Source organism: Neopsephotus bourkii, unplaced genomic scaffold (assembly GCF_033783945.1).
Source record: "Neopsephotus bourkii isolate Nb327-2 ecotype Australia unplaced genomic scaffold, CSIRO-AGI_Nbou_v1 NB_1374, whole genome shotgun sequence".
NCBI lineage: Eukaryota > Metazoa > Chordata > Aves > Psittaciformes > Psittacidae > Neopsephotus > Neopsephotus bourkii.
Window position 1 is genome coordinate 216,826 of NW_026901853.1, and position 72,089 is coordinate 288,914.

At 39.0% G+C, this 72,089-nt stretch overlaps 1 long non-coding RNA gene across 1 annotated transcript; it reads left to right on the forward strand.

Moving 5' to 3' along the window:
• The first annotated feature begins 6,826 nt into the window (after positions 1–6,826).
• On the forward strand, positions 6,827–40,595 carry LOC133219758 (uncharacterized). The gene is made up of 3 exons (XR_009727515.1): positions 6,827–6,905; positions 8,732–8,853; positions 40,142–40,595. It is a non-coding gene; the product is annotated as an uncharacterized LOC133219758 (long non-coding RNA).
• Positions 40,596–72,089: the final 31,494 nt, after the last annotated feature.

Below are 72,089 nucleotides of genomic sequence, written 5' to 3' on the forward strand. Positions count from 1 at the left end.
TCACAATAATCGCTTTTTTATGATTTCATGCTTATATATAGTCCTTTAGTGACTAGACCTCCTGGTCAGACAGCTTGCATTATGCTTTATTATTTTTCTTTTCCAAATGATGAGGCCCTGCTGCAATATGGGAGATATAGCCCAGGCCGAAAGTTTATTTGCAACATAGGTGCATACAGAGCACAGATAATCCAACACAACATTATCCATGAAATGTGTGAGTGCCACAGCACAGAGGACAGTCTTGCTAGCTTTTGGAGCACTTTCCTCAGAGTCTGATCCTGGGATCAGCACAAGCAAGACCTGTATAAAGCAAACAGGAATAATCTTAGTGAGATAAGTGAAAAACTGGATAATCACCAAGAATCCTTTTGCCTATTAGTGTCTGATCAGGTAAAAGTGCCAGTGCACACAACTTTTACAAAGGTAATTCTTATAAAAGGTGTAGCTGTGCTGATCTCGCATGACTCTTCATTACATGCCTGTTTCTCCTGCTGCGTCTTTACTTCAATGTTCATGTAGGCTCTTTAACCATGAGAAGCTGAGAATGGGACTCCTCAACTTTTTTGATGATTAGGTGAAAATTTTTCTCTGTATGCTAGAGCTGATGATGACTGATCCTGGCCCTTACAGTATCATAGGGGTAGATTAGGCCAGCAGATGTGAGACTTCTTGGCTTAATCTGTTGTGCTCTCAGTTTTGCAGAGCCAGTACCTCAAAATTTGCAGCCTCAAGGGATTTGCATTGCTTTTTCTAATGAGACAGAAGGGTCTAAATGTGAATCTAGAGCTGAATCCTAGACGTAGTATGAAATGAATCCATCCCAAATCTTGAGATATACCCTATGAAAACAATAATCTTCTATGCTACATGTGATAAGCTAAAAATATTTCTGGTGTGACACTTTAGTGTCATCCTCTGTCAGCCATCAGTCCCCTTTTTGTTCTGAGCAATAATGCACCCAAATGGACAATAGTCGATTTTATCAAAGTTGAAAAAATGAAAATAATTCTGCATAGTTATAATGCATTTTGCAGGGAAGCATAAGAAAAAATTCACAAAGATCTGAGCATACGGAGAAGGAGCAACTGTGTTGAAAGTAAAATCAGGCAATCAGTTTACCCAGTCTAGTGGGATTGGCCCATAGTCGCCGTGGGTGCTGTTACATACTGCGATAAGTATTCCCTCTGTGACTATGGAAAAAGGTGCTACAAAAATCCCTCAGATCACTTGTTTGACCTGTTAATTAAGTTTCACTGTACCTATGGAAAATTCTGTGTTTTACTTGGTAGTAAGAGTATCAACATGTTTGGAACCCTCCTGTTCCAAATCGCCATGACTTAAAACCTCCTTAATCTTGAAAGGATTGATGGAGGAAGAATTGCAGAATTATATTGGAGATTTTATTTTTGCAGTGTAATCCAATCTTCTATAGCAGAATCCTCTGGGTAGATATTGTTAACTTCCTGTTACTGTAAAGGGTTTTTAATAACATCTTGTGTATCATTGTTCCTACTTTTCATTTGGTAGCTAGCAATTTATAATTAGTACATTAGCAAGAACTGTAAGATATTCATTCCCTTGTTTTTGTCTTGAATATGCAAGGAGCAGATTAGTACAGAAGGACTGCTTGTCCCTTTAAAACAGAGAGAGAATTTAATTACCATATAATTTTTTTTCCTCCCTGGGTTTTGCTTTGCCAAACAGAGAAGCAGAGGAGACTGAGAGCTGTTGGGGTTTTGTGAGGAAAGGCAATCTGCAGATTAATACACATTTTATGAATGGCAGCAGCAATACGAGTGCAGCTAGGCTGGTACAGGCCTGTTGTAAACAGAGGTGGGGGATTGTTGTTGCTCTTTTTTTTTTTTGCCTGAACCAACTAATTAATTCTTGACAAGCTTGCTGAATCATTTGACAAATTAAAACAAAGTAACTCCTGAAACACAAGCCTACTAGAACAAGTGTCAGTAAGAAATACAAAGCTTGGATTCACAAGGCTGCCTAAAGTGAGATTTATGCACTGAAGAGCTTCTCTATTTTTCCAACTGTATTAGTCTAATATAATATTTCACATTTGTCCTCGTGCCTTGCTTTGCTTGGCCTTGGACCACTACAGACAAAGTAGTGGTAGTGCTGAAAAAGTCCAAGTATTCGTTATTCATAATTTCAGAAAAGTGTTTTGGAGTGGAGGAATTGCCCTTGCAGGATCCTGGGAAGAGTGAAGTGCCATCACTACCATGAGTGCTACAGAAACAGAATGAGAGTCTCAGTGGGCTGGGGAGAAGCTGCTAGGTATCAGAACACTTCTGCCTGTCCCTGGCAGGGAAATGGAAACTTCTTCTTTGTGGGGAGAAAGAGACTTTTAAAAAAGGGATATTAAACCAGGCTTTGGGTGGGGGATTAAAATCATAAACTTCTTCACCAGAAGCACTTTAAGGAATAACCAGCAACATTTTAGGAGTGCTCTGTAGGCAGACCTGAAATTATTTGATTTTGCTTTGGGGCTGTAGGGGAAGAAAATGAGAATACTTTTCCAGGGCAATTGGCAGAGACATGCAGGGCTGGTTTATCCATTCCTGGCTCTGGCAGTGACAGGGCTGTTCAGCCTCTCCCAGTTTTACACCTGGGATGGGCAGCAGATTTTCATCTTCACCAGGCTGGAAGTGAGAATGGAGGAAATGGATGAAGTTAGTGCCTCAGGCCCTCATGTGTGTGGCATCCAAGCAATCAGGTCATGCAGCCCTGTGTTAGACTTGCCATACCTGATCAGGAAAGAGTTCTGTCTCCCCAGTATTTCTCTCAGATACTGTCTGCCATGAGTACAATGGGGAGTTTGTTTCATGAGTTTCCTAAGCAATTCTCATTTAATAGTGCTGGTTGCACATTTTTTCTTCTAAGAATTCACCCATTTGCTTTTTGAAGCAATGGAAACTGTTATCATTCATACTGTTCTGTCACAGGCAGTTGTATGACTGAAATGGGTGTTGCATGTCGGGTTTCTTCATCAGTCACTGTGAGCATGCTACATGCCTTCTAGGTGCATTCTGTGTCCCTTGCTCATGGGCTGCTGGAAATCACAGATGTTCAGTTCCTGCTTGGTCTGGCCACTGCCTCTTCAGTTTATCATACTGTCAAGCATCCTCACCAAGAGAAAGCTGATGTTTGTCTTTTACAGAAGTAAAACTAAAATGGGGAGAAAGTAGATGTTTTACCATAAAGAATATAGAGCTCTGAGGTAAGAGGGGGATTTCCCTTGTAAAACATGCTCCTGTTTCAGATTAACTCTTTTCAAGCTACCTATGAGTTCATTGGAAATGTGAACAGTTGCTATTTTTTTTAAATGAAATATGCACACTTATCTTGGCGTTTGTACAATAACACCCAAATTAAGCTAACTTAGAATCTGGCAAATTACCATATACTTTTTTTTTCCTTACTATGTTTCTTGAGTATATTTTTTTTTACTTTGCACATGTTTAATGCTTAAAGAAAAGGGTCACTTTCTTATAACAGTCATGTAGAGATGCCTTTCATGAAGTGATTGATTCACCTTCTATTGGGGACAGTCTCAGAGAGTCCAATTGAAGTAGGAGGAGGAGAGATTCTAGTTTACAGAAGATAGGGCTGTGATCTGAAAATTAAAGAACTTATTCCCTTCCTAATACATGAACAGGATTCCCATAGATAGCAATGGAAACTGTGCACATGAATAAAGAAAATTAGAGGGGTAAACCAAGCTATAGGGATATTGTCTTCAATGTATTTACACACGATTCATAGTACTCTACAGGCAGCTGTGCAAATGTCAAAGTGTGTTTTGTAGGGTGCATTTTTATGCATATGAAATTACAGCAATTAACACCTCCTTTTAAACATTTTTTTTCCTAATTTTAAAGAAGATGGGCCACACCACTATATATCTTGTAATCCAGAGTATAACCTCATTGAACAGAGGTGTTAATCTTTCAGGGACCCCCAAGGTTGATGCTCTGGGACCAGCATGTCACCCTCTTGTTCTGTGGTCTCACATGGGCTCTCCCCTCTACTTTAGGCTGGGGACCAAGAGAGCTACCTGCTTGCTGCTCCTGAGTGAGATGTAATGCTGGACTCCTAGCACTAAATAACACAGTGTACGACTCATCTTTGCTCATTCATTTTTAATTCAGAGTCTCATTATATTTTGTGATGTTCCTTGAGACTGGGTCTTGGAATGAAGTAAATGTGACAATTCCAATTTATTTTTCTCTTTCTAAAGGGAAGGCAGGAGAAGAGGAGTGAAATTAAATGACAGTTTCTACCCATCCTGACTGCAGTGAAGATTCAGCATAGGAGGGCAAAAAGCTATTCCCCTTAAGATAACTTCTCTAATTTAAGAGTTCAGATTTTTTTCTCAGTAGTAATATAAAGGCAGAGAGGAAGTTTCCTGCTCTTTTTTTTTTTTTTCTTCCCTCTGGGCAATGATGACTTCTAATTACACAAACCCCCCTAGTATTGACTCCTGCCTGCCTACATGGCTGCTGTATACAGGAGGCTGAAACATATCAAATCATCCCAATGGGAAGGAGCTGTTCTTTGAAGGAACATCCAAGATGTTGAGCCAACATAACGGGCTGCACCAAAAGAAATGTGACCAATAGGTTGAAGGAGGTGATCCTGTCCCTTTACTCTGCTCTGTCTTGTGAGACCCCACTTGGAGCACTGTGTGCAGTTCTGGTGTCCTCAACATAAGAAGGACATGGAGCAAGTTGGAGCAAGTACAGGCCACGAGGATGACTGGGGGCTGGAGCACCTCCCATACAAAGACAGGCTGAAAAAATTGGAGCTGTTCAGCGTGGAGAAGAGAAGGCTACATGGAAACCTCATAGCAGCCTTCCAGTATATGAAGGGGGGCCTACAAGGGTGTTGGAGAGGGGTTCTTCATCAGGGACTGCAGCAGTAGGACAGGGGATAATGGGTTTAAACATAAACAGGGAATTTGAGGTTAGATATAAGGAAGAGGTTCTTTACTGTGAGGGGAGTGAGGCACTAGAAGAGGTTGCCCAAATAAGTGGCAAATGCTCCACCCCTGGCTGTGTTGAAGGCCAGGCTGGAAGGAGTCTTGGGTGACGTGATCCAGTGCGAGGTGTCCCTGCCCATGGCAGGGGGGCTGGAACTAGGTGATCTTAAGGTCCATTCCAACCCCAACTATTCTATGATTCTATGATTTTCTTTGACCAGTGTGGAAGTTTCATAAGAATGAATATTTTGTTCAAGTTAATTTCTCTGCTGCTCTTTTCTGTGTTGCCAGCAGAGTGAATACTATTACAGTACTTTCTTAACAGGAGCACTCTGTGCCAAAGGTTTTAAAGTGTTTTATTTTAATGTCACAGATGATTAAATGCTTTAGTGTGACTGACAAGCTTTAGTAAATTTGTACAAATTAGATATACTAGCTCTTAGTAAAATAGATTTTCTAAACTTGTTTTGTGTGAGAGGAGAAGTAGCAGCTAATGATAGTAAAATACATTAGGATGCTGGCAAATTAAAAAAAACACGTGCTGCTTAGCAGTAGTGATATGGCAGCTCTTTGTGAGAGTGAGGCTGGAGACTACCAATACAACAGAAACACCCACAGGGCTTGCTGCAATATCATTTTTACTGTTGAGCAATCTAAGCTGATGTTTCCTCAGGATTAGAATACTCTCTGAGGCTTGCTAGTAGGCAAAGCCACTGCTCTGCTTTTCTCTTGTCACTTTTCAGGATGCTGGTACCACCGGAGACACCAGCTGCCAGCAATCTTGGTGTCCAGACTGGGACTCTAAGTAGGCCATCAGAAGATACAAGAAGGAAAAGTCTGTTACAGGCCCAAATAAAGCTTCTCTGTTAATGATTCTTGAGGAGGGAGGAGAATGGGGAAAAAAACCCAACAAAGAATCCCAGCACTAATGGTACAACCTATGCACACGTTTGGGTGCTTTGGCAGTAGGTGTTTTACAGCTAATGAAGCTGAATGCTCATGTTCTGCGTGGTAACACATGGATGGCTTCAGGTTTTCCAAGCTCCTAATTGAGCATCTTTAGAAAGAATCTCAGAAATTCACCAGTTTTCAAGGGAACTGAAGCCAGCTTCTAGCCTACACACACAACTATTTGATTTCCTACAGAGAAAGAGACAGTATAGGGGACTTGCTGGTGTGATCCTGAGCTGGTTCTGTATGACTGTAGTTGCACAAGTGTGTATGAAGGAGTGTTTAGGATCTCTTGGTGCTGAGGCATACAGAGCCATGGCCTGAATCCTTTCGGGCTGCAAAGGCAGACATAGCGGGTGTCTCATTCTAGTAGTGAGTCCTGCTATTCAACAGGAGAAAACGGAACAGGCATTTCAATGGCCTCCATATTTTTAACACACTGCTCTGGCTGCTGTATGTGGCAGGGAGCTGAATCTCGCAGATGGGTACCACATTACATGATGGACAATTATGGGAGACAGATTGAGGAGATACCTCAGCTGAACAGATTACTTTGGGCTTTTTTGTTTATTTATTTATTTGTTTGTTTGTTATTTTTGAAAAAAGTTGTTGGATTAATCCTGTCTATGTTGTACCTCTGTTTTCCAGCCTTTGTGTGTGAAAGGTGAAACAGAAGCTCCTCACAGAGGAAGCCTTTTATTAGGTGTTTGTACTGCATCCGGTCTTAACAGTGCTCCCATCTGCAGCCACAACTGCTGTACTAATAATAACATATGGCTGATACATGTCAAGCTTGAGCATTAATAATAGCAATGTTATCTTCTTATGTTTATATATCTTTATGGTGCCAGTCATTTATATTTTCTTTCAATTATAAACATTTGTCTTAAAAATCACACATTTTTAAAGAAGCATTTTAAAGTTAACAAAGTCTCTGAATGTCCCTTCAGGATGAAAGGTAGGAAGTGCATTTTATCATTAAATTATGGTCTAATAAAAAGAATAAAGGATTCTTAAGAAAAGAGTGTTATTAACAACATTGTCTTTTTGATCTGTGGAAGGATAAGTGTCCTCTACTTGGAGGTAGTACCCTCCTCTTCTTCTCTTATAAATCTTTGTTCTCTTTTGATGCATATTAAGCACCAGATGAAAAATTCTGTTTGTCTGTGGTCTAACAATGAAATACCTTGTAGGAAATGAAAAGGTCAGGCTTTCCCTGTCAGTGATTTATTATAAACAGTGCCTCCTTCTTTTATTTCCTGATACTTTGCATTTGGGTTAGTGATGATACATCACCAGCTGCTAGATAAAATATGAAGTTGGGAAACTATGGTCAAACATTTCTGCTGAGGAATGACCCTGTAATCAGCTCCCAGCACACACAGGTCTCACTTGATTTATCAACCCAAACCTGGGATTCTAAAGAGGGATGAATTAGTTTAAAGGTATCTAAGGGATAATAGCTAAAGCCAAAAGCGCTGTAGGAAAACCGTTTGTCACTGGCCTGCCCTGCCCTCCTTAATTGCAGAAGAATTGAGAGTGGATACGTTAGCACCTGATATAAATCATTGGTCAAGTAACCAGCAATGTATCAAGTGGGGGAGTAGCAGTCCTTTTTCTTTTGCTCTTGGCATGCAGGACACTTGCAGTTTTGACACCAGGGGGCTGTTGGGCTAGTGTGGTTTAATGTACATCTCTCTCTGTGCTGAATTCACCTTGGCTGTCTTCATGACTTCATGCATTTTGTTGTTCATTGCAGTTTCGAATATGCCATTTTAAATGTCATTTTCTGTAGTTTTGCATTTGGGGACAATTTGTCCTACTTTGTCTTTTTTTAACTGATGGTGTTACAAAAAAGGAATGTGCAATTGCCCAACACATGTTGTAAATGCTCTCTTATTGAAAAACATATTTGAAAGCTCAGTGCTTGTAGAAGCAGTATTACCAAGTGAATTAAATATCTGCATCTCACATTCATATTCTTCTTATTCTCCACCTCTTTAACTATGTTTACCTCCCCAGGAAATGCATGTGCTTAACTTTACTAACTTTATACACTGATTAGGGAGAGCTTAATGATAATTGATTTCTAAAATCATGTCCATGGTCTATGAAGTTTAAGCATATGCATGTACACAAATTGACACAATTGTGGAACCTTCTGCTATGAACATCTTTCCTTCCAGTGCACATCAGGGAACAGTTAGAAATTAATTCAGTTCATGTAATCTGTACATTTAAAAAAAACTGACAGGGAATAACAACACATTTTTGTCTGCCTCAATCTAACTGTAGTTGTGAGATTTTTCAGATATATGATCCAAAGCATGCATAATGGTATGTCCCCTCTGCCAATATTTATTCTCATTCCATGTGGCTGTGCTTGTGTGTCCTGTTTCCTATATGACTTAATGTTGCCAAAAATTAATTTTGCAGCCTCAGTAAAAATCCCGTTGGTTGATTCTCTGTGAGCTTATTTGTCACTTGAATAATGTCATAGTGACCATGGTGCAAAACCTGTTGTAATACTATAAACCAATTGGTGTACTGCAAATTCTCTCAAGTGAGAAGGTAGCAGAGCACATAGAATGGGAGAAGAGCGAAGGATAGAGAGGACCTCTGCAGGTCACAGCCCCTTCTTCTGGACCTGGTTAACACTGAGCACATATTTTATATGCCCTTGGCTAGAAACAATAAAAACATTAAGGAATCAGGCACTTTATTTCTACCCACTTCTAATCAGTTAGACACTTAACTGCCTTCCATTGCCATTGTTTTTTCTAGTTTTAAATTTCACCATTGTGCTGAAAAGTGGAATATGCTTTAGGACTTTGCTGATTACGGATCAAAATGTCTTCAGAATTGGGCTTTAGTGAATAAAACATGAAAAATATTACTTGCTCAATGTAAGTGTGATTTTTAAGGCTAAGTTATAGTAACAGAATTTATTATTAAATTGCGTTGTAATTCTTTTAAGCTAATGTATGAAAATGACCTCAAAATCTAGTTAAGAAGGTGATTATCTAAGTCCCTGAATGTCTTTCATCCAGAAGCTCTGAAAGAATAAGACTTCATCCAATCTAGAGAACACAGGCATCATAACTTTAACAACAAAGAAAATCAATCTAAGTGAAAAAAAAGAGTGGGAAACCAACAGCAAACATTTGTCCATGTTAAGTGACTTTTGCCCACCATTATTAGTATATGTTTTTTGGTGCAATGAGCACTTACTTCCCTGCATGAAGGTGAAGCACTACTGTAAATTGCTACACCAGGAGGAGATTCTTTTAAGATCAAATCACAGGGGCACTGTGAAACTTTTGGTTGAAAATGCTTGTCAACATGCTGTAAAGGATAACAGAATTTCGATTTCACAAAGCATATTTCATACTCAGGGTGTCCCAAACCACTCTACAGATGAATGAGTTAAATGCTGGAGAAGTGGTGACTGTGTAGGTAAATGTGGCGCCTATTATGTACTTGGTGATAGCTTACACACAGCTGTGGACAATGGAAACAGGTTTTCTCTTTTATTACTGAAGGTCACCCAGGTTAGCCCCTGTTCCTTTTGAAAAGCACTCTGGGATTTCTAATTTCCACCTGGATGATCACCAGAGACAAACAGAAAAGGCCACAGTTTAATGCTTCACTGAAAGGATGGCTGAACGATTGTTGGATGATTAATGGCTGCTCTGTGCTGAAAAATGACAGCCTGTTATAATGGAAGTAGCTAACATGTAATTTTCTGCATACTGCAGTTTCACAGCCTCAGCATTCCCATACAGTGGGTATTGCATGTGTATAAAACACGCAACAGTGAAGAAGCAGTTTTTGGTTAGAGCTTGTCCCCTTCTCGCCAGAGAGTAATGCGTGTGGTAAAACACACTCCACTCTGCTTGTGATGGGGTTTGCAACAGACTGATGCTTAGGAGTGCTTCACAGCAGCTGGTAAATGAATTGGATTAAAAGTGAGCACATCATCGATAAGAAATATTTCAGAGGGGACAGAGGTATCTTTTATCACATATACATTTTTGCACCATGGCCATGTGACATTTAGGACACCATTTAGCACAAGCAGGCCTGAGGTTTGCTGACAGACTGATGCAGCTGGCTCTGCAGCCACTGAGCCATGCAGGGAGTGCCGACACCCAAATCACCACCCTTAGTAGGGCTGGTGTTCTGTCACCCTCTTGCATCCTTGAACAAGACCCTGAGATTTTGAAAATTAGATCACTAACAGAATGGTTATTATGGAAAACAAACTCCAACAACCAAATTTTGGAAGTTGTTTGCTTGATTTGAATATATTCTTTTTTCCACCTCAATACATTTTTTCCATTTGGTTGATCCAGACGGCATTCATAGCCAAGTTCTACTATGCATTTGCTTACAGAAAGGCAGTCTCAGTTGTACCCAGAACCGATTATTAGAACCAAAGTCATAATTCCATATATCATAGAATCATAGAATAGGTAGGGTTGGAAAGGACCTTAAGATCATCAAGTTCCAACACCCCTGCCATGGGCAGGGACACCTCACACTAAACCATATCACCCAAGGCCTCATCCAACCTGGTCTTGAACACTGCCAGGGATGGAGCATTCACAACCTCCCTGGGCAACTCATTCCAGTGCCTCACCACCCTAACAGGAAAGAATTTCCTCCTTATATCCAATCTAAACTTCCCCTGTTTAAGTTTTAACCTGTTACCCCTTGTCCTATCACTACAGTCCCTAATGAAGAGTCCCCCTCCAGCATCCCTGTAGACCCCCTTCAGATACTGGAAGGCTGCTATGAGGTCTCCACGCACCCTTCTCTTCTCCAGGCTGAACAGTCCCAACTTTCTCAGCCAATCTTCATACAGGAGGTGCTCCAGTTCCCTGATCATCCTCGTGGCCATTCTCTGGACTTGTTCCAACAGTTCCATGTCCTTTTTATGTCGAGGACACCAGAATTGCACACAATACTCCAGGTGAGGTCTCACAAGAGGAGAGTAGAGGGGCAGGATCACCTCCTTCGACCTGCTGGTCATGCTCCTTTTGATGCAGCCCAGGATACGGTTGGCTTTCTGGGCTGCAAACGCACATTGCAGCCGGCTCATGTTCATTTTCTCATCAACCAGCACCCCCAAGTCCTTCTCCTCAGGGCTGCTATGAATCTCTTCTCTGCCCAACCTGTAGCTGTGCCTGGGATTGCTCCGACCCAGGTGTAGGACCTTGCACTTGGCATGGTTAAACTTCATGAGGTTGGCATCAGCCCACCTCACAAGTGTGTCAAGGCCCCTCTTAATGGCATTCCTTCCCTCCAGTGTATCAACTGAACCACACAGCTTGGTGTCATCGGCAAACTTGCTGAGGGCGCACTCAATCCTGCTGTCCATGTCAGCAACGAAGATGTTAAACAAGACTGGACCCAACACCCATCCCTGAGGGACACCACTCATTAGTGGTCTCCAGCTGGACATTGAGCCATTGACCACAACTCTTTGTGTGCAGCCATCCAGCCAGTTCTTTATCCACAGAGTGGTCCATCCATCAAATTGATGTCTCTCCAATTTAGAGACAAGGATGTCATGTGGGACAGTGTCGAATGCTTTACACAAGTCCAGGTTGATGACATCAACTGCTCTACCCCTGTCCATCAGTTCTGTAGCCACACCATAGAAGGCCACCAAATTGGTCAGGCAGGCTTTCCCCTTAGTGAAGCCATGCTGGCTGTCACCACGCACCTTGTTGATTTTCATGTGCCTTACCATGTGTTCCAGGAGAATCTGCTCGAAGATTTTGCCAGGCACAGAGGTGAGACTGACTGATCTGTAATTCCCCGGGTCATCCATTTACCCCTTCTTGAAAATGGGGGTTATATTTCCCTTTTTCCAGTCATCGGGAACTTCACCTGACTGCCATGATTTCTCAAATATGATGGCCAGCGGCTTAGCAACTTCATTTGCCAACTCCTTCAGGACCCGCGGATGGATTTCATCCGGACCCATAATGTGCACATTACTGTAAAAAGTGTTCTATGGGTGAGCGCAGAGAAATAAGTTCTGTTGATTGTGTCTTCACAATAGTTAACACTAGACCTGGACACTGTTGCATCACCCGTCAGGTCTACTTTGAACTGGGTTTGGCGTGATCTTGTTGCATTAGTCAAAGCGCATTAGACAGGCTTTGTCCTGGCTTTATGCTTTTATGGTGACTATAGAAGGACACACTGCACTTTATGTGGCATAAACTCTGAGTAGTACAGACAGATGATACCTGACCTAGTATGTGCTTGCTAGCACAAAATTATGCCATCAAACAATTTTGATCAAATCTAAACTGGCAGAGTAGTGTTGTACCAGACAAGCGCTTTATACCAGGTGGCTATGGCAGTTTTTAGCTGGTAATAAATTGATGTATACTCCTTACAGTGGGTTGCCTATTGGAAAGTTTGTGTTGAAAATAGTGTCAAAAAGTTTTTCTATGTACCTACAGCTATTTATAATCTTCCAAGCTTAGAAAATCAGTTTCTGTATATTTCTCTTATCTAAGGAGTTTTTTGATTATAGAAGATTCATGTGAATTTTATTTTATTTTATTTTAAGATAATAGATTGTTCAGTGGTATTGATTATTGCTATCTTCAGGTGTTAAAATGAGAGCACAGCAGAACTGATCCTGCTGTCTTAGTTCATTCAAAGTTTAGTGAGTTTTCAGAAGTGGAAAGAAAAGATAACATGGCTAACAAGGCTTAATCCTATTGTCACATATATACACAGAGCCATAGGAAATAAAAATACTGAAGCACTGTTTGGAGGCAGAGGCCTAGCAGAGGTTGCTTCATGTGAGTGTTTTTACCTTAGCATGAAGTGAAGGATTCATTGTAGAAAGATGAGATCTCAGTATTGATAGATTGTGTGTTTTATTTTATTAGTGTTTCTTGGTATTTTGCAATGTTTTTCTTAGTAGATAAGAACCAAAATAGGTTAATTTTTTTAAATTGTGCTATTAACTTGAACAAAACAGTTATGATTTAAGAGAGTTCTCTGACTTTTTCTTCTCTTGTAACTTTTAAGTATCTTTCTTGACTAATGACATCTGACGTATATTTTCATTTAATTGAAAAGATTGTGAAGTGCTTTATATATTTAAAGATGTACTTTCAAATCACTGTCCTCTAATGAAGTTTCTCCAGTTGTCTGTGTGGAAAAACAGAAGCTTGGGACAAGAGACCAAGACCAGTGCAGGCATTAAGACTGCACCAATAATGTAGGTCAGTAGAATGGAAATTTGTAACCTGGCTGAAGCTCCAGGGTTAATATCCCAAATGTTCTTAGAGCACTGAAAGGCATGTCAGGTCTCTAGTACTGCCATCTAACTTCACATAAAGCATAAGTTCACTTCATCTTCACTGCAGATCAGTCAAGGAATTTTTCCCATGTTTTAGACTGTCCATCTAAAGTACTTAAATATATTTGGTGGGGATCAGAGTTGCTTTTACAAGGGCTAGGGAATCCTTCTGGGAGCAAACAAGCTCTGAAATTGATTAAATTACCTCAAAAAGATTCTTAGATCATCTTACCGCAAAGACCTGCAATACGTTTCCCTGCCTTGCCACAGACACCCAAGTACCCAGCAACAACAGGCATTCCACCTGGGATGCAGCTGAAGAGGTCATTGTATCCCTGTGGCTACTTTGCCTTAAATCTAATAGCAGACTTACTGACGCATTCGTTTCCTGTGTCCCAGGGTTGTTTGCTGGTTTAAGTAATTCAGAATATAAGTCTTTGTTGAGAAACCTCATCCTGATGGAAAAGGAATAGGGTCTGTTTGTAGGACCAGCTTGCCCAGCTGAGTATGAGTGAGAAGGATAGCAGTCTTCAGAAGTGTAACCTAAAGAAGACTTAAGAGACATCAAAAGGCATGAATGGAAGAAATTACATACGTTACCCTTCTATGATTAGAAATCTCTCTTGGGGTTCTTGCATTATATCTAAGGTAAGGGTAATGTATGGGCCTAAGTGGATATCATTCAGGTAAAGTGCTTAGGAGATATGCTCCAAAAGTGATGCCTATGATGGTACCAGCACCTCTTCCTTCACACTTTTAGAGGTTGTTTGACAATCTCCCATCTGCTTATTGATACATCTTGACCTGTTTACTTGTAGGATCTAACAGGACCGCAGAACTAATGTGACAGGCTACAATACATTTAAGATAGAAATAGATTCACATTTTTACTTCAGTGCTCAGGTCAATGGAGTCACTTCAGAATTACATTCATGTTGCTGAGAGAAGAATTTGGCCAATTGCCCACTCTGTCCAGCACATTCAATTTAAAAATAATTTCGCTAGTAGTTGTGAATACCCATTTCCTGCCAATAACCTTAGAGTACCACATTGCCAGGAGGTATTTCTGACCCCACTTTACAAGTCTCATCTCATAATGGTACTAGCCAGTCAGCCTTTCCTGTGCTTCGTCATTAGAGCTCGACATACCAGCTTTACCCATCATGAATTTAGTCATATGCATGATAGAGAAAATTAAAATTATCCCCTTTAAATATATGCTGTTTGTAAAAAGTGAGTTTGCACTAATGGGAGATTCTCAAGCTCTTGGATTTTTGGCTGATTACTTTAGAAGTAGGTTTTAAATACGTTTAAAACTTAAAAGGAAGTTGAAAAATAGCATCTAATTGAACTAAGAATTGGTGTCCCATGTACGTACTCAAAAGCATCCTAATTTGAAGACATGATGATGTAAGAGCAAACAAGCAAAAGCCCAGAGTCCTTACTCCAATTTTTATCACTGATCATAGATTTCTTCTTGAATTCAGTGGTAGGAATTTTACCCCAAGGTAAGGTAAGACCTTACTCTAAACAAGATCAGGGAGCAAAGACTTTGACTTCTGGATCGATGACAAAAATCCTTGCCAAAACATTTCAGAATTAGAACTGGTCCATAATGAAACTCTCTGCGAGGCTGACTGAAAGTTTTAAAATCAAGTAATATGATTGAATTATTTATGTAGAAGCTTTTATCTTATTTTTTTACCTATGGATTTATTAGTGTGCCAGTTTGTGTGCTGGAAGCCAGATTTGTCTGTGTATAGTGCACTGCTCAACAGGACCCCTGCTTGGACTCTCAAATCAGAACTTGGCATGCAGCCTCAGTAGGATTCATAAGATTTTCTTTCCAAAGTGACCAGATTTATAGTCTAAGTTTCCTTTTTCAGACTGATGTATTCGGTAGAGGTAATTTCTTCTTTAGGGACTCAACACGTTGTTCTTCATATAGCATAGGCAAGAGCTGAGTTCATACATCTAAAATGTCATCTGGCATCTTCAAGCAATCTATTAGGCTTGTCCGTATTCTTTTATGCTTGGGGGTTTCAGGTCTGGGATGTGACAAAACTTTTACATTTAGAGCAAACTGTTAACATGCCATTTGTTCAAGGGAAACTGCCTGTGACTGTGCAGTCTAACTAAACAAGAGATGAAGATATCAGTCTGTGTAAGTACAAGTCTAAGTCGAAGTCCCTTGTCTGCAAAAAAATGCAAGGATCTTCTCTAGCAGAGAAAATGTGCTCCTTACTGCAGAAAGAAGACATGCGTATCATAGAGAGCTTAAACATGATCCAATGGTATTTTTGTGGGTACTATGACCTAGGAAAGCTTTGACCAGAAATGGAGTAAGTCATAGAATGATAGAATGGTTTGGGTTGGAAGGGACCTTGAAGAATGCGTAGTTCCAACCCACAGTGCAACAGACACGGACACCTTCTACTAGGCCACATTCCTCAAAGCACAGTCCAACCTGGCCGTGAAAGTCTCCAGTGTGACATTTCTTCAATGGGTAAGTTGCTCTAGGGTTGGGGTTTTTTGTGTTTTTCTTGTAAATCTTTCTTTGCCACTTCTTGAGTTATTTGCTAAGGTGTAGCCTTCATCAACTTTTTTCCCTTATGCTACATCTGTTTCACCCATAACAATCACAACTCGTGTGGCACGGTTGTCCCAGAATGCTTGCTATAATTTTCTATTCTTATTTATTAATTATAATTATATGAATGTATCATTAATGCCACTTAATAAAAATAGTGAAGTCAAATCTCTGCTCTTTGACTTTGGGTTTGGGTCTGACTGGTAAGTCTGACAGCTCTACAAATATCTAAGCAACAGACTGTGACCTTCAAGGTAAACTTCAGTCCAGCTGATATCACTAGGATTATTTCAATACCTAAAGCCAGGAAGAGAACTGGGGCTTTTTTAATTCTTACTATTTGTTCACTAAGCTGCTTAAGGGTTATGAAAAAATCTTTTGGGGTATTAAACTAGTTGTCAACTGGACTGCACCAAACTGCAAGCAAGGTGTCAAACTATTGAGAAACAATGGCACTGCTAGATGCTACCAGTTTGGAAATCTGTCAGCCCATATCAGTAGGTCAAATGTCTTCATCACTCACCAGATAGTAGTTATGATGATCACACAGTTACGGTAGATCATACACTTATGATGGTATGAAATACTATTATTTGAGTATCTTCTTGAACTAATTTTGTCTGTTCTACTTTACTTACTAGAGAGAGTGGAATCCATGGATTAGTTTCTCTTATCCTTTCTGAGAACTGACGGTGTGGATAGAATAAAAATTTTGTTTAGGAAAAGAGGCAGTGTCTGTGGCTTGCAAGCCTTCATCTGATGAAAGAATAGCTGCACTGTGGTGACCAGCAGGTCTGACTGTGTCTGGATTTCAGAGAATTGTTGATTTTCTAATAGAATATATAATCTTTCACATTATCACCTTGGCTTCACCCACTCAAATCTGTTTGCCAATAAATTATGGGTAGATGACTTGCTTATATCAGGATAATTTTTTAAAGGTTTGCAAATTTTGAATGTAAATATCCCTATATGTTAGTACTGCATTACACAACATACATTTTGCCACACTACTGATCAGCCCATTTGTATTCTTAATTATACATTTTCCAGGACCACATTTTTCTGTAAATTTTTCATGGCTGTGGATTGCATATGCCTCGTTCTGTGGAGAGACTATGCTACATTCCTTTCCAGATGCAGCATGAATTCTTTGCAATTTCCCATCTGGTTCAGTGGGAACTAAAAATTTTAAAATCAAAATCAAATATACCATGTTAAATGTGGGTTCATAAACTCAGTAGCAATATCTTTGTGCTCTTCTAATAGACAGTTCCTGCCACCTCAGATGGTAATGTATTTTAAATTTTGTTATAAATATTGCATACAAATGTTTTAAATGTCTTAATTTTATTACTGATGACTTACAAGCTTATTATTTAAAAGAAGATGCAAAACTATGAGGCATTATAAATGGACTTAGAATTATCACATCTTTTATGTTTAATGGTGAGATTCTGTATGTTACAAAATTTCAGTCACTTGTCTAAGGAAACTATGTTCCTTTGAAGCCTGCTTTCCTGATGTCAAAGGTTATATATTGCTTGTTTCTTGAGGATTTCAAACACAAGCATTGTGTGATTCAACTATTGTAAAGGTTAGATGAAGAACTGACTATCACCCACATTGCTTCTGATGCCATGTTTACTTCTCTTAGGGCATCTTACTCAGTGTTAGCCAGACCCATTTCTCCACTCTAAAATAATCAAAGATTGGACCTCTTCTTTGATGAACACAGGCAGATTATGTATTACACATTCAAGCTCATGGTTGACCTTTGGATATGTATAAATGAAAAAAAGCAGCTGTTTGAATTGCACTTTTGAATCCCTTAGGATTTGAAATTGGGATGCCATTTAATACATGTTTATTTAGTGGGTGTGATTTGTTAGGCCCTTTCTAAACACTGAAGACAAGAGAATCCTTCTAGAAGATCTTGCAAGCTCTGAGAAGAAAAAGCAGGTAGGTAGAGGTTAAAGACCAGGAAAAGACAATGGAGACAATCATGTAAGATGTTTGAAAAAATCACTGAATATGTGCACATTAACGTGTGCATAGAATCATAGAATAGTTAGGGTTGGAAAGGACCTTAAGATCATCCAGTTCCAACCCCCCTGCCATGGGCAGGGACACCTCACACTAAACCATGACACCCAAGGCTCTGTCCAATCTGGGCTTGATCACTGCCAAGGATGGAATATTCACAGCTTCCCTGGGCAACCCATTCCAGTGCCTCACCACCCTAACAGGAAAGAACTTCTTCCTTATATCCAATCTAAACTTCCCCTGTTTAAGTTTTAACCCATTACCCCTTGTCCTGTCACTACAGTCCCTAATGAAGAGTCCCTCCACAGCATCCCTATAGGTCCCCTTCAGATACTGGAAGGCTGCTATGAGGTCTCCACGCACCCTTCTCTTCTCCAGGCTGAACAGTCCCAACTTTCTCAGCCAATCTTCATACAGGAGGTGCTCCAGTCCCCTGATCATCCTCGTGGCCATTCTCTGGACTTGTTCCAACAGTTCCATGTCCTTTTTATGTCGAGGACACCAGAATTGCACACAATACTCCAGGTGAGGTCTCACAAGAGGAGAGTAGAGGGGCAGGATCACCTCCTTCGACCTGCTGGTCATGCTCCTTTTGATGCAGCCCAGGATACGGTTGGCTTTCTGGGCTGCAAACGCACATTGCAGCCGGCTCATGTTCATTTTCTCATCAACCAGCACCCCCAAGTCCTTCTCCTCAGGGCTGCTATGAATCTCTTCTCTGCCCAACCTGTAGCTGTGCCTGGGATTGCTCCGACCCAGGTGTAGGACCTTGCACTTGGCATGGTTAAACTTCATGAGGTTGGCATCAGCCCACCTCACAAGTGTGTCAAGGCCCCTCTTAATGGCATTCCTTCCCTCCAGTGTATCAACTGAACCACACAGCTTGGTGTCATCGGCAAACTTGCTGAGGGCGCACTCAATCCTGCTGTCCATGTCAGCGACGAAGATGTTAAACAAGACTGGACCCAATACCCATCCCTGAGGGACACCACTCATTAGTGGTCTCCAGCTGGACATTGAGCCATTGACCACAACTCTTTGTGTGCGGCCATCCAGCCAGTTCTTTATCCACAGAGTGGTCCATCCATCAAATTGATGTCTGTCCAATTTAGAGACGAGGTTGTCATGTGGGACAGTGTCGAATGCCTTCTCTGTGCTGAACAGCCCCAACTTTCTCAGCCTAACAATGACATTAAGTGCTTTCTGCTTTCTCGTGCTCTCTAGTTCTGAAAGATTCCAGATATTTGCAAAGTTTTGTAGAGCTTCTCACTGTATATACATGCAACCATTCTGTATATATTTCAGTAGGAAATGTCACTAATGTGTTACATGCCCTCTTTTTTCAACTGTGAAGAAAAACCGTGAGAGCTAATCTGGAAGACCCTGCAAGGCTGGATATAGCAGTGCCATGTGGCAGGTCTGCACTGATGTTCTCCTCGTGTTCTGTGATTCTGTGTTGCTAGGGCTGCAGGGCACCCAGTTGTTCCTGGCATGAGGAGGGCTGCCCAGGGCTTGGTACTACGGTAAAAATAAATGCTGTGGGGGAATTCAGGTGTCTCATCAGAGAGGCTCAGAACAGGACAGGCTGAAGTGGTTAGAAGAGGGTAACTAAAGAAAAGTGAAATACTGCTGAGTTTGTTCCCGTATACAAAGGACCCATTTAACCTGCTGTGTTACATAACATTGCTAAATAATCCTCCTTGCTGTCCCAAACAAGTGTTACTGGGGACTTGTGGTCTGATCGCTGGATTTGCCCTACCCTGGAAACACAGTGAGATGGTGTCTGACCTTTATTTCCCAATGGCATAGCACAAATGTTTATTTAAATGCCATTTTTATGCTGAAAATAGGACAGCTTGTTGTGGTGGAACATGTAATGTTAGCACTGCTCACACATTGCCTTCATAATGAGGATAAGTTAAGCAAGCAGGCTGGAGACACTGGTGATGGTTCAGTCACGTAGGTGTCTGATGCACCTTTGTGAGGAAAGGTGGGTTTTGTGGGTTCTAGTTTTGGGGTGTTTTTTTTTAGTCTCATACGGTAACATTCTCAGTGGATCATTTTACAGAAGTGCAAAGGTTAGAAACCCAGTGAAACCATTTGACTTTTTCCAAAGGTACATTACAGAGCCTCCTAAGCTATAATAATAAGAATCTGAAAACATGGGAGGGTGACCAATTATACTTAAATCTGGCCAATGTTTTATTTTATGTGGTTGTACTCTGGCTATTTTTTGACTTGTTTGGATCATACTGGCTAAGTGTTCCTGTCCAGTAATACTCATTTTACCCCAACCAGCAATTTAAACCAAGTATATGCTGGTTTTGCTATTGAATAGAAGGACAAGCATTTTGATTATGGTTAGTTGTTTTGTGGATTTTGGTACCCACCCATTTATTTTGGTTTCTCCTAATCTATATTTATCTGTGGATGACAAGATGAACTTGAAAAAAGAACATGTTTAAGGCTGAATACCAGCTTCCAGGATATAAATCATATTGGGCTTTCAGCTCTTTCAAGCTTTCATAAACAGTGCTTGCTGAAGGACTGAATCATATTTTTCTGTGACTTTAGTTCATGTCAAACATTTAATTTTTAACAACAGTGGTCAGTTTCCTGATGTGAACACATGAAGGTGGCCCCAGAGACTTCAGCTTTCTTTAGGTGTCATCATAACAATTTTTCTTTTTAAAGATATACTCACAGCAAAATTAGAACTGGGTTAAAGGCTTTGAAAGTAATTCAGACCACAGCGGTCCTAAAGCAATGGTCTCCTTGCAATGAGAGTGGAAACTGTGGACTGAGCCCTGCTCAGCTTGCTTAAAAAATGAAAAATAAGCTAACACACTAGAGTTAGTCAGTGGCATACCACTCTGGGCAGTGGCAATACAGAGATTGACCTCTTTTACACTGTTTGAAGGACTAGATTCATCTGTTTGTGTTAAAACTTACTGTAGAGACATAACAAGAGCTGGTGAAGAGCATGCTGTGGGATCCAGTGCCTGATGGGAAAACAGAAGTGATGCAAGGATTTCATTGTGGAGTCCTCCTCCACCTTCTCCCCTTAGGAAAAACAAAACTCTAACTCAAGCAGGAATTATTTCAGGCAGGACTTGCAGTGTCTGTTGCACAGGGAGATCAGGCTAGTATATCACAGTGGTTCCTTCTAGCCCTATGTTTAAATATACAAAAGGGAACACAGGAATACATTAAACCTGTTTGATTGCCAGATCTCTCCGTTACTTCTAAGGCCCCCTTGCAAATTCCCATTTGCCCCTGCATTTTATGATTATCTGAGAATCAGTTCTAAAACTCCCTCCCCATGTTTTCCAATTAAGTTACTCAGAGCTGAGAAGGAAATGGCATTTTACTTCTTCACATACCAAAGGCCTATTTGCAATTCCCTCTCCTCTAGGGAGAAGGGCCAGTGCCATACTGGCAAGGTACCCTTCTTATTCCCCACATCTTCCTTCATCAATGCAGCTTCAAAAATGAAAGTAAACAAAATATAAATGGGTGTTAACAGTTGATTTGGGGGATTTAGTCATTAAAATCACTGCTTTTTTTTTTTTTCCATTTGAGTCACAAAGGTAGCCAATAATGGGCTTTACTAAGAACTTAATACAAAAATCTGTTGAAATTGATCAAAAGGTGCCCAGCGGCTCTGAGATGTATCACACCTCAAATGACTGCAGAGTATTGGCAGCTTGCTTGACTTCAAAAAACAAGCAAACCCTCAAACAGACAAAAAACCCACCCTAGTTGAAAATCAGTATCAACTTCTTAAATTTTTATACTTCCAATATCATTGGATTCACTGTAATTGTTTAGGATTTGGGGGTTTTTTGGAGAAGAAAGAAATCTTATAAATGTATATAAACGGCAGTAAGCTTTACATCCAACTTGAGCTTTTACAAAATGTCACTGTTCCTCCCAGTGAGTGAAGAAACTCAAGCATAATTTTGCATTATTATGTTTTTGTGATTATTCCTTTTCAAGCTGGAAAAACGAAGCCCAGATCATATGTGCATTTACATTATGTATATTTCTCTAATCTTGCACTCCTCATTCATAATTCAGATTTCTCAGTTAGATTTCATGGTAATTTAGACTTCCAACTTTCTATATTTTGTCAACGTTGAAACCATTACTGTAAGTGACATGGAGCCAGATTTACCCTCTTCCAATTCCAAAGTGACTTCAGTAAATCACTGGATTTGTTTTGGTGTCTATGCAGGAAAAGTGTTTACCTTATAATATATGGTTTTCAGTTTGAAAGCTATCATAATAGTAACTAATCTGACTCTTTGTGAGGAGGTGGATTTATTTTGAGCGGGTGAAAGGACACCAGTACAGAGAAGAGTTTTTGGCCAGTCTATAAACAGATGTAGCTTGACAGCATAACAATAGCTCTGACTTTGCTTTTGCTGAGGTATAGCAGTAAGGGAGACAGATGACTGGGTTTCTCCAGCACACTTGTTTAGTAATCAAACATCCATATAAAGACATCTCACTTTATTTTGAAGTCATGTCTTCACATCTTTTTTTGGTCTTTTTAGAACATTTTTTTCAACAGTTTTGTGCTTGCTGTCTTTTCTTTTAATCTAAGGCTTACTCCAAATGCTGTGAGGTGCACTGAAGAGTTCAGCAGTTCCCTTCACCAACATTGCATTAACAGATTTCATTCTCAAAACAATTACTTGGCAGCATGTGGCAACAGAGTCATATCTGAAACCTTTTGTCACTAAGTGGGCTTGTCAGAGAGAGTCACTTCTGATCTTGACTTTTACAGTGTATTTTGCATTTGAAAGTGTGAGTTTTGGGTTGAGTTTGGTCTTTTTTTCTTTTTTTTTCCTTAATTCTAACTGTGCAGCCAAAGATTTGATTGTGGCATTTTGATGGTTTTGAAGAGTTATTTTCAGTATGATAAATTCACAATGATCATTCCCCAACCAGGCATTTAAACTGTTAGTTTGGAGGGGAGGGTTCGTTTTGGGTTAGTTTTGATTTTGTGTGTGTGTGTTTTGTTGTTGTTGTGTTTTGTTTGCTTGTTTTTTTTGCCTTTTTTTTAAATTCTTTACTTCTGTTTGAGAAAAAAAGAAAATAAGAGAAGTAAATAAACAAACTAAACAAAAAAAAACACAAAAAACCCAAACAAACAATACAACCCCAAAAACTTACAAAATTGTCCAAGACACTTTTCTGGTGAATACTAGAAATACTGAACTTTGTGAACTTTATGCTACTGTCCAACATGAGACTTATTTTTTCTTGTGACTATTTGATGAAGTTAATCTTGAAAATGACACTGGTGTTTTGGCATACCTCCTCTTATTCATCAGTATTATTATACAGTATTATTATACAGTATTATTTTATCAGTATTATTATACAGTATTATAGTACTATTTCCTCACCACCCAGGAGATCTGTGGAAACAGGGACCCCACATTTCCCACAGATTTAATTTTCTGTGAGTGTTTGAGAAACTGTTTTGTCTTTATTTGTTATTTGCATCTTTGCAAGGCTCTGTGAGCAGGAATCCTGCTAGCACAGGTATGGGGAACTGGGTAGTTTTAGGAACTACAGAGAGGCATTTGCACCAGATTGGTGCATGTAGTCCTTAAATTCAAGCCTTGTGGCTCAGGAACAGGACTGCCATGGGGCAAGCAGTCACAGGTAAATGGGCGTTGTAAACAGGCAAGGCAGGTAGCCTAGCAGGCAACTGAGATTTCCATTGGAAATCTGTTGTCGTGTGGTGGTCCTTCACCATTCTTCTGAAATTAATGTCCATGCCCTCAGAATGCTTTAGTAATGATAAATTGGCATTTTTTTGCCCAGAAATGTGTTTTGCAGGACAATTTTTGAGCAACTATTATTATGATTTATAAAGCCCTCAAACCAGGCTACCCAGGAGACCACCTGTGCATTTATACCACAACTGAAATGAATGGAAACACCTGACCTGCTCAACCTTGGTTACTCTGTCTCTCCCTTGCACCTCTGTTCCGCTGTCCCAGGATGCTGACATCCATCAACCTTCTGGGCATGTTACGCATTTGAATGAGTGCTGGTGGAAGCTTGCACGTTGCCTGAGAAATGCGAGATTTGAACTGTAGTGGGTTTCTGGGTGGACATCAAGCAAAATGTGGAAGAAAAGGCCAAGGGTTTCTAGTTTCAGGCTACTGTGTAAGTCAGGTGGCTTTGTCTTTTCAGTGTGAATTAAGGCTGTTGCTTGAGAAGGTTTTGTGTGTGTATGCATACATAATTCATAAAGACATATAAAATCCTGCTAGTGTGGTATAGAACCTTATAATGAAAATAATTTTTCTGTAGCAAAGAAGATTGGATGCAATACCAGAATAAAAATATGAAGAACTTCCTTCAGCTCCCGTAGGGGCTGAACTTGAAGGATCAGCCCTAGGAAGCAGATCTGTTGAGTAAGTGTGCATCACTTTTCAATAGTCTGCTTTCATGTAACAAGGCAAAATAAACAGTGATACCACAAATTGGTCAGTCTGTCTCTCTGTTTTATTTTGTTGAGGTAATGCTCTTTCCAGCCTTCCTAGCCAACCAATTTCCTATTGTTTTTTCTTGCACTTCCTTCCACTTTTGATCTTCTTCCAGTTAACATCCAGTTCTGATATGGAAAAATGATCCTTCTCCATCGGTGGCCACCCACAGCATGCTTTGCACAGACCAGCAGAGCAGGTCATTTCACAGAGGTCATCTATCCCTTAAGTACAGCGTCCTCTGGGGTTGGAGCAGTTACTCTCCAGTAGCTCTGTGCAGAATGATTTGAACCTAGCACATGAACTAGGCTATTACAACTATCGTGCTGTACATGATTACAGTGTTAAGTATTTTTCTTTGTGGAAAAACATCACAAGCCTGTTTATGGCTGTAAGTGGTTGGCATTTGGGTTCAGAACTGCACCAAAAATTACCTCTAATTACAGAGTGCCCCCTGCTGAGATCCTGCTCAGTGATAAGGCAGAGTGGAGAGTGCCATCTGCTGCTCCTTACCTATAAAAATTATTCTCCATTTGTGTTTGCAATGTCTTAGTGTTGCTGTTACCAGTGTTGGAGCTGGGGGACAGTGGCTCGACTGTGTGCTTGCCAGCCTTTAATCTCTGCACTGGGATGTGGAGCTTGCACCACCACTGGAGGCAAAGGATGTGTTATTCATTGGAGACCAAAGCACCAATGAATAACTAGTCAGCAGTGCTTTGTAGATGTGGGAAAGCTGATGCCCTGCATAAAATGGCATTATCGTCATCCATTATAACATGCTACAGGCAGCTGTCAGTGATGTCAGTGGTAGTTCTTCAACCTGTTTTCCTGTAGCAGTTGGCCTGCTGCGGGTATCAGGGAAGCTGGGTAACTCCTCAGTGTGTCCACTGGGACTAAACACTGGTGGAAAGACTGGAAGGAAGATGTGTGGAAATTCAGGGTTGAACAGAAAAGAAAACATGATCTACCATTACTGGTCCCAGAGGTTAGAGCCTCAAGAGTTACTTTAGTGGTTGCTATTCATGTATCTGCAATGCAGCACAAAGTACTCTGGTATAAGTTGTACACCTCAGGTTGTGTATTCCTCAGCTGTAAATAGATGTATCATGGATTCTTTGTTTTTTATCAAACAGGAAAGTTTGTCTCTTTCCTAATCCTTTCCTCACCAATCTAAAAACCAGCTTTGCAATCCTGTCCCTCTAGAATGGAACTGCTATGCCAACAGCTTGCAGCACCTTGTAAAATATTTCCCAGCTTTTCCAAGCATGGAGCTTTTATCCGCTTGCCTGCCAGTTGAGCAAGGACTTCAGCTGCTTGAACTGGCTGCTTGTCTAATATAGCTTAAGCAGGACAGAGTTCAGCTTGTGTGAGAGGTTTTGTTGGTTCTTTAACTAAAGGAAAAACGGAATATTTTATGCCGTAATATTGAAGCACTGATTTGGTGGGGTTCACATTGCACATCACATTAAGTGTCTCCCTGCATACATGTGGGATTAGAATATGTTAGAAAGTGCTTTATCTCAATTTACGGAAGCCTAGAAATGAAATGGAGAAAAATTTTGGTTGGATATTCACAAATGTGCACTGCTAAGAGTTTTTCTTGATACACAGTTTTGAATTCTTTGTCTTATCCCTTTACTGCTCTTGATAGCCTTAGTCTTTGCTTTTAAATGGGGAACAGCAATATACTGATTTCCATGGCAAAAGCCCATTGTCACTGATATTTAAACAATGGTTTTCCTAGACCAAGGAGGAATGAGAGTAGTGACTGTAAATTGCAATAAGTGGTTTTGCACCATAAATCAAGCAATCAATGAAATTGAATTCTTGCCTTGAAGAGCCAAAAGGTGGGCTCACTTTCCTGAAATGCATTGCTACAGACACCAGAGGTGTAAATCTTCATCATATTACATTGCAGTGGAACCAGTGGGACATGGAATAAGAGACACCCATCACAAAAAAGGGAGCTCTACCTTTCTTGTCCTTCATGACCTAATAGGAGAATATTATCCTTCCCCAGTCTGGGAAACTGATTTATACTTGCATCCAAATCTGCTGTTCACTATTGTATTATTTTAATCTCACAAATATTGGAACCCAGTTTCTCCTTTTTGAACAGAGTTTTTGGTAATTGGTTATTTTTCCGTATATTGCATGAAGTAGGTTGATTTTGGTTTTACATAGTAAATAAGAAATCCAGAAAGGATATATATTAGTCTGAAGCACTAGAGATCTGTAAATGACCATAGGGAAGACTGAAGACAGCATTTAAAGAACACCCAGAAATCAGACTTTTAATTATGTCTTTACATATTCAGCAAAACCTACATTTGTGCTGTGTTGCTATATCACTGTAGAGCTGTTGATATTTAAATTTTTTTTTCCCCCTAAGCATGAATGAATTCAAAAGGCTTTCTAAATCATCACAAATACTGCAGTTACACTGCATACCTCTACGTCTTTGCTGTTTGTTTTAATGTGAAATTGTGCTTTAAAGGTACACTAATACAGCAGTCCCTTCCCTTTATTTGTGTATTTAAATTTCATTGAATATTTGTATTTTACTACTTCTGCTGTACTTAACACTATGTGTAATATTCTAAAAGTAGAATAGTACTCTTCATCTGATAATTCTTGAAATGAGAATAAGATCTACCTCGTGTTCAGTCATCTGAAACAAAGACCATTTTATTTTACACGCATTAAAATGATCATAGATATTTAATTTTGATTTTTGTTCTTGCTAAGATATACCATGTTTTCCACGTATTCCTGAGTGCATACAGTTATAAACAACTATGATGAAGCTGAAACACACTGTTACAAATGCTGAGGCCTTTATTTCATTCTCTTTTGTTACACAATGCATATGACTGGCCAGAGAATGATCCTTTGTCCTAAAACAGTCAGGCTTTTGAAATTTTTGTTATGATGCAAAATATGAATGAAAGAGCGGGTGCATGCAAGTGCATCTCAACCTCTCCTGTTGGAATTGTTCCACTTGGGGTAAATAACTGAATGTTCAACTGTCCATGGCAGAGAGAGGAGGAATAAAGCCAGTGAGCAAGAAGGACCATATAGCCGACTGACCAGAACAGTCATCTGGGCTACAGAGGAGCAGAAGTTCAGTTCCTTCCTCTGCGTCTTGCAAATATATCCATGATTCTTGCAGGAATATCCTAATTGTTAGGATAAGGACTATTTTGGAACCACTTTCACTCACTTGCATGTGTCTGATAATTGGTATAAGGGCAAACATTTCCTCAAAAGTTAGTGTCTTTTATTTGGGAAAAAGAGTTTGGCCACATCCCATAATATATAGCATTTATAACACTAGTTTGTCATGCTTTCTGATGTATATTGGCGTTAGTCACGACTAAGATAAATACAGTAAAGTAACTTGTGGGGAACTAGAACCTGAAAATTTAATTTGCAAGAGTAAGGTATATCATCTGTTTCTTACAGCTGCTTAGTTTCTAAATTTGATATCTTAAAACTGTTGGAGTTGTTATAACTTCAGATAAAATGTCTTCCTCAGGCAAAAGATAATTTTTCATAAGCTTTTAAAAAACTAATAAAGTAGTAATCTACAATATTTTATTATTTAGAACCCCAGCCTTGGGGATACGATTTGCAAGAATTTTTTTTAGATCTAAATTGAGGGTATACTTGGGAAGCGCCTGTGTGAATGTATCTGTTAGTCTTTTCTATGGTTCGTTCTTTCAGACCAAATGCTGTCTCCGTTCAGTCGATAGGAACACTACCACCTCTTTAAGTGGTAATGCTCCCTGCAGAGTTTTTAGCCTGTAAGAGATATGATTAGGGGGTGATAGTGTTAAGCACTCCTCCTGTATCTGCTGGCCCACTATGATAACCTTAGGGTTACAATGCATGTCTGACAAATACAATTCCATTGTGACTAGCGCCTTATGGCAATTTAGGAGGCTTATTCATCATTTTACAACAGACTTCTGTCAGGGATTTTGCTTATTTGCCCTTCACTGGTGTACAGTAGTTGTAGGTTTATCTCTAGGAGTCCAGCCCTAATAACCAATAACAAAGTGCTTAAGCTCTAAGCTTGTGAGGAATGGACTTGCATTATACTCCAACTGCACCTTCTCTCTTCACTGATAAGACAATGTGTCTTTGAGAAAATGAAGGATTTGTACGAACTGATCCTTTACAATACAGTGTATGCATTGGTAGAAGATATAGGGAAGTACATTGTTCTTTAACCATTGAGATCCTAGATTTTTACATATAAAACACATCCTTGCTGTCATTAGCAATGTTTCTTTTAAAATATGAAAATGAAGAGATATCTTGCCTTGGAAATTGCACTACAAAGTTGTTTGTAATGATGATGTGGGATTTGGAAGAACTGAGTTACTTTTGATGAAATCCCCATGATTATGGTTTAAATTACACAGATTTATTCAAGGAACAACAAAAGTTTTTTTTTTTTTATTATTATTCAGATTCCTGCTGGGTTCTGGATATTAATTAGGTAGTGGCTCCAGATGAAATCCAGGAGAGAGGAAAAAATTGCTACTCACATTTTAATAACCTAGAGAATTTTAAGTGGCTAACCATATTGTTTACTATATATCAGTCTGAAGAATAAAGAATAAAAGTACATGAATAGACAGGCACACAGCATGGAAGAATAGCGCCATATACCCTAGCTAAAGTGCATTGTATATTCAAGGTTTAGATCTTCCACCCAGCAGATTTAGAGCATGAGGGGGCAACATTTGAGAAGTGTGTACTGAACAAACACAAACATGAGGATTGCCTTTTTTCAGTTTTAAGTGTGAAAACATTAGCTCTCCCTCTATGCCTTTGAAGTCTTCTCTTTCTAGCAAAGCTCTGGCAGGAGGGAGGTCTTTCAATTAGTTTCTCACCCATAATGATTTCTTTGAGAAATTTTAATCAGGTTTTCCATCGCAGAGTGCATTTTTTGCTGGTACTTGATCTCTTGGCCAGCTGAAGCTTCTGTGATCCTTTGTCTCTTGAGCAGTTGGGTCTTTTATAAACTTTCTGGCATAGCTATTAATCACAGAACTTTTCTACCTTTTTTTGAGGTGCAAAACTGTGCACAGAGGAAAATACCAGTGTACTGACATGAGCTAATTATCTGCAAGGTTTTCAAGATAACAGATAGCATGTTAGCAGTAATGCCTACAACAGTGTAATTGCTTTCTGTTTCCATTATTTTGTAGTAACCATGTAATTAGCTCACTGTACCAGAAGCTGTCTGCTTTTCATGACAACCTGTACTGCTAATCACTAGAAAAGTTGTGTAAGTGATCTGTAGCCTTTATGCTCACACAGTTGCACCAGGTAATTTGAAGGGGCAGCTATATGCTAGCCACTTCTGTAGGGGTACAGAGTGAGGAAGAAGAGACTGGCAAAGCTGTAGTTGCAGGAGAACTGAAACCTTTGTTATAACATCACATAAATATTTAGTAAAGCGTTAACCACACCATACAATTTCCTCTGGATTATAATATACATGTCTGTCCTTATTCTGTTGAACCTGATCTACATTAAGGAATTTTGAATGGCTTGGTAACAGTTGATTCCCTTAAACAATATAATTTATTTTGACTCTCTGATCTTCAAAAGAGGTGCCTTCTTATAAAAGCAGAACTTCAGGCAGGAAAGGGCTCTGCAGGGCCAGATTATTTACTATAAAAGGGGCATTCTTCTGTGGGGCATTTCTCAGGAATGTTCTCCTCTCATGAGGAGTTTCTCTCCAAAGCGTAACTTGCCCACTGCTGCTCATGGCAGTTCCCAATGGCAGTGAAAAGACAGGTCATGGTTGCACCAGTGGTCTCTCAGAGGTGGGGCTGCTGTACCCACTGGGCACCAAGGTCAGGCTGATGCTTGGGAGAACTTGCTGTAAGAAGAGGAAGGGCAGACCCAAACCAGGTCCCTACAGAGCTGCCTGCTGCCTACCCAAGGTCACAGCCATTGAATCAGTTTAGGACAATGGCACTGCAGGTGATGGAGCAGAGCAAAAAACACCTGACACTTTTATACTAAATTATTTCTGCTCTTTCTGCTTCATAAAAGCTGGCTTTTGTGGAGATGAGTGAAGTCTCCTATGTGCACAGTACTTTAGAAGAAAGAAAAAGTACCAGTCTTGTACACATTTAGAAGTTCAATTGGGAATTTTTTTGCTGCTCTATCCTCCGACACCCTCTCAGCTTAAGTACAAATTCACTAAATACGGGGGATAGAGAGCATGCAATTCGTCACTGTTCCCTCCTACTTAATTCTAATGCTGTTGTCAGTTAATTATAGATGCTACTTTTTCAGGTAATATTGCATAACTCAATGGAAAACAAAAAAAGCTCTGTAAAAAGTGGTTATTAAATTCAGCTTTAGATATTTGATATGATTTCCAAGTACCTCTTTATTTGTTTGAAAAAAAGGAATCCTCTTGAAATGTGCTGTTTCTTCTTCCCTCTGTGGCCTTGGAGCTGGTCCCTCTGAGCACTGCTTGTACATTAATTATTATAGTAAGTAGGGAAGATCAGGTGATAACATCAATACTCTTAAAGCACACTACCAAGACTTTAAGGTTGTAAACTATATGCTGCCTGATTTATTTATTTTTTAATGCATCATTAAAAAACAAGGCATTCTTTAGCTCCTGTTTCATTCCTCATCCTGGTCCTGTCCTTGCAGATTGCAGTTGCTATTCTTGTGCTCAGTGAATTGCCTTGTTGTGTGCAGGAGGCAGCAAAATCAGGACCTCAGAATAAAAACCTCTGGCCTGATAGACTGGTTGTGCCAAAAGCCACATTCCACTGAAATCAGTCAAGTTAGACTAGGCATTATTTGGGGTCCACTCTAAACCATTGCACTGTTCACTGCTTTATAAAGTGTTTTGCATGTGTTTTCAGTCCCCTAGGAGCTGTGTGTGTTTGAGTAGTTCTGTGAGTGCAAGGAAAGGAGAGGCCACCAGTGTGAACTACTCAATCTTCTTCTTTCCTCTCAAGTACTAGTAGTAAGACACTTTGCTTTAGCAAACAGAGGGGATTCTATTAGTGGCACAAAGGGGTAGCACATGAAGACTAAATAATATAGTCTTTATAAAGATTATTAATATTCCAAACACTTTAGGGTGTCCCAAAACTGCAGCAGATCATGATACATACAAGACACATCTTTTTCACTGGCACCATTAAGAAGGTTTAACTGGATGTCACAAGACCAAGTAGTGCTGTAATAGAAAATTTATTCCCAACATTTCCTTATCATCCAGGGATTAAAACAGATTCCTCACAGCTAGAAGGTTCAGATTGTAATTTGTTGTTGGATGAAACATCTAGGCTGTCCTAACTTGGTTACATGGACTATGATCTCTGTTTTTGTTCCTTTGAAATTCAATTTCAGCATAGTTCTAACAGCAAAATTTTTCATTGAGTAAAAATATTTAAAAGCCAGTTGCTGGTTTAATCAAGTTTCTCTTTATCTCAACACAGTGCTGGGACTCCAGGTCAGGTTCTGTTCTCAATGCCATCTGTTGTCAGTGATCTAGTGGTGTGGAATAGATAAAACCCTACAAGTTCCCCCATGCTTGGCTTGAGGAGTGTCACATACCAATGTGGCTGCTTTTCTTTGCCTTCTTGCTTGGTTTCTAGATAAAATGCTATGCAAAAGCAAAGCAGAGAAGGTAAACATGCTGAAACCTCCATGACAAGTCCAATCTTCTGAAGACCAGGACAATAAGCTCCAGTAATGCTGGGGGTTTGGATATTCATTAGCTGCCATTCAAACTGCCACGCAGCTGTGCTGGTATCTGATTCTGTATCTCCCCATTGAATTAAAAAAAAAAAAAAAAAAAGAAAGAAAAAAAAATTTGGCAGAGCAGTGGAAAAATGTCAACAAAATTCACGGGATTTAAAAGGTAAAATATTTACAAATCATTCGTAGCTAGTGACTTGAATACCGCAAATATTTGCTCTAATTGCAAACTGGCTACCTGAATACTCTGCATAAAACCACACAGAGCTACATAAAACATGAGAGAATGCAACAGTCTGATGTATTTTGTTACATCTGTAAACTTAAACATTTTATTCTGGATAGCAAAAGAGATGAAGCCATAAATGGCTGTCTTTTTTCTCATTTCAACTGGTTCAGCATCAGATTCAAGAGGGCTGGGTTTGGTGGACAATATACATAGACTGCATTGACCTCTTGTCCTGTGTTCAACAGTTGCAGTCATTTTTCTCCTTCTTAGTAGTTGGTGCAGTGCTGTGCTTTTGATTTTAGGCCTGGGAACAGTGCTGATAACACCAATGTTTTTAATTGTTGCTAAGTCATTTTTAGTTTGGCCAAGGACTTTGAGTCTCATGATCTGCTGGGGAGGAGGGGAACCTGGGAGGAAGCAAAGACAGGACACCTGACCCAAACTAGACAAAAAGATATTCCATACCACACCACATCATGCCCAGGATGTAGAACGGGGGGCAGTTACCCAGAAGGGCTAGATCACTGCTTGGTCGGGCTGGGTATTGGTCAGTGGGTGGTGAGCAGTTGTATTCTCTTCCCTTGTTATTTCCCTTATCATTATTATTGGTGGCAGCAGTAGTGATTTGTGTTATACCTTAGTTATTGGGCTGCTCTTATCTCAACCCGTGGGAGTTACATTCTTTTGATTCTCCTCCCCATCCCTCCGGGAGCAGGGGGAGGAAGAGGTGGGAGTGAGTGAATGGCTGTGTGGTTCTGAATTACTGACTGGACTTAAACCACAACACCTCTGTATGCTCCAGTGCTGAGTGCATGACGGATGTGTGCTCTACCACATTTCTGCTTGTCCTAGTTACTTGTCACTCCATGAAGATTTTATTATAGAAAATTGACGTATTTTAGGTGGGAAAGGGATTAAATGGGTTTTGAGCCGTCTCTGTATAATAGCTTTGAACATCTACTGTACATTTAATCAGCAAAACAAGAAAAGAGGTGTACTTCAAACAATCAAAGCTGCCACAAAAAGGGTTAGTTATCTCCAGTTTATCTTTGTATTAACTTTATAGAGCTGGAGTAACGCTAGTCTCGTTTACAGTCATGGAAGAGATCATTTGCTTTTCAGTATGATATTTTAAACCAACAGAGCCTGTGGGTGTTGATAGCTTAACACTTCTGTAGTGCTTCATACCACACTTATGCCACTATATGGGCAGAATGACTTACCCATTTACAGGAATATTGCTACCTTATAAGCTGTTATAGCTCTTCATTTGCCTTACCTTGTGTAGCTAAGAAAAAAGGAAAGTAAGAAGGAAAAGTATTGTTTCTCATACTTGGGGAAAAATGATGAATAAATGTTATAGCTGCAAAGAACACTGTATTTATTTATTTTTTTCTGAAGAGATACTTGAAAATTACAGCAATGGCTGCATTTGGAGTATCTGTGGGTATTAAAACACCTTGCTTGCATACTAGTAGATGTTCCTTTTATAGGGCACAAAGCCAACGGTCAGACCTACTAACAAAGTGAGATTAATTTCAATGTGTGTTTTTGGAGAGTAGTTTAATTGCAAAATTGACTCCTATTAAAAGAGAACAATGAGAAAACAGGTAAGTTATATCTGTGGTTGTGCTTGCCCTTCTCCTAAATCAGCAATCATACCACTGCTAGCATGCTAAGCTGATCTGTATTTTTAATTTGTGTTTTTGAAAAGAACATATTTGGTTCTGGGACACTTGTCAGTGTGTTGCCTAACTGTGGCTTGGCAGAGAGTGCCTAGCACTGCTGCTGTGCAAATTAATCGGCTCCATAGGATGTAAAGGTGATGGTGGCCTCTTTGGCCTCAGTGACAGTTCCCCGTCTTACAGGCCATTCATGCACTGCCTGCCCCAGTAGGAAAAGTTTGCTGCCTCTAGTATGTGCAGAACAGCAGAGGGAACAGTGGCCGGGAACTTCCAAAGCTCAGGTTTGTCTGTAATTCCACCCAGCTTTCTGGGGCTAGTCCTGCAGCATGTCTGGAGTTCAGTTCTAGAAGGCACAAACCTTCTTTGTCATTTTTCTTAGCAGCAAGTATTATATGAAAGTCTTCCTCAACACCACTTATGACTTACAACCCTTTGCCATCCTGCTAGACCAAGTAAATGGTACTAAATGAGGACCTATCACAGACAATTAACTTTTTGGCGATGACTGAGGCCAGTCAGGGAGGGCAATGCACATAGAGGGCTCAGGATTACTCCTAGTGAATCAACAGCACTGACCTTGAGAAGAATGGGATTTGATTTAGCTCTATGACAGAAGCCACCAGTAGGGTGCCAGTGTTTTCATTGCTGACACATAAAGCACATCCTCATAAAGAGGTGGAGTGGAGGAACTGCAACATGAAGGTTTTAGTAGTTCTTAATTGATCTCCTGGTTTGGGAGCTAAAATAGATAAACTTCTGTGCTAAAGGCAAGGTGACTTAAAAGCTGTTATCTTGATGCTAGTGGGGATGCAAGGAAAGAGCTAAGTATACAGTTATATAGCTCCTTGTGCATTACTGTTGTACTATACACCTGAAGGTATACATATGGATGAGAACAAAGGCTGTAGTGTAGAGTGGAAATGACACAGAAATCTTTTGACAAACTGCGAAATTTCACATGGGAGCTTCCCTCTAAAAGTGAAGATGAAAACAAGAAACGGGTTAACCCCAAACTTTTCCTAAAAGATGTGTAAAGAAGATTACACAAAGCACTTTCATCAGGAATCCTTCTAAGATGCAAATATGTTTAGAATAAGTATTAGGTAAAAGAAAAGTTTGATTAATGGAACCTGTCCTTTATAGTTCTCTTGCAATGTGGAAGGCTCTGTGTTGTGCTGTGTGTGCGCACATTTCAGCAGTAGCATAAGCATGCTGGCAAAAGCCACTGCCAAGTCTCATTAATTGCAACTCCCGCAGACTTCTTCAGCCATGGAACTTTTATTCGTGGTGTAGTTTTACATTAATTTGGGACTTCAGTTTCCTTTAAATTTCAAACTGCATAGAGCAAAGTGTATCCTGTTTAAAGAAAGGCAAAAACAGAAGAAGGGTAGATCTTAGGAGGGAAGCAAGATGATCTGCCCCTTCAGTTCATTAGGATTACTATATGGTCTCCTTTTTGTTGACAAGTGCAGTCCAAACCCCCCAATAAGTGAGAAATTTCTTATCCATCATACTGTTTCAGCCAATGCTGTGTAATTGCCCAGTATCATAGGCATAAACAGCAGGAGGGCAAAGGAGTTCAGTCAAGACCCCCCAGTGTTTGTGTTTGGTATGAAACACTCCATACGAAAATAATGATTTTGGCTCCTTGAGCCTCACTCCAGTAGTATTTTCAAAAACTTTGCCAGTTGCTGTTGTACTTTGTTCTTCAAGACTACACTGTAGAAAATGCAGCTTCACTAAAGAGTGGCCAAAGGTTAGACATTTGTGGGGAAATAAAGGAATTTTTTATATATATCAAAGACTTGTGCAAATACATGAATTTATTTTAGATAATGTTTGGTGTGTTTCTAACAGGGCTGAGCTGTCGACCACTTCTAAAATTGCCAGGATTCTGCCTGGCTTTAAGTTTTGCTACCATTCTCTGAATAACAGTGGCTGCTGAAGACGTTTGTTGAAAGTCACTAATGTTAATTTTACACATGAAAAAAGAATCCAATCAAGCACTTCTGCAGATTCTTACCATTAAGTTAATATTATGGGCTTTTAATGGATGTTTTAATTAAGCTTTCCTATTAATCGAAAGATTTCTCAAATTAAGACTAGTTCCTTTTGCACTTTTAAATTAAAACTTGGAAATATTAACCAGTGACAGGCAAGTCATAAATGCAGGCAAGAAAAAGCTTTGCTTTTTATGTTGGTGTCAGCTGGAGATGAGCTATTCTGGTGGCAGGACATTCTCCAAGCACACTGGGGAGACAAAACATGGTAGGAAAAAAACGTATTTATTTATCGTTCCATCTGTGATGTATGTATACTGTATACCAAATCAGCAGACTCCTAGGAATTTTAGTATCCTGAAAGTGGACACCAAAGTGCCTTTAATTAAGATACTTCTCTGAATATATTTTGCTTACTATTCATCCTTAAACTATTAAGATATGGTAAAATGGAACTGATGGACATCAAAATACTGCAAAAGATCCATCATTTCTCAGCCCAGTGACGTAAATTCTTATTTTATGCATGAGAAAAGCAAGACAAAGTTTTTTTCAGTATGTTATCTACAGGTTTGAGAACAGAATTAGACTGAGTCCCCTGAACTAACTGCTAAAAACACATACTTTCTAAGAAAACCAAAGGCAGACACAATTCAAACATGCAGGAGAAAGAAAGGGGTGACTGAAGCTATGAAGTGACTGAACTTTCAAGTCCTCAAATTGTGGCTCAGATTATTGTCAAACGCAGCTGTACAAAGGCATGTTGAAAGGGTTTTGGGAAGGTTTGGGGTGGCAGTCTGCATTTATCAGTTCTTAGGTCTGCGCTTAAGTTTTATATGTGTATATCATGCATATTTTATATCGTAGATAAATATCACAAATATCTTTTATATGTAAGGAAGATATATAAATACAAAAGATTGGATATTGCTGAGGTTAGGAAATAAGAACTGCTATCTGAGGTCAGCCCAATGGCCTCTGTAGGTAGATGTCCTGTTTTAAACAGTGGTTGCTATTCTGATGATCCAGCAAGTGTTATCCCAGTTAATGGAAAAATTAAGTAATTACACAATGATGCAAAACATTTTTCTAACCCCATGAAGACATTTCCTGCCCTCCATTTTAGAGCATGTGCATTGATACCCTATGTGTACGTTTGTCTTGTTGAAAGTTGCTTAAGTTTTGAGAACAGAAAATAACTCCAAAGATCTTGAGCTGAATTCATCCCACATGTAACTTTATTAGGAAAAATCTTTTCAAGAGATTAATACCACCTTTACATATTCAAGAGGGGACTTGTACAGGCGTATGCCCTTCTACAGACTTCTATGCAATTTTATCTGAAATCTTTTCAGCTTCAGTATGGAAAACTTCACATTTTACAGAGCACCTCTGAGAGCCCCCTCTTGGGTAGACTCCTTAGCAAATGCAGGTTTTGGGTAAGAGGCAGAGGGCAAGGAACTCACAAAGTTAAATCCCTGTCCTGGCACACAGAAGAGGTCAACGGTGACTTGGGTCATCCTGGGTGCTCTTTGTGTGCAGAGTGTTGGGTCTTCCCCTTCAGAGGGCTTCACCACTGTTGTGTTTCCAGAAGGGAAGATGTTACAGTCCTTCTGTTCAAGCTGCAGCAGGCTAGGTGTAGTTTTACTGAAGCCAGAAAACTTTGGTCTGAAACTGTACATTTTTGTCTTTTGAGGTATGGCTCATTAAAAGAGCTGAATATTATTTTCTTTCTTCTAATGGGCTCAGTAGCTTTGTAAAATAGGGTCATTACCACACAAGAGGTCAAGCTTTTTCCCCCTGTTGATCTTTTTTGATCTTGGAAAAGGTCAGAATAATAAAGGTCTTACTGGGGATAGAAGTCTTAAGAGAAGTTCTTTAATGGCAATTTTTAACGTATCTTCCCCTTTTCTTTCCCCCATCACTGTTGTACAGCTTAAGCATGGAGAAGAATAGCTTTAGTTAGGTTTGGGTTTTTTATATAGTCATACTTGGGAGTAGACCTGAAAGCTAAATCTTTGTTTTCTGCTGGCTATGTATTTCTTCCAAGGTCCCAGCTCAAGTGAGTGATACCCCTGTGGCTGTAAAACCTTAAGGGGGACCCCTGCATACACTCAGAAACACAATTGCTCATTCCTTTATACAGCAGATTACTTTTAGACTTACTTCGATGTGATCTGTACAGATTCCCTTCATCTAAGGGGAGGTCTGATTCTCTTAGCTGACTTACACAGCCACACACCAAGAGAGCCTTATTTTGTGGAAGCCAAATCTTATTAATGGCAATCTGCTGCCCATCTTTTAATTAGCCAGAGAAGCGGTGACATTTCACAACCACAACAGTGGCAATAATGTAGCATTGTAATATAAAATAAGGTGAAGTGTCCACCAGGATTGAAAGCCTCCATTTATCCACATTAGTATACAGACTGGATTCTCACTTTATAGGGGGAATTGATGTATCTATTTTTGTTATGTCACAAATGCAGAAAAAGCTAACATTTTTAACTTCTGAAATGTCTTCAGAGTTGGCTTACTTGGAGATTTGGAAATGGTACAGATTTCAAACGACGTGTGAAACCTTATTCTGCAGTCTGAATTCCTTGGGTATGATGTAAATACTAACTGATCCTTTAATGAAGCCACAAACCTTAACATGATTTATCAAAATATTTCCAATATTTAAAGTTTAAAGCTACTACATTTTTTTGACAGAATTTTCAGGCCCTTACACTGTGGGTATGCATGGCTTCATATTAACTTAATTACAAACTTTGTGACATCTTCTTTCTATCTTTGAGTTGATTTTATCAGGAAAACTTTTATTATTTAGATTGTATGCTGCTTGGTATAAGGACTTCTCTCCCTTGTGGTTTATGCAGTCCTGTGTTCTATAACAATTCATACACAATTTGTGCTGCAATAATTTTCCACTTATTTTTCTTTGTTTTATAAAATACATTTTATGCTGCAGTTTCAGTGTATGTCTTTGTGATTCAGTAAACTTAGTTCAGAATCGATACTTACATTTCCTTCCCCATCTTAGTAAAGGACATATGAAATGCATGAGACAAAGTAAGCTCTTTCTAAAGATATGGATTGAAATTGAAGCTACACTTAGAAATGTGAAAAACTGAATGAAGAGTTTTGAGTTTGGGATGTGTGATACAGAGGCAAAATACTGAGTACTGTCAAAAGAGTATCAAAGCACTGTGGGAGCAGCACTAACCAGTGCCACTGCCCTACGTTTTCAGTTTACAAACTGAAATAACTGTTTATTTTGTGTACCGTTAACTCTAAAAGTCTTTTATTGTGAGCAGCAGAGAACAAAATTTACTTAGAAACAGGAGACATTTAAGTCAGTGGCAAGTGCTCTTATTCCAAGATGGGAAACAGGAACTGCAGGAGAAACGCTACCCTGTTTTGCAGGTGTTTTCCATGAACCATAAATTATGAACAAACATACCATTAATGGTACTGAGAGCTCTAAGGCCACAATATATGCTCAGCTAACAGAATCTGAACTGAGTCTTGGAGGTATTATGGTGATTTATATTACTGCTATCATGCTTCACCTGTGCTCACAGTACAGATAGGATAGCTACTCTTCCTGAATTTTTGACTCACCGTACAATGCAACAATGAAGATAGATATTTGGTTTGGAAAACTGTAAGGGAAATTTGTGGAATGAAGACATGCATGTCTTTAGAAGGTGTCATATGGTAAAACTTCTGATTCTTTCCAGCTTAGCATCTATAGTAAGTATTCACAAAATGGTTATGACAGATACACTGGGATACAACTCCATAATGGACATTTTACATCATCCTTTTGAACTTTACTTTGTTTTGTACCTAATAAAAAAAATAAGATATTAGATGGCAAAAATACACATTACAAAATAATAGAAGTGTCACGAGACAAAAGCATGTTCTAAAAGCTGTGCATTTTGTGTTCACAGTTTGACAGCTGTGGCTCTTATTGGCTGTGTGACTGCACTCAGCTTGTAAGGAAATCATATTTTATTTCTGTTACAGGAATTAAAAGGAAACTGGGGCTACTAGAAATGTTGTGTATGCATAAGCTATAAAGGCTGGCTTGTACAGAAGAGAAACTTTTTGAAGAGGGAACTAAAGCACAGTTCTGTGGACATGACGAAGATGATTGCTGAGCTGAAGACATGCATGCTGGTATAAATCAAGGTTTTTCTGCAGTCACCAGAGTTAGTGTTGTTCCATTAAAAGTACCCCAATACATCAGTCCTCATCTTTAATTGAATGCTGTAGATTATGACAACTAAGTCATTGAAGCAATTGCTTTTCTAGCTTTTGACCATATCAAAATCTTTCTAGTCTCAAGTCAAATACACACAGGCAACTATTAATTTTGCCTCTGTCAAGCCCTCGCCAATATAATCAAAGAAGCCAGGCCATAGCTTCAAACAGAGGTTAGTTAGAATAATTCCTTAAAACTACCATCATAACATCTGTTCTTTTTTTCTGTAAAGTTCAGGCCTAAACAGGCATGTTCTCATAAAATTTATCAGCTATGTGTTAAGTCACAGAGAATGGTAGTTTGCAGCCAAAATGGGGTATTTCCCCATGCACGCACTTCTTTTCCATGTCCTACATGCTGTGGTGTGGTATCGTCTTCCAGCATTACCTCTGATCGACAGGATTAGGGGAAATCCTTGTTTCTTTGGTGATTTTCAAACACTATCAGACAATGATGCCAACTAAGAGTGAATTAATGAGATATTGGAGCCTGGCAAGTAGAAAGTGGCTTTAAATAACCCTGATTAGCCTTTTCTCAGTTCCTTAGAGTGCAGGCAAGGCTTGAACAACAACAAAGACCCCACACTCACACTTTTTATTAGTTTGGTGGAAAAAGAGTGTGCTTTTCAGAGGGTGTTAATTAAAAGATTTAGGCTCCATTCACACTGCCCATATCCCTTGTTTCATCTTTCCCTCCTTTTTGTGTAGTTTGTTTGCAATGTGAGAGGTAGAACTGCTGTTATGACAGATAATGTTGACTTTTAAAGAGTTTGCTCAGATCTGTGAGAAAAATATAATCCCTAATTGAACATATGAGTTCCACTTTTTACATGATGGCTTCATTAAACATGAACTTTTATTTTAAGTAATTTAAAATGTCTTTCACTCTTTCCAAAACAAGTTTTCACCTCTTTTCTGTCTTTCTCAAGGGATAGCTCCCCTACAACTTTGTAGCTGCTACATTTGCCTTTTCAATGAATAAATAAAACAAAAATCTTGAAACCCTTTAATCATAAAGTTGTGTTTCTATAAACCTTAAGCATATTAAAATCATTGCATCAGTTATATGTTCTAGTTCTACTTATACGAAATTCATACGGTGAAGACCATGGAATCAGCCAAGAAATTTTTCAGAATCTGAGAAATAGATAGAAAAGTATTTTAAGTAGCTAAAACTTGAGTAAATTATTAATCACAAAATCATGTAATCATGTGCTATATTTCAGGACTATTTTAATACAATATTTACATGTACACTTCTTTCCAAAGGAGACAGACTGATGTTTGCCTGATTAAGCCAAAAGCCTGCAGCTTACCAAAGGTACCCCAAACAAAAATATGAAACAGGAAACAATAGAAAACTCAGATTACTTTTCATGACAGTCAAATTATGAATATGAATTGTACCCAATAAAACCACAGAGAAAGGACTGAATGAAAGATAACTGAGATTTCACTGTAATTTCTGGCTAATAAATTTATTTCTTTTAAGGCTAGATTTTAGATATGTGTGAAGCATCTCTAATTCTACTGTGAAACTCATAGAACATTCACAGAACATGACTTGGTGCTGAGAAAAATCTTTGTGCTCACCTTTAAAGTGATATTATACAAAATGAGATGTAAAAAGCTGAATAAGACCTTGTTCCTTCTTGGGAATTGCATGTGCCACATTCAAGACTGCTCTGCTGCAGTGAAATGTGTAGTTCCTCTCTAATAGCTTTGAAATATTGTTCATAAAATTGTTTGATCTCACCTCTAGTATGGGAAGGAGAAGATACTGGTGGAGCATTTTGGAGGGAGAGAGGGAATCCTGTTTTTTTTATCAAAAGATAATAGTTAATTATATTGCTGCATGCTTTCACTGGCAAACATCTACAGCACACTTTAAAAAGGCAAAAAAAATGAACCAGGAGATTGCTGCTTGTTAATGGACTCTGCTATTTTACAGCACTGTAGTCAAGCAGCCACCTACAGTTCATCCTTATGTTAATACTAACGTTACCAATTTTAACATTATATGCCTCTTTCCACTGGCCCCTGTTGGTACCAACAGCCTACGGCAAGTGCTGTACTGCCTTTTACTTAATTGCTTCTTAAAGCTAACAGTGAATTACATTAAGTGTAATTTCATTGTCGTTGGATCTTGGTGAGTTTGAGGTGGCACGTTTGCCATGGGAGTTCTTTTTCTCTGGTTCAGTGGCTATATCCGGATGGGATGCATTTCTCCTGGAGTAATCCAGGAGAATCTTTCCTTTGAAGAGGAACAGATGTAGATTTACATATCTGGAGGTCTCTGGCCTCTGATGAGATTAGTTGGTGTTTTTAAACCCTACTGGAAGGTGCATATTTAATAAATGCCTAAAGCAAGCCTCTGTGAAATGGCTGGGCCCTGGGAGACTTTGAATGAGAGGAGAGGAGGAGATGTCAAGTTGCACATTGTGGTACCATCATAATCACTGCTGAAAGTAGGCCAACACTTGAAATAACATGAATTCCAATTCTGCTGTAAAAGTAATAAAGAAAAAATGGACTAGGTAACCTCCTTAAAAGCATTTAGGTTTTAATTTCAGCTGATAGGTTTGTTTCTAATTCCCTAAGAATCAGAGAGAGATGGAAATACACAGGTTTAAAAACTGGCAACCCTCCCTGCCCCTGCCAAATAATCCACGCTTTTCTAACATGCTTATTTGAGGTAACTGTATGCCCTGCAATAGAAATAGTATTTTTGTTTTACTGAATGTATTTTGAGATGGAGGGGAAGGGCTTGTGGTAAAACTAGAGATTAAATAAATTTCCATGGGAAAGACTAAGCTTTTTTGACAGCAGCCTGCATTTTCTTTTAATGGAAAATAAGTATGAAACAGAAGTTAAAAATTCTACATCAAATAGTTCTTTTGGTGTGATTTTCCTCTCGGTATAGCTACAGCATAAATGATATAATTGTAAAACTACAGAACACGTTCTTGTTACTGCTGTTTTGGAGCCAGATACCACAATGATTTTTGCATTGTACTCACAACACTTGAAATTGTGCAGGGGTTTGTAAATGCCTTATAATTGCATCCCCCTTCCTCCCCTTTCACCCCCTTTTGGTTTGTCGTGAGATTTTTGTTTTTCCTTAGCAGCTCACCATTTGTGTCATACTCTGCTGCCTGTCTGTCGCAGCTCATGTTGCACAGCAGGTTGTACAATACCTGATCCCCAGCCACCTTCATCTCCTATAGCATTCCTTCTCTGCTTACCCTAGCACTGACAGCATCGCTCTTTCACGCTGTATGTGACTACACCCTGTCAGGCAGCTCTCTTTTCCCACACTGGGCCCCGCTGTCGCTCCTGTCCTGCTAGTGCCCACATTAGTTTGCTGCTGCCACAGACACCATCCTTAATGCGCCTGCTTGTTGCTCCTGTCCCCACCATCAGGCAGAGATTTAGATGCTGTCCTCTGCTATATACATCTGTCCGTCACCTCACTATTGCCACTAATGTGTCAGTGTAGATGAAAATTTCTTGGGCTTGGGGTGTTGTATTACTTAAGAAGGCCTGGTAAAACCTAGGTGCTGTACTTGCAGGGGCAGCACCTCCTCAGAGCTGCACACAGGTCTCAACCAAAGCCTGCAAGGGACAGTGTTAATCCCTCCTGTGAAAGGGCAAAAAGCTAAAAGAATACAGGAATCTGCTGAGATTAACAGAGAAACAAACAGAGAGCAGTGTAACAAAAGAAGGTGCTCAGATCTGTAGATAAGGAGCTTTCAGAGGCCTATGAGCAAGGACCCTGTTTAACTCCCTGTGGAGCACCAAAGGCTCCGCAAGGATCAGGGATGGAGCAGCAGGAGAAATGAAACAGCAAGAGTTAAGACCACTGTTCCCTAACTGAGCTGCATTTTTCAATTCTAGCTGAATTTTATTATGCGGTTAGAACTAGTTCCTGTTCTGGACCTATTTTAATTTCGTTCTGGAAAAGCTACCATCTACTATGCAGACATACTATTACTTTCCAGCATCTAGTGATAATTGCCCAGATGGGTACAAAATAATGTTTTATTGTTACTTTTATTTGGTTAAAGTTAGGCGAGGGACTGCTTGCCATCAGGCTCAGAGCAGGAAAGCACTTTATAGGGTTTGGAAGTGGCGTCTTTGCCAGTGATGATAAAAGCAACATAAAACTGCTTTCGGAGGAAATTTACTCATTGGTTGAGGCTCAGCACAAGGCCTATATATCACTTATGTCCTTTTAAGCTTTGTTTTTGAGGCCTAAATGAGACTGATAGTGCACTGGTGTCAACTTCATGCAAAGGAAAATATTCTTCTGGGGGTTCAGTCTTTGGCTATTTTTCAGGCAAAACTCACAATTGTTTTCAATGGGCAAATACCACAAAGGCCCTATTTTGAGTTCTCTCTCATTAGATTGCAAAACTGTTTCAATTATATCCTATGGATTTCATAGGCATGGAATTTTCTGAACACCCACATCGAGGTTTGGGTCTCTGTTTTGCTAACATACCAGCAAACAAAACCCCACAGGACCACATAGCACAGCTACAAAATAAATATTATTCTAAGAAATAGTCAAAATTTATCAGCCCTGACCACATGGTCACATCTGTATTTAGTGCACCTTTCCCTGTCCTCACAGTGAAGACACCTAAGGAAGGCTCAGTTAGTAACTGATTGTTGACTTCACCTTTTTTCTAAACTTTCTTATTATGGACATCTTGCCAGGCAGGAAAAAAAAAAAAAACACCTAACAACAAAAAAACTATGAGATAAAAGCAATTATAAAGTTAAAGCAAGTAGAATAAATTAAAAAAGCCTCTGCTATCAGCGTGGTGATACTAGATTGCCAGCTCTATAGAAAACCAGCATGAATAAATACCGAATATAACCAGTGCCATCGATAGTACTTGTCAAATGGACTATTCAGCAGTAGGAGCACAGGGTGGTAAAACACCCCTGTAGTATGTGGTCTCAACTACAGACGTTCAAATAATTTGCTGAAGTACTGCTTAAGTACTTCAAAGAACCTTTAATTATTCCTGCACTGGTAAAAAAGTGTGATACAGATAATCCCATATCATTCCCTCTTCAGTATTGCTAAAAACAACTTGATGGACAGGATGTTCTTCCTTTGCACTGTCAGAAGAGAAGTGTTATTTTTACCTCATTATTTCAGGGAAGTATAATTTTTCCGGATTTATTATCCTTTCCCTATTTATTCCTGCAGCTAGATTACTCTCTTCTGGTAACACCAAGAAGAAAATAGATGGCTGCCACCATTTTCTTATGTGGATTTATTTCTTAAGATAACAAAGAAGCAAATGTTGATACAATATTTAACCTGCAACATTTGCTTTTTGAAAACTTCTGAATTGCCACCTTTAAAAGTTTCTAATTTAAGCTATCCTGGCCTTGCTTCTCATCTGTAGTATTTCTAGCCCTTTTGTTACATGCAAGCAATGCTGTCTTGTTCCTCGTTAGTAGCATACCCGATGTATCTGCAGAGTGATGTGGCTGAGTTAGTTTACACAAAACAGATTCTTTTTTTGATATTTCTTGTCTGTCTTTAGGGCTTTTTTAGGCCATGATTCTTGCATTTAATATTCTCATGCCCCATTACTAGAGAATGCTTTGCTCTCTGTATGCTGTCCTGCTGACATTTCCTTAGGGTGCTCCTTAATCAAATCACTGGGACATATTACAGGATAAGACTTCGGTTTTCCCCTGAACATAAGTTATAAAATTTTAACCTTGAATAAGTTTCACTTTCTAAAATTTGTGTTTGTGTGTCTTGTCCATTTTTTACTTTTAAATTCATTGTTGGTTGTAATTAGGTGCTCTCCAGCTTTGCAGAATTTTTAAATGAAAAAGCCATGTTTGCTTGCACTGAACATGACACAGTGCTCAGTTCCTGTGAATTTATCATGTGCTTTACTTATGAAGTCCCCACGTGTCTGTCTACACTAACCCTTCTTATGAGTAGCTGTTCTATGAATATATGTATCTAAGGATGTCCAAAATACATGCATTTAACAGTCTTTTACTATGAAATCTCTATTATTCTATTGAAAATTGTATGCAAACATAGCCCTCTGAGTCCCTCACTGCAGATCACCCCCTTGCCCAGGACTGGGTGTTCACTGGGGCTGTGCCCGAGCAGTGGGACAATGGGCACTATCCACCAAGGCAGGCAAACTGAACACAACCACCCTGTTCAGGACAGTGCTCTGGATTCTACCAGCTGAAAATCTCACCTACTGGAGCTTAAGGACGCCTCCTCAGGACTGAATTCCCATGGGAAAGTAGGAGCTGTAGATTTCTCCTTCTTCCTTGCTTAACAGCATACCTACCTTCAGACTGGCCTGGTTTGTTGCTTGGGGCAAGGTTAGGTCCATGTTCTTCAGAGTTGGGGAGGAATAGTGTGATTTTTTAATTACCCCATCTGAACTTTAACTCCAGTTATACAGTCTGCTCCATTATTTTCTTGACTACAAAGCGGTGTTGAACTTGATCCATATCAGCATAGTAACAAATAATATCTGTTTGTATTACATATGCCTACTGGCTTTCTTTGTCTTCAGAAGGGGACATACAAAAGGGCACTTCTTTGTGCTGAAACTGTGAATGGTGCCAGGGCTTCCACATTATTCTTGAAACAGGCCCTCTGGTCTTTTGCCTTTTTTCATTTTTAATTGCCATTTGGTTCTTGGTAAACAAAAGAAAAAAGTGAAACTCCACTTAAAAAAATATGTATTTTTTTTCTCTCTTTGATTAAAAAAAAAAAAAAAAACAAACAACCAAACAACAGAAAAGGAAGATTAGAATAAAATAAAGTTTTTGTAGGACTTCAATAATATTTTTCACTACCAGTGAAACAAATGTGCGGGAAATAGTTATCATGGTGGCTGGTGGCAGTAGCTGAACACTATATGGCACCTTGCTCAGTTCCCCATCATTGCCCCCAGTGGGATGGAGGAAAGAACTGAGGGACAAAAAAGGTAAAATTCATGGGCTGAGATAAAGACAGTTTATTAGGACAGAAAATGAAGGGATAATAATAATAATAATAATAATAATAATAATGAAAGAATTTGAATATGTAAAAAAAAAGTGATGCAGAAGACAATTGCTCCCTACCTGCTGACCTGTGCCCAGCCCAGGTTTCCCCCTACCTTATGTACTGCACATGATGTTGTATGGTCTGGAATACCCCTCGAGTCAGTTAGGGTCAGCTGTCTTGGCTTCTTGTCCCCTCATAGTTTCTTGTGCTCCCCAGCTTATTTGCTGGCGGGGTGGGAAACTGGAAAGTCCTTAACACTGCGTAAGCACTGCTCAGAATGGACTACAACAGCAGTGCGTTATCAGTATCATTCTCATCCTCAATCCAAAACACAGCACTGTACCAACTACTGGGAAGAAAATGAAGTCTATCCTATCTGAAATCAGTACAACACTACTTTAGCTAAGCTATTTATCCCATTTTTACTGATAAAACCCCTCTCTTCCTAATGTCAGCTTACACTATCATCATTTAATGAGTGTCCCTGTGTGGAGCACTGAGTCATCTTGTTACTAATGCATGTTCTTGTTTTTTACATCCTACTGAAATCACTATAAATTGAAAAATTTAACATTTATTTATGGAAATTCCTTTCAGCTGTCCCATTATGCTCCTTTTTTTGCCTGGTAGTCTCCTTTCTAAAACAGCTATTTCCGTGTGTTGAGTTGCTGAGCTTTTTTAATATTTTGCACTGAAAAATAGATGGAAATGATCTCAGGTCTCTAGTTTAAAAGCTTCTTGGTTTGTATTTGCTGAAGTGCAAATAGTAACTAGTAATGTGCAAATAGTAACTAGTGCCATAGCAGTCAGTAGAAAAAATATTTTCAGACAGAGCCTCACAGAGAATCCATAAAATTGCTGTCAAAAATAAATACACAAATAGAAGAGAGGTGTTTGTGCTTTCTTTAAAATCAGTTGAAGTTTATTTTCTAATTACAGTGGGGACAGGATTGGGCATGAAGATCATCAGATGAGATTGTTGCTATTATCTGTGTGTCATGGTTTAACCCCAGCCAGCACCTAGGCCCCACACAACCACTCTCTCACTCCCCCGTGGTCGGGTGGGGGAAAGAGTCAGAAGAGTTAAAGGGAGAAAACTCATGAACTGAGATACAGACAGTTCCATAGGTAAAGCAAAAGCCATGCGCACAAGGAAGACAGGGAATTCATCCCCCACTTCCCATGGTCAGGCAGCTGTTCAGCCATTTCCAGGAAAGCAGAGCTCTCCATCAGCTCTCAACAGCTACTTGGGAAGACAACCACCACCACGTCCTCCCCTCCTTCCTTCTTCCTCCAGGCTTGTATGCTAAATGTGACATCATATGGTATGGAACATGATGTCACATTCAGCTTGGGTCATCTGGGGTCAGTTGTGTCCCCCCTGGGTTCTTGTGCACCCCCAGCCTGTTCCCTGGTGGGATGGTGTGAGGAGCAGGAAAGGCCTTTACTCTGTGTAAGCACTCCTCAGCAATAACAAAACCATCCTTGAATGATCAGCTTATTTGTGTTTTCAGCACAAACCAAAATGTAGCCACATACCAGCTACTGTAAAGACAATTAACTCTGTCCTAGCCCAAACCAGCGCACTGTGAAATCTGCAATGAATCACACTGTCAGACATGAATCCTTTTCTGTTCTTCCTGCTGAAGACCTGTGCTGTGCAGCTGCCTACCACCAAGAGCTGGCCTCAGTTCCCCCCACCTGCAGCCTCACTAACCTGTTCTGCTGTTAGAAGACCTGCCTCACATAAATCAGGAAAAACATCCGGAAATTATGTTTCAGCAGGCATGATTCAGAGTACCCTTTGAAAGCAGAATAAACAGGAACAAACTCACTGCATGACAAGAGAAATTACATCAACCCTGAGGGAAAGTGGCAGTGCTATGATGAGCACCTGCCTTATGGACAGGTCTCTGGACACCCAGGTTTTGAGAAACACTTGAAACTTTTCAAGGCGTGTTACTAAACTAGTGTGTAAGGCTTGCATGGCCTTTATCCACCCACTGCCTTATCTGTCTGGGTGGCAGGATGCCCTGGGGTGGATGGTTTCTCTGAGGTGTAGTTGTGCTCTTCCAAATACACTCTGCAAGTGCATTTCTTCTGGTGGGAATTGCTTCATGGTGGTAGTTTAAAGGATGAGTGCTCTCTGCTGATTTACCTTTAAAGCTTACGTGTTAACAAGACATGTTTAGTAGAAATGGTAAAGCAGAAGTCTGGGTCTATTAATATGATCACCTATACTTGAATGAAATTTAGTCAGACACAAAACCATCACAAGAGCAATGGATTTTTAAGTCTTCTAAATAGGTCTTGAGCTCCATTTCCATGCATCTTTCTGGAAAATCTGAAGCCACATGATGGAATGTACCTGAATAAATGATACGTGAAAAGTGGCACTGGTTGCCATCTTACGAAGCATCTGCAATTTTAATCCAATTCAAACGTCTTGGATTCATGAAGGGTAATTTTGTATTCAGTTACATGAGTAAATGCAAAGTAATCATATTTTCACTGTGTTCATTCAAACATCTAACAATCTTTGCTCCTTAAAAGAAGAGCAGTGCTGAAGGAAACCCTTTTTTAAATTAGAGACGTTAGAGTTGGAGCTACCCTGAATAGCACATGGATAACCTCTTCTCATGTTTCACTCTTGTTTTCCATTCTTACAAGCAACTTGGATTGGAGTGATGTAAAGAATGAACTGCAAGAATATCATTCAAAGTTGAAATGCAGAATTTATGCAGTCGCTCATGAATTCATTCTGCAACAGAATAACCATTAGTACCTGTGAATCCATAACACATTTAAATGAAAAGATATAAAAATCTATAAAAATATAAAAGCAAGATATATCTTATAGTTTGCTTTCATTATAGTTTCTATAAAGAAATGTAAATCCAACAAAGACTTATACAGAAATATAAACCTGAAGTAACCGAAACATATCAATGTATCTGTTAATGCATGGGAGATGTTTTTCTAATTTTATGCCAAATAGTATGTCTAATTGAATCCCCAAGTATTTGTAATTTATCATTGATAAGAAATTCTATTAGTAATTTTTATGCCGCTGTTTTGTATTTCAGTATTAGTTTTATGTGTTTGTCAATGATTCTGTCTGGACTGTAATTCAGATGAAGAATAGCCAAGCTTTCCTTTAGTCACTGAGCACAGACGATTCCTTACCATTGCTGTTTCTCCAGTGCGAGGAGATGTCCAAGCTCTTGTGCTATTTTAAGTTGTACTGTTTTTCCAGAAAACAAGTTCTTAGATTCCAGGAATGAATGAGTTAAAGGCAGTATTTGGATCAGTGTTGTGAAACTATATATTATCTATTGTATTTCCTTGGCCTTAAGTGGATTCCAGCGTGGGATGAATTAGGTTGGCTAGATATTTTCTGCTGACTGTGATATCCCTGTTGAGCAGCTTTCCCAGTACGAATATATTTGGCCCTTCTTTTTTTTCCCCACAAGCTATATCCCTGTATAAAACCAGCTTTATCTCTAAAGAGCAAATAACACCCAGTGCTCATAACAGATGCCAAGAAATGTTTCTGTTTTGATTTTTGAAAATAAAAATTCAACTGTGTTCAATAAAATTCAGAAGCCGTTTTCCTCTGTGGAAATTAAAGGAATCCAAGGAAGTCTAGGAAGATAGCGACCTTCCTAATTAAAGCGGTAGCAACTGCAGGAATCCGGTTTTTACAACCACCTCTATCTCACTGTGCTGAGAACAAAGCAGTCCTCCATTAATATTTTATTTTCTCTTTTCTTCCACTATAACAATGCTCTATGTTCTGTGAGAGCCCTGGAAAGACATGCAGAGCTATGTTAATTATGGTTTAAATAATTGACACTCTGATTGTATTGTACCTTCTGAATTGTATGTGGCGTGTCACTGGTTTTACATATAATTACATCTAGTCACTGCCATCATTTTTCCCACTTACATCACTGTATACAGTAGTCTACGTTGCAAAATCATATGCAGTAACTAATAATGTCTTCACCAAATGACCTTTGTTTTCAAGCACATGGAGTACGTGTAGGAGTGGACGTCTGATTGCCATCAGAGCTAACTCATCCAGGAAGATCTATTATGAGGCAGTTAATGTCAGGGGAGCTGGGAGTCTGTACCAGAAGCGCACTCAGAGTCTAAAGAGTGTAAGGAAATTTCCAGTGTGGCCTGATGATAATTCCTTATTTAACATTGCATCTAGCTCTTCAGCTTCTGGGAACCCAGATATTTATTATTTGCTGTTTTATGCATATGTGCATTAACTACTGGGATTATTAAGTACAACCAGCTACAGGATGTGCAGGACCATGCAGCAATGCAAACAGGCTTTCAAGACTCATGTTCAGGTGTTGACTGAGTCATTCTGAAAGCTTGAGTGTATATACATGTTTGGAGAGTGAGTAACCAGATACTTCTTGGAGTACCTCGTTAGTCGACATGACTGCCGCACAGCTGTTTCCAGGTCAGTGTTTGTCCTGTAAGCAGCTAACTTGAAAATTAAATCCTATCCCTTACAGCCTTAAAGAACTAAAAATTATTTATGCCTTCTTATACCCTTGCATGTGATTGCAGAGCGTGTGCATTTTCTGAAAAATAGTGTAACTCCTCGTAAAACGTACACCCTTTGGAGTTGTTTCTGTCTGCTTTGCATGTTTGTTCTGCTGCTTGCAAATAACCTTCTGCCCACTGGAACTGATAAGGGAGAGTGATTAGTGTTTGGAAAGGCTACAAGCAAAAGTTATCCTCAGGCAACCTGGGAGGTTTGCACTGATAATCACTCTGTAACAATCACCCCATCTGTGTCCTTACTTCCAAGTCTAAGTGACGTGGCTTTACCCATCAGTGGAGGTGGGAAGGTACACAACTTCGTGTTTGCTGTGGAATAAGGATACGTGCAAATGAAGGTATTGCAGGGTAGCTATAATATGCCTAGAAATCCATACCTTCACTTACATTGTAGTAACTTGTCCATAGAAACAAACCTTTAGTGTTTTTATGATTCATATCCTATCAGTGGTTAACTGATACATAGAGAGGATAAGTAGAAACTGATCTGGGACAAGCAATGAGTTCCAGGGCTCTGTTCAAAGTAATAGCAAAGGACTCAGTAAGGTCAGCATGTCCTTCAGAGTCTTCTGGAATTTAGGGCCTTTGTTCACTTGTTGTGGATAGGTGGAAGAAGAATACAGTGTGCCAGGTACACCTTCAGACAAATAGGGAGCTACTGGGTACTCCTGACAAAATATTTTTGAATTTTTAAACGGAAAAAAAATAAAACCACTAAGATTTGTGTCAGATATAAGAAACGTGATGATAAAGTCCTGGAAGTACTGCAGGATACAAGTATTTGTAGTAGAAATAGTTTTTGCTCTTGTATATAAAAATTTAAAAAAGAACCACATATTGCTTCTTGCTGTTTGGCCTGGAAGATTATTCGAAATGTAGGAAAATCAGGAACTGCAACATTTTATGTGAGGCATTAAGACATTGAATGCTGTTGGGATAAAAAAAGTCTTCTGAGACAGAGAACACTGGAAGCAGGTATCTAAAAGTGCTCTGGAAGGTGGATCTTGCATATTAGGATGTATACATGAGACATCCCAGAAACCTGAACATTTTACCAGTAAGAGAAGAGAAATGGAAAAGAAAAGCATTCTCTAGAAATGTCAGATGGGATTTTGAGAAGTATTTAGCAATCCTCTGTTGTCTGCCCCGCTCAGAAAGCTGTCCCTGTTTAGGACATCACTTGAACATGTGGTTCTATGCTGCTGATGCTGATGGAGCAGAAGTGTTACATGAAGCTGAGCAACCCACATATGGATGGGCTTAGGAATGTATGGAAATGCTTTGTCTGAATAAGGACCCTATTTAGAGGCTTCCACACACTGGCAGAGGTAGAAAAGCTTTGTTTTGAAAATAAAGAATGCAATTTTTTACATTGTTTTCAGTTGCTTTTCTTTTTTATTTTTTTTGTGTGTTTGTTTTAAAAGTAATATTAGTAATATTAGCAAAAAAAAAAAAAAGGCACAAAGTATTGTCCTTATTTTCCAATGCTGTGGTAGAGGTCCTATCTGGAAGTGCTTTATGTAGGTATGTGTAGCTTTACACTTAGGAAAATGGTGAATTCTTTTAACCAATGTAGACAATTGTGTGGAGGCACAAGAGGAATGATGCTGGATTGAAAATATAATGGAGGGGTTTTGTGTTTTACAAGTTCAGTGCACATTGAAAATTTCAGAATGAGAAATTGACAGGGCTTTCTCATATCAAAAATCAATGTAAAACTTCACTGTAAATGGAAAAAACCTATCTTGCTTGCATATCAGGGATAAGTGTAAGTCTTGTTTTCATCTTGTTTTCCCTTATGCCTTGGTGTCATTACCAAAACATGTCTTTCAGTGCATTAGAAAATGTAATTTGAGGCAACTGATACCTGAATCAGTTCTGGGATATATATAATTTCCTGTGATGTTGAACAGAGAGAATTGATTTCAAATGTGTATTTTTGGATTAAGGTGAAGGGATCAAACGAGAACCTAACTGTTAATTCTGATGATTGAATTTGACCTGCCATACTATCAGAGCAGAATCTGTAGAATGGTAACTGTGACATTAAATTACATGTCTGTGTATTAATTTTGTCCCATTAAGGAGAGCTGGGTGGGAAAGTGGTGAGTTAGTAACAATCAATATTCATGACACACATAAAGGCATTTCAGAAATTTGTGAGAAACCATTTCTCTATATGCTTTCCCTTATTTTGTACTTACTTTTGCTCAGCTGATCCAAGTGCAGCACAGCACAGGGAAGGAAATTCCTGCTCACTGACTACTCCTGTGCTGCGAACCCATGATATGCTCCATGTCCTGGCTGGCTTCCCTAGGGAACTGGCCTGAGCTGTTGCACCATTGCGATAGATGGCAGTTCTTACTGCTGTCATCTGTGATTGATACTTGCCAGTGTTTGCTTGAAGTGATGAACACAGGACCTATGAAATATTCTATATGGCTTAATTTTTGTTTTACTAGGGTATTTAGGATTTTCTGGAGCAGAGCCTGTGTTTGAGGCCTAAGACAAGGTAACTCATACTCTAGGTTAGGCTTGCTGTGTAATGGAGGCTGAAGGCTACTGGAAAATCTTCTTTTGGGTGAATTCAGATTACAAATCCATGTTATTAGAACTTATGTATTTCAAAGCTTGTGACTTGTCTTTTAAATCTGGTTTCCCAAAGAAATTATATGCAATTTTTTCTGCATGTTTTCCACTAGTAATTTTTGGATCATTTTGCTCATTACATTTGGCAGAAAAGTAAAGTCTGTAATATTAAATTCCGTAAGAATAGGTGGCCCAGCAGGCAAAAAGATGCTACTAATGCCTTTGGTCCAGAGAGGTAAGAGTGAGTGAGTATGCCTCTTCTGGGCAACAGAGATTTTGCACAAAAATGATGGAGGTGAGAGCTGGTGGGCAGAAATCCACATGTTGTGGAAACTGGGTTGCAAAATAATTCCAGAAACAGCAACATAGATCTCCATGCTACCCCTCTGTAGGACCTGAGAAAGTTATATGTGTTAGGATCTAATTCTCATAGATATTTCTGTATTCCGATTATACTTGAAAGGAAGCCAGATATAATAGTCTGGGCAGTTCTCTACCACGTGTGTACGTGTACAGACATATGTATTTATTGCTTATATTGCAGTGTTCATGTATTTTACATGTTTTACATAGAAATGTTTTATAAGCATGTTCTTATTTGCTGTGTGTCTGAAGTCTGTGGACGTGTTATAAATATTGTTCATCTGGATTCAGTATTGTCATCTTCTAGGGGAACAAACTTACATTGCTTCTTTCCATTCCTCCCGCATCCTCCTTGGCCTAGATAATCACCAGTCATGACTCAGAAAGTGTATGAGTAGCAAAGCACTCCTCAAAATAATCAGTGGATCACAAATGTTCTTTGATGTACCTTATCTTTAATACTCCATATTTTCGGAAGAGACTAATGATATAGTGATACCCTGGGCTATGGAGACTTTAGAGATGTGTGGTCTTTTAGGGCATAACCTCCATTCTGTGAAAATCTCTTTCATTTCAAGGGCTTGTCTTTGGATTGCAGAATAAATGTGGCTGTGCCACTAATCTGATAATGAAATAGTAATTTTATTTACATTCCAGCATTCACTGTGGATGTTTCGCTCTCATACACTGATATCCGTTGATACTTTAAAGCAATTTTTGCGTACAGATCTTTCCATATCGTTATAATCAGAGGAACACTGAGGTTCCTGAGTTTAGTCTAGCTGATCTAGATTAAGTTTTATTAACATTCAAATGAGTAACTGATGATCTCTCATTTACCACAGTCTTCAATGAAAAGCCTTCTAGACCAGCTTGGTATCTCTGCAAGCCCTGAAAAGTCTTTCTGTTCACTCAAATGTACTTTTCAGCATTTATTGTGAACATGCAAATGTTTTCTATTTTTATTGTTTTAATGGAGAAGCAGCCATGAGTGATGTGATTCTACATGATCATTTTCATTTTCTGTGCAGCTGTTGCAAAATTAAAAAGCTGTAAAGGCTTTGTATGAAGCAATACACAGCATGGAATTTCCTGCTAGTGGTTAAAATAATACAATGACTTTTAACAGATGAAAACAGTTAAGCAGGTCCCTATATAGAAAAAGAAACCCCCTTTCTTCTGAAAGTATCCTTATAAAACATTTGTTTGAAAACAAGGGAAAAGCAATCTTTGCATGGAATCTTTTTATTCTTTGGGGTTTTGGCATACAAACACAGATCAAGAAGAATCATCACAGTGGCAGGTAAGAAGCTGGTAACAGAAAAGCTTTATTTGAGCACAATACACCAGGCATACATCTTAGTTTGTTCTTGTACCCATCTGCAGAATAAACCAGCCATATGCTTAGAGACGTCGTCTTTCCATTTATTTTTTTTTTTCCTCCCCTGCACCAAAAAGAAAAGTCATTAGATTTGACAAGAATAGTACATGTCACAGAATTACCAGGGAGCACAGAACAAAACCAGCGCAAATTCACAACGTCCCTGAGCATACTTATGCACCGGAGAATGTTTGTATGTACTGTTAGGGGAAAGCTGCTTAATTGGTTCTTTGTAATTCCAAACTGAAATTACAGTGTAACCTGGTTGTGCTCAGCAGAGGAAGCCTTTGGGAATGCCAAAGTTTGGACACGAGTCTGGGACATAGAGCCGTCCCAGTACTATTGTGTTCAGTGAGCTGTGAAAAGTCATTCAAAAGAGAAACACTCAGCATCCTTTATTTATTTGCATTGAAATATTTATCTGTGATGTGAGGCATTCATAATAGATTGTCAATCTCTTGTGCCTTTTGATGAATCTTGATATCTTGCATTGAATTCTAAGTATTTGCTTCTGTGAATAATTTCATAATTGTCACATTTCTTATCTGTGCATGTTCCCTGACCTTTGAATCCAAATTATCTTTTTTTTCTTTCCTTCTCTAATACCAAACCTTTAATTTTCTGTTTAAAAAGAGCAACTCACCTAAATTATTTATTTTTGAACTTAGAAATTAAAACTCAATCAACCTGAAAATTCATGGCTTCCTGCTCTTTCCTGATAATTGAAGGAAATTATTTATGTAGCATAAATTAATATTGTTTCATGTTCTAGCTGACATTCCAGATTAAAGTATGGCTTTGAAATAGAGATGGATTGGGACTAAAATACTCTGTACAGCCACTCCAGTACTTGGAAAACAATGTGTTAGGTTCTTAGTATCAAAGCTCACAAAGGAAGTAAATTTTCACTTCTGTCTTGTTACAAGCTGGATGGAACAGAGAGAGAAATGAACTTGGGAGAAAAAAAAAATAGAAAAAGAAAAAGGCATGGTAACAATAGCGCTGTGCATCCTCAATCCTTAGCACTGACTTGCAGGGGAAGGGATGCTACAGAAGCTGTGGTTTTGCTTAAAAGACAGGAAAGTCTCTTTTCAAGCTGCATCTAACACCATCGTAGCCCCCTTTCAGCTATACACTGACCTAGAGAAGGCTCTGTATTTTTTCACTCTTCTGGGACAAGCAAACGCCCAGATAACATCTAGAGCAATGCTTAGCATTTCTGGCATAACCACAGGCAGTTTTCTGTAGAGTAAGAAGCTGTGCTAGCCCACCAGCACAGGAGTGTTTCTTCTGGCTTTTTTGAGTTAGTTCCTCTCAGACTTTTCTGTTCTTTCTGTTCCCTTCTTTTCCTTTCATCTGTGATGGAAAAAAGAGATTGGAGACAAGAGAAAAGGTGACAGTTTAAAGGAAGTTGAAGAGTGCTAACCCAGAACACAAAGGGTGGAGGTGTATCTGCTCACTGCTGGCATGCAGCCATCATGGTTATCAGCTTAATAGCATAACTTAACAGGAAGAATTACACTTGTGACCTTCTGCTCCAACAGCACAAGCTTCTATCACTTGAGCTAAAGGAGAATCTCCATTAGTAGTTGTTCATTGTCACAGGGCACGTATCCCTCTCTTGGGCCAACCACTTATAATGACAAGATATCATAAACTCTTGAACAGCTCTGATTTTGTCCAGTAGAGGGAAGTGGATAGACACAAACACTAACTCAATATGTTTGAGAGAGATATCATCAACATATTAACCGCATCATGCATGATTGGCAAAAGGCGTAACAATTGCAGGAGAACCTTGCTTTTCTTACCACTGCCAAAAACTCTGTATTGACTAAGGATCATTTCCACTAGAAGTGCTGCTTCTTGCACTGTCACTGCTCTTTTAATTACAGAGCTTCCAGAGAAGAGCAATCTGGATCACCAACCAAATTACCGTGTTGCTGTGTTATGAGCAATGCTCATTAAAATAATTTTTTTTAAATCAAGCTCTTGAAGGCAGAGGGCTATTGAAAATACCTTCAAGTGAGAGCTGAAAATAAGCTGCATTTCAAAGCCAGGGTGCATTTTTCTTTGGAAATAAGAAGGGTACTGCCACAAAACTCCTAAGTGAGAACTCCAAAGCATTTGGATGCTGACCTTCCACTTTAGTGCCCATCAGTGTTTCTTGGGTAATATGATAAAAGCAAACTATTTCAGAACTACCTCTTTTCTAGGCCGCTATTTATTTGCTTACACTAGCCCTGTAGCTCCTCCCTGGGGAGAAAGACAGTTCCTGAATTTAGAATTGCCCTTAATCAGCTTTAGCTGTGCAGGTAATACCCACCCAGTAGGGAAAAGAAGAAAAGTGTTTGTCTGTTTTGGGGTCATGTATTTGGATTTTGAGTTATTTTTCAAAAGGGCCTTAAAGGCAATGATGTACCATTTAATAGTAATAATCATACTGCTGTACCATGGAAACATGACCAACCATATCAAATACTCCTGAGCATGCTGACAGGCAATCGGCAGTCCCAGCTTTCTTTGGAAAGCTTTCACTGTCCCTTGAAGAAGTCCTCTCTCTTTTAATTCTGAATGATTCTCCACAAGATCCACCAGCTCCTTTCCTCTCCACAGGGTTAGCTGGAGCATCCAAATTTTAAAGGATGCCAATTGGCTTGCAACCAGCCGTTTATAGAGCAGATCCTGTTCCAGAGCTGTTTTTTCCTCACCAACTTTGGCTGTTTCTCATCTTCATCCCTTTCTGTACAAAACTCTGAAGTCCCTGTAGAGTTTTCATAATATTCTGAAGCCTTCATCAAATGGTAAATTGGTATTCTGTTAGGCTGTCAAAAAGGATTAGAAGGAGGGATCTATTCTTCTTATTATTCTCATTCTTTAATGACAAGTTACATTGCCAGCCTGTCCACTAAATCACATTAGGCAAGGACTAATTTACTTCTTCAAACCAAAGTGGAGAGAAACTAGGGGGAAAAAAAAAATCTCCCACTTAGGGCATGTGTTGAGAATTCAGATAATTCCTGTGCTATTGTAGTTTTATTTTAAGGGTTAGCATTTTATTAGCATGAAAATGTCTATTACTCTCTGTTTTTTTTTCTTTTGTTTTGGAAATATGTACACCCATTTTCAGTAACTGTAAAGCTTTTAAACAATCCACATTTGAGAATTTCATCAAAATACCGAGAGCTAATGTTTTGACACATGTATTTGCATGAAGAAATTTTCAACTAGTTCTGTGAGAATCTTACATTGTTTGTCAGGACTCATCTCTTTCAACCTCTCAAAATACATTTGAGTTTAGCTGGAAACTAAGAATGCTAGGTTTACTTGCGCTATTTTCACCTTTACACATATGTGTAGATTTCACATTGCAGTTATTATCACTGCTCGTGGGTGTAAACATGGAGACTGATACACACATTCTCTAAGACAGAGTTCTTAGAGAGGGAAGAAATGTATATTGTAACATTACAAACCTCATTCTGAAGCCAGTTCTGTTTGAGTGCGGACAACTGCTCATATCTAGAGACATGACTGACCCACAAAGGAGGGAAAGGGGAATGTCTTGAAATGGGGGGGGGGGAACGGCCCCCCGAGGAGAGGGAATAGTTGAATATCTGCAGCTGGCTTGATTCACCCCAAAATTCACCGTCTCACTTCCATGTTTGGAATGCTGGCAAAATGGTTTGGTTAATGCAGCTCTTTGTATTTTGCCCTCATGATGATATATGTACTGATGGACAGATGTAATTGAATCGCAGGAAGCTGTGATTACAGTATCACAACACAGAGCTAAGAGAGTTCAGTGACTGTTAATGCTGTGCTGCATCCTGCAAGACCAGGATGAATGCCACATATTTCCAAGTATAAGAAATTCTGCATAAATAGGACATTCAATTATTTATGAATAGACTCTAAGTCAGTGATTAATTAGCATTTTAAATATGGTTGATTAACACATTAACCCTGTTTTATGAAAACTCTTTTAAAAGATACATATTACATGTGCTTGCATTTGAGTTTCACATTTCTGATGTCTTTCATCTGTTAGATTACTGTGTCCTATAAGACTTTCTAGAATGTTTAATTATTTACTTTACAAATGCAGGATGTTATAATGATATTTGTAAAGAAAAAGCTAGGATAATGAATATACAATACAGTATTAGCAGCTTCCTCAACTGTTGACAGGAGGCTAGGGGGTTATAGGTGGTGGAAGAAAGAAAATCAAAACATGATAATAATGTTGCACTAGATGTATACAAGTGAATATGCAATAAGCATTGGGAATAGTGTACAAAAGCAATAACAATTTACCATTCTGTATGAAAGAACTATCTGAGGTGCTTTTGTCTGTATTGAAGGTAATGTTTGGAAGCCTTCACTGGAAAGTATTATATAACCTAGGAACTGTTTGCATTATCAGTTACAGAAGAAATCATTTACTTGTTTAATAATCAGTTATTTATTTCTATTATTAATTATTCATCCATCTCTCACCGATTACTAGCATACTAGCATACTATTGTACTAAGGCCTGGGATTTACCTGCCAGACCTAAAGATGAAGAGAAGTTTCTGATATGTAATTCTTATATTTAAACCTTATAAAGAAGTTAACCGTATTTAAATCTTATAAAGGGAAGAGAAAGGAGGGAAAGCCGTCTGCCTCCATCAGTAGCTCAGTTAATTTAAACTGTCTGTTTGTGTGTAGATTGATTAAGTTCCAGAGTTGCCTAATAAGACATTTTTCCTGTATATTCAGCTAGCAATCTCCATACTGTTCTTATGTAATGAAGTGAAATATGCTGCGAATGAAACTCTCAGAATTGGCCTTTGTTTGGAGGTCTTGTCTCTTGACATACTGAGCGCTGAAGATGTTCAGCCTTCAGAGCACTCAGCATCTCACTAGGGTCTGTAGTTAAAGTATGCACCTGCTCCTCCACAGTAAATACAACAATCAATATTCCTACATGAAGGCATATGCTAGAGTATTTCATATAATTGGCTCTATTCCCATTTCTGCAAAAGAGTATTGCAATTAGTAGAGTAAGAGTTGACTATTTCCCCCCTACACTGTGAAGGGAAGAAAGCCCTGCAAAGATAATTTCAAACTGTGCCTGGATTTTTCTAGAGTTAAACTGTTTGTAAAACAGAAGTGGTGGAGATGCAGGATACTGAAAATCGGTGAGCTAGCTCTTCAGCTGAACAATGGTTTGTTAGCAGGGAAGTCGTTAAGGTACAATAGCTTTAATGACCAAGGTAATTGAAAAATGACATAATTGACGACTCCTACTTATCTTAACCAGTGAGATTATTTGTGCAGCTTTGTCTACAGTATACTCCTATGCTTCTTGTATATAGGAACAAGCCAACTGTTGCTGTCATTGTCCTGCTACCCAAGTCGAAGGGCCTGATTATTCTCCAGGAATTCCTCTGTTTCAGTAATGTTTAGCCATGAAAACCATCCCTAACATTCATAGTGTTTCCTATCTGAAAAAAAAAGGTACTTACATCTTTGTGTACTCCTGCTTTGGGCCTGGAAATACAGGCTAAACTATTTCCTTTATTTTCACTGTAAGGTCATGTCCATGGAGGTAGCCACGTTAGAGTGAAGGTTCATACCTATAAAAGATGGGACTTGGAGTATCTAGATAAGGTGCATGCATTCTATGTGTTAAAAGACTATAGGCAAGGATATGTGCTTACCATATATCAGAAGGCTTGTGGAGCAAGTTCAGTAAAGTCATTATGATGATATCATAGCTGGTAGCCCTTACTTTACATTACTACTGGCCATTACTGTAATCTAAATGGACATTGGGAGGAGATTATGGTGAAAGGTGCTAATGGCTTGCACATTAGAGTTCCTTAACATATAAGCACCCAGGATGAAAGTCTATGTACAAAGAGTTAAATAAATTGTACAGCAGCTTCCCCTAGGGAGTCATTAAAAGTATTAGGCAAGTTTTAAGTACTATTCTTTATGTGAGCTGTTAGACCTTTCAAACTAGGAGGTCTAAAGGAATAGCTTCTGAGTAGTGTTCCCAGGTGTAAAATCAAGCCAGTTGACTAGAACCGAGGGGTGGTGGGTGAGAGTGGCAGACAATCTATAGTTTAAGTAGGCAAATATGTCATATTTCTCAAAAGCTAGTGAAAAAAAAAGAAAAGCTAAATATGTGCGGTTTTTGTCTTCTAGGAAAGAAGATACAGCTTTTAGGGCTTTACTTGGAAATCCAATCAAAATTACCCCCCTCATCCTGAGCTGAAAGGGTTGCTGTATTATTGCAATATTTTCACTATTTTTTAAGAAATAATTAGAATAGCAGTATGCAGAGTTCAGGTATTACAGCAATGTATCTACTATCATAAAGATTTTCCGATACTATTAATGTAAAGTTGTTAATGGAAATGCCAAAATACTACTGTTTTCACTCCCTTGCTTAAATAAATAATGGAAGACAGGAATACGGAGGAAAGGGAAATAAATTCTTCCCCTCACCTGGGGCTCTCTTTGCAGAGATGTGTATTTTCTTCCTCTAGTATGCCTCCAGAGCTGATAGTAAAAGTAATTCAGAAAGTTCAGCTAACACACAAGGCAGCAACCCAGTTCTGCTGGGGGAAGGATCCCTGCTTGTAACTACAGCTCTCTGGAGGTTGGAGTTTATTTTCATGCCTTTCCATTCATGGCCAGCTAAGATATGTATGCAGTAGCTGTGGCATATCTTACAGCATCTAATCAAACTACAGTTAACCAAGACTAAGGGATTTTGTATTAATGAACTTCTCTTTTATGAACTGGTTTAAGATATATAGCTGAGTCAAATCTACCTACATGCTGGAAGTTTGGTAGGACTTTTTTGTTCATGCAAAAATCTTTCTACCAGAAGAAGATAAGTCATTACTAAAGAGAAATCATTGTAAGCAAAACAGGAATCAGAGTGCAAAGTGGTAGAGCAGTGGAATAGCGCTGTAGTTAGGGCTAAGAAGTAGGCTCCACGTAAGGAATTCTATATGAATCTTGAGTTAATTAAACTGACTTTCAAATACCCACCACAAATATCCAAGAATCCTGGTCCTGAATCCTCTCTACAAGTTTCAGGGTACATAGAGAATGACTAGCTCCAGTCTTGCCCAAGGGATTCAGTTTTCCTCCCAGGGCAGGATGAGCCCAAGAGCTTGTTTACACTAAGTTTTTCCTGAAGTGAAGTTAGGATGTTACTGAAGTGCACACATTGGCCCAGAAAGATTCGTCTCCCAGTTTAGGCATAAACTTAAATGCCTTAATGCAACTGTGTAAGGCATGGACTAGAGAGGAAGAAGATAGTGTAAGAATATTGCCACAGATGTTTTATTGAGGGTTCATAGTAGCAAAAAGCAAATAATCTGGGTTTCGTCCCACAGTGACCTTAGTCTTCAAAGGCTGCATATGCAATAATTAATTGACAGGTAGAAAATAAGCTCGAAAGAAGTTAATTCACTAGGGACTACCATTGTTGTACCCGTGCCTGTGCCCTCAGTGCCTGTTACAGTCCTGATCCAAAGTCAGTTGAAGCCAATCAATCAGGCCCTAATTGCACACTGATTAGTATCACTGTGCTTGGCAGCATAGTAAATCTTTAGGAATTAGGAGCTACTGTGTTTTTGGAGTAGTTCTTTCCACCATTAGGTGTGACTGATAACTTGCAGTGGGATTTAAACACAAATATCATATTATTGGAAGACAGCACTGTATGTAATTGTTGCCAAGATAACAGATGAAATAACTTCCACTGGAAAAGTTTCAAAGGTGGAAAAGTTTCAGACAGGCATTTTTTGCAGGTGTAATGAAAGGATCAGCATGTATTTCCCCCAAGGGCTTTCATTTTTCATTTTTATCCTGAAGAGAAGCCACTGGCACTTCCTGGGTATTGTCATCGACTAAGGCACAAAAGAAGGAGAAAAAAGAAACAATTGATAAAAAAAAAAAAAAAGAGAAAGAAAGAAAAAGTGAATCAAAACATGACTTCTTGTTTTCAAGAAGAAGGGCCAACTTTTACTTTATAGTAACAGCTTTGAGATCAGCAGCTGTGGGATTACATGGCAGAGGTTTGTAAAAAAAATCAATAACTGCTGCTGTTTGGAGAGAGGGAAAGAAAGGACAGCTAACTAGACCAGATTGTAACAGTTCTGCACTCAGTCACAATGCTCACCTTACAACAGCGCAGCCCTGCAAATTATTAAATAATAAATCACAAAGTCGAACAGTCTTGGGTGGACAGAATGCGTTTGACTGTAAAGCAGACAGAGGCCTATGAATTATTCACATCTCAAGCAAAGATAAAACAAGCAGTGAAGAAATGAGAAGAATTCTTCCAAACAGGTTCTCCTGTACTGAAATATACCTTTTGATTACTGATACATATTTGGGGATTCAACCGGTCAAAGTCATGCCAGAACTAAGAAGAAGGAGACAACTGCAACCTAGGTTTAGTGCTATGGGAAAATCTTGGCATTAATAAGTAACTTCAGAAGAAATGTTCCTGTGAAATATCATTTTGCAACATTAGTATGTTATCAATTAAGGGGGGAAAAAAAGATCTCAGGGAATAATTGTCATAGAAGTGTCAGGATCTCAAGTATTTATCATTAGAGTTAAAACTTTGCAAGAGCTTATTTTAATCAGGCTGAAAGCTGAAAATCTGCTTATGAAAATGGGTGGGAATCTTATGTTTTGATAATTTCAAGCATCTGACTTAGCTGAAATGGGAGGAAAAGAGTTAAAGCTGATCTTCAATATAAAGACAAAAAAGAAAAGAAGAGTTTTCCATTCCAGACTGTCGGGTTTTATTACTGTTTTATAACATTTAGGTTATTTGAACATAGCTAATGTCCATGACTTACAGAGGAAACAAAATCAATCAAAACATTCATTTTCCTTTGAAGTTTTTTTTGCTTTTTTTTTTCCACCTAGCAGAATTTCAGGCTTATGACACTGATGCACTGATATAGTAGAAGAAAATATATTATGGCCAAATCCTGCTGACACTGAGTGAGGCCAGAGCATAACACTCTTAGGCCATACTGATGACATGGCTCCAGAATCTGATCTATTCCACGTTCCTGGTGAGATAAGTGATTTTAAAAGGGCTTTACCCCACCATATCTTCATGGTTTAAATGATCACTTTTGTTAAAAACTCACTCTCTTACAATTGGATTTCTATGTATAGACAGCAGTGATGCCCTCTTTATGATGAGTAATACGATTTCATGAAGGATGGAAATATACTGCTGATGAACCTAATTCTGTCTGAAGCTATAGAAAACTACCTCTCCATTTTTTGCTTCTTGAAGGCCAAGCCTAGGAACAAACCTACCTGTGGGAATCTTTCTCATGACTGACTTTTTGTTGCTGCATTTAGGAGCAGTGCTGAACTTGTATGCATTATCTTTCAATCTGTTCCTATGTTACTGACAGCTTTATTTTCCTAATAAGATAGTCCAGTTAAGAAGAAAGGGAGGGGGACCTAACTCAAGGGAAGACATAAATGATCCTGCTGAAGTCCCCTGCACAAGTGCACTGGACTCCCACCGATGGGTTGGAAACTTGCATATTCCAGTAACTGGAAGCAAATGCTCTCAGTTTCCAAGCATCAGCTCTTCCAGTGTCTGGGCTTGTGAGTTTCCCACAAATGTGTGGCCTGATAAGGAGCAGAGTTGCTTTACTAGCATAGCTGCCACAAGCTGCAAGTGCAGACAAGCAGAACACACCAGCTCCTGAGGATGGGAAGTCTGGTTCAGGCTACAAAGGTGGGGCTTCCATCCCCACACTTCCTCCAGAGTCAGTCCCCTCATCCCTGTTTATTCCCAGTTTACAATCGGTCCTTTTATCTGAAATATGTCAAAATGTCCAGGTCAGTTTTCCCAAAGTCCTGATTTCCTGCATTCCAGCCAAATCAATATCGACCTGCCCATGCCCCAGCAAAGACTGCATCCAAGCCTTACTTCTTGCCTTCCAGACCCATTGCTCTCCAACTTTACTCTGCAGTCAGCTCTGAGCCTACTCATCTCGTTCCCACTTGCTTTCATTTGTGAAGCAAGTATCCTCTTGTGCCAGTGTGTGATTTTCCCTGAGCTGGAGGGTTACCAAGCCAGCTGTGAGTTAATTTTCAGATGTGAACATCACACGGGTACAAGAAGACTAGGGAACAAGGAGTGAAATGTTGTAATTCAAAAGCGTTTTGGAAGGGGTGCAAATGGTCAGTGATAATACAGGGGTGTGATGCATAGTAGAGCTTCCAAGGTGCAAGCAAGGTTTCAACTTCATAAAGCCAAATCTAAAACCATGAATGAAAGCAACTTAAAGGTAAATGGCCAATATAGCCAGCTGTGAGAAGGCATTACTCCAGTGCTTAATGCAGTCTGTAGGAGAGGACTAACTTGAAATGAGAAACTTTAGTGACTGAGAAAAAAGGAGACCCGAAGTATTAGTAGCTACAGAACTGGCAATTTCTCCTGAGTATTTTAAACAGTGCAGGACACACCACATCTGACTGAAAGGTGCTGGTACGTCTGCGGAACAACAGAAAATTCACTCCTGTATACCGGATCTCAGCAGATATTTTCCTGGTACCTGCATGCCAGCAGCCCATAGATGTCTTGTTGTGCATTTAATATGTGCATTCAAGGATTAGAAATGAGCTTGTAGGTTTTGCGTTGAAACTCCAGTTCCTAGGAGTTAGATTCCTGAGCAACGTATATTCAGTGGAAAGTGCAAGAGGGTGTACTGCACTGGTGTTGTCTAAATATTTCTGGTAGATGGCTGACAACTCCAGTATTAACTGAAGTTAATCAGGTTTCTGTGCATGGGGCAAGCTGGTAAGAGAGCTTACCATGGTAGCAGGAAGTTTTAAACTTGCTTTAAATTACTTAATTAGGTTTGCCAAGAATCATAATCCAGACTTGCAAAATTTACATGGAATTTGGCAATAGCAGTGGGTTAGGTTTTTTTTTCCCTGTATAGTACTTAGGAGAGAGGGATGCTCCATTTATTTCTTTTGTAGAAGTCAAAGAAAAAATTAGTTTCTAATAGGATCTTCCATTTAGATGTGCCAGTGATATTGACATATAAGTCAGGTTCACACAAATCGGGCAAGAGTAATTTAGGTGGACGTTTTGCCTTGTATGCTCAATCTTCTAGAATACACTGTATGCAGTATTAAGATTTTGGCAGCAGAAAGTTGTCTTAACTATTGTTTTAAGACAGTAAAGCCAAAGAACTTCACCAAGATCTTTTATACTTAAACATTTTTTAAAAGGTATTTCGTTATAACATCAGGTGTCTTTGCTACAAATCTGCACCTTTGTTTAGGAGTACATATTGCTGCTGATTCCCTTGTCTGCTGGTCTAACTGAATGTTGCAGTAGCTATTTTGTGCCTTTGGAGCATTATGCAGAGTAGGTACCAGCAACGTAAGCTTTAGAAAGATTAATCTTCTCTTAAAGTGTTACATTTTATCCTTAAAAAAAAAAAAAAGCACCTGCATAATGTACTTTGCTGAGTACTATCTATTAAAGACTTGTGAAGTGGATATTAGGAGATTATTTATAATAGTTATATAATGTCTTAGCTGGACTACACTGGAGAAATTAACATGACAGAGGAGCGGAAATCATATTAGAATTTGGACTTACTTGAGAGTCAATGAAATTATATTAAAAAATACCATTCAGAATAAACACTAATGACATGCCTTTTTATTGATGTTTAATTCAGAAAAGGAGTTAATGCATGCCTCGAAAAGCAACAAATAACTTCTTTATGCTGCATAATTTGGTTAAGCTGAACTTCATGCAGAAAACTAATTTATTCTTAAGACTAGATGAGTTTCTAGAAGGGAAAAAAGTTAAAGAATTAACTTTCTGAACACCAGTGCTCTTCAGTGTGTTTGAAATACTAAGAACTTGTTGGATTAATACAGCTAAAACTTTTGGGTTGAGCACAATATTTTCCCTTTTTGTTTTTTGTTGGTGGGGTCTGACCATCCTAAGAAGGATGAAGGCCATTCAGGCTGTGTGAGTGGCCATGGTACTTAAAGTGTTGGCAGAGATGTCATAACCCTCACAAAGCACAAATCACAGGATTTCTTACAGTCCCTGAAGTCCAGTGCTTGCCATATGTAGGAGGAAATTCTTTCCTGTTAGGGTGGTGAGGCACTGGAATAGGTTGTCGAGGGAGGTTGTGAATGCTTCATCCCTGGCAGTGTTCAAGGCCAGGTTGGATGAGGCCTTGGTAATACGGTTTAGAGCGAGGTGTCCCTGCCCATGACAGGGGGTTGGAGCTTGATGATCTTGAGGTCCTTTCCAACCCTAACTATTCTATGATTCTATTCTATACTCTCGAAATCGCTGCAACTTAATAAATGAGAGGATTTTAGAGTGTTAATTTAGCAAAATTTGTGATTAGATTCTCTTGCAAAATCAAATATTTAATGATTTTATGCATATTTATATTGCTCCTACATACATGCAAAGCTTTCTGCTAGCACGGCTACCTGTTTCACTACAAAGAGCAGACAATTGGTTAATTTTGGTAAATTCTCCAGCTTAATCTGATAGCTGTAGGTAAAATTGAAAGATACAAACTAATTTACCTGAGGGATCATAGCATTCACTGCATTTTACTCAACATCATTAGTAATTTTGGTTTCTCCAAAGGTTGATATTTTGGGGAGCATTTATTAATTTTTCAAGTTGTCCACTTCTATATGTAAGCTGTTAAAACTGAGTTTCTGAAATGAAAAGCAAAGTATCCAGCAACACCACAGTATATAATATTGAGCTTTTTTAAAATAGGAAATATTTTATATCAAACCTGAGAGAGTCCCGTCAGCAGGGGCGTTGCCAGATAATCTCTTGCAGTTGAGACTAATGAAACAGTTTATCATGTGGTCTAGAGTTAATAAGTGTGGTGGGTTTTCTGAGCACTGAATCATTCTAAAGATGTGAAGCATTTTCCATTCACATAATATTCTTGCATGGCCCTATCCAAAACACTGCCTTCTTGAAAGACACTTCCCATTGACTTCAGTGCTTTGGACTAGCCTCATAACATGGTGCTAAGTACCAGTTCCTTTTTCAGGCAGTCTACAGAGGGATAGTCTTTTTGGATCCTTGTCTTTAATTCTCAATTTGTCTTTAATTATGAATTTGTCTTTAATTATCAAAATGAGCCAAAATATAGACACTTTCAATTCATGTCACCTATTTGAGAGTTCTGCTAAATAATTTGACATGAAAGTAGTTATAGAAGCTGGTTCACATATTTATTTGAATCATCTGTCTTCAAGGAACTATCAAACAATTTCGTAGCTGTGTTACAATGAGCCCCAAGTTCTAATTAGCGAAACTAACCTGATACACTCTTCCTCTTGCTGGCTTTTAAGCCATCTTCTTTTGAGTCTTTTGGAAGTGCTGGAGAGCAGGCCTGCAAGAATTAATAATGTTACTGCAGCGTATCATCCTGGAATAATTTGAATGATGTGTGTGTTCCAACACTAACCTTTGAGGTTATTAAGTCCTGCCACAGTAGGAGCAAAAGTCAAGAAGCAATTATATGCATGATTAGTTTGTCAGTTTTCCAGAAGTTCTTTGGGCCACTGTTCCCCCTGCCTGGGTCGTTGTGATGAGGATTTAACACTAAATTTGGGGCTGATAGAGCATGTTGCTATTGTGCTGAGCTCCCCCAGTCAGTGCTCAGAGAACAAAGATAACAGTGCTGAAAAGCAGAATGTGCCTGAAGCCTCACTTGACAAATCTGAAAGGAGGTAAATTTATTATTTCAGTAAAGGTTGAATTGAACACCTGTAAGTTCTCCCTCAGGAGAAGGTCTCAAACCATGAGTTATGCAAAGTAGTTTCTCTTCAGCTTAACGTAGGGGCTGGAAAAACTTTATGCAAGTTTAAAGGAGCTACGCTGACCTGGGTCATTCTGGACATTTACTTCTGCTTGTGTCCTCAAAATGGCTGCTTTCTTCTGAAAATATAACCATGATCTACAATGACCTTGATAAAAATGTTAAATTAGGTTGCTCATCTCCTCTACTGTGTAATCTTTTCACAGCAGACAATGAGGGAAATCAAATAAACCATAAAACATAATAATGCTAACTCTCCTCACTGCTGCACATTCAGAATATAAAGACTATACAAAAGGAACACAGATCCTTTCATTTATAGCACTTTGAATTTTCTGACTGCACATTCTTTTGCCATTTCATGGATTTATTTTCTAGTGTTGGTAGAAGGCCCCATTAGAAACCATGTCATGAAATCAAATTTCTCTGGACTCTCGCAGCCACAAGTTTTGCGTAGGTGACAATGAAATGAATTGTCTGCCTGGCTCAGAAACGAACTTCTCACTCTCCTGTTTGGAAGCAAGGCAGGGCAAACTCATAAACAGTTTTTTTCAAGTTTTGATTTTTCCAAGAAGCATAGGCAAACTGGACCTTCCAACATCTGAGAAGACAAAATACCTTGTTTTAATGCTGAAGTTCAGAACATGCTCCTGCTTCCTGCTATTGTTTTTACTCTCTGAAAAATGGATGGTTTCATTACAGAATTCATTGGGTCACCTTAAAAAAAAAAAATCCCAGTTGATCCATAACGCTACAACTGATGGATTTACAACAAAATCCATATCCGTTATTTTACATACATTTTGTTGCTTAAAAAGAATATCTTAATATAACAGCTGATACTTTTTAAATCCACATTGAAACAACTGTTGGATTTTTATACTGTTGTAAAACTCTTTGTAGGGTATTCATAGAAAATGTTTTATTAATTGCCATATGTTTATTGATTTCTCTTTCATGTTGGTTCTTTTGTTCTTTCTTTGTAGTGGCAAAAGATCTTTCTGCATCATCATTTGCAAGTTATCTAAAATGTCAAAGGTGTTCTTTTGAAGTTTATTATAGATCACATGCTGTACAGGCCTTGAGTTTGGCATATTTACAAAAAAAAGTGCATACTTTGAAAGCTCAGAAAGAGATTGGGGCTGCATTAGTTGAAAATAAATATAAGATTTTCCTACTTTTTTCCCTTTTTTTGTTTGATTATGTTGTTGTTGTGTTTTTTTAATTTAAGAGGAATGTAAACAATTCTCTGTGTTAGAAAAAACTGATGTGTCAGGTAATTGCTGTTTTCTTTTGCCTGTCTCACTGTATCTCATGTTAGGATTGTAAAGCAGATTGTATGCAACCTAGGCTTAATCCTCCTGGCAGGCATGCTACGGTAACACTCATTCCATCAGTATACCACAGGAACTGAGAAAGGGGAGAAAGGCAGCATTTACTGTGGTAGGGCCATTACCTTTTTTCAGTTGAGATTCTGAACAATTTGGCACTGGGGTCTAACCAAATGAGCAAGGGCACATGAAGTCAGTTTGTACAGCAGCAGCTTCTTAATGAGATGGCGTTTCTGAGACATGGAGAGTTTTGCTGCATTTCCTCTGTTCTGGCTGCTTACAAAGAGCTCCAAGCATTTGAATGTGGGAGTGGAACAAGTGGCCCAATAAAAAATAAAAAAGTTAATAGTGCTATTCGCTGAGTTTTAAGCTAGCTATTGATGTCTAAGTCAGCAGATCTTTTCCTTTTGAAACCAGAAAGTAAGTGGGGTTTTTTTTTAAGCATAACCAGGAAAAACCTGTGCTTTGATCTAAAGGTGGTTCAAATGAGATCCACACAGAGTTAATGCCC